Raw genomic sequence first — 72,089 nt, 5'->3', positions numbered from 1 at the left:
GCATGACCTTAAGTGTCTTTTGGCCATTTGAACTTCTTCTGTTGAGAATTCTCTGTTCAGTTCAGTGACCCATTTTTTAATTGGGTTAATTAGCCTTTTAAAGTCTAGTTTCTTGAGTTCTCTATATATTTTGGAGATCAGACATTTGTCTGTTGCGGGGTTGGTGAAGATTTTCTCCCAGTCAGTGGGTTGCGTTTTTGTCTTATTGACAGTATCCTTTGCTTTACAGAAGCTTCTCAGTTTTAGTAGGTCCCATTTATTCAATGTTGCCCTTAACGTCTGTGCTGCAGGGGTTATACATAGGAAGTGATCTCCTGTGCCCATCTGTTGTAGGGTATTTCCCACTTTCTCTTCTATCAGGTTCAATGTGTTCTGACTGATATTGAGGTCTTTAATCCATTTGGACTTGACTTTTGTGCATGGTGATAGATACGGGTCTATTTTCATTCTTCTACAGGTTGACATCCAGCTGTGCCAGTACCATTTGTTGAAGATGCTTTCTTTCTTCCATTGTATACTTTTAGCTCCTTTATCGAAAATGAGGTGTTCATAGGTTTGTGGGTTAAAATTCGGGTCTTCTATACGATTCCATTGGTCGTCTTCTCTGTTTTTATGCCAGTACCACACTGTTTTCATCACTGTAGCTCTGTAATAGAGTTTGAAGTCAGGGATGGTAATGCCTCCAGAAGATCCTTTATTGTATAAGATTGTTTTGGCTATCCTGGGTTTTTTGTTTTTCCATATAAAGTTGATTATTGTCCTCTCAAGATCTGTGAAGAATTTTGATGGGACCTTGATGTGGATTGCATTGAATCTATAAACTGCCTTTGGTAGAATTGCCATTTTTATTATGTTGATCCTCCCAATCCAAGAGCAAGGGAGGTACTTCCATTTTCTGGTATCCTCCTCAATTTCTTTCTCCAATGCCGTAAAGTTTTTGTCAAACAGATCTTTCACTTTCTTGGTTAGAGTTACCCCAAGATATTTTACGCTGTTTGTGGCTATCGTGAAAGGTGAAGCTTCTCTGATTTCCCTCTCTGCTTCCATATCCTTTGTGTATAAGAGGGCGACTGATTTTTTGGAGTTGATCATGTGTCCTGCCACATTACTAAAGGTGTTTATCAGCTGTAAAAGTTCTCTGGTGGAGTTTTGGGGGTCGCTTATGTACACTATTATATCATCTGCAAATAACAAAAGTTTAACTTCTTCCTTTCCAATTCGAATCCCCTTGATCCCCTTATGTTGTCTTATTGCTATTGCTAGAACTTCAAGCACTATATTGAAGAGGTATGGCGAGAGTGGACAGCCTTGTCGTGTTTCTGAGTTAATGGGATGGCTTTGGGTTTCTCTCCATTTAATTTGATGTTAGCTGTTGGCTTGCTGTAAATAGTTTTTATTATATTTAGGTATGACCCTTGTATCCCTAATCTTTCCAATACTTTTAACATAAAGGGATGTTGAATTTTGTCAAATGCTTTTTCAGCATCTAATGAAATGATCATATGGTTTTTTTCTTTCAGTTTATTTATATGATGGATTACATTGATAGATTTGTGTATGTTGAACCAGCCCTGCATCTCTGTGATGAAGCTTACTTGATCATAATGGATAATTTTTCTAATGTGTTCTTGGATTTGGTTTGCAAATATTTTGTTGAGGATTTTTGCGTTGATGTTCATGGGTGAGATTGGCTTTTAATTCTCTTTCTTGGTTGAGTCTTTGTGCGGTTTTGGTATCAGAGTAACTGTAGCTTCATAAAAGGAATTTGGCAGTGCCTCTTCTGTTTCTACATTAAGGAGTATAGGTATTAGGTCGTCTTGGAAGTTCTGGTAGAATTCCGCATTGAAACCATCTGGTCCTGACCTTTTTTTTTTTGTAGGGAGGTTTTTGATAACCGCTTCTAATTCTTCACGACTAACAGGTCTGTTTAGATTGTTCACCTGGTCCTGGTTTAACTTTGGTATATGATATTTATCTAAAAAAGTGTCCATTTCCTTTACATTTTCCAGTTTTGTGGCATACAGGCTTTTGTAGTAAGATCTAATGATTCTCTGATTTTTTTCTGTGTCTGTGGTTATGTCCCCCTTTTCATTTCTGATCTTATTAATTTGCATATTCTCTCTCTGCCGTTTGATTAGTTTGGATAGAGGTTTGTCAATCTTGTTGATTTTCTCCAGGAACCAGCTTTTTGTTTCATTGATTCTTTGGATTGTTTTCTGTGTTTCTATTTTTAATGATTTCAGCTCTCAGTTTGATTATTTCCAGTATTCTACTCCTCCTAGGTGAGTCTCCTTCTTTTTTTTTTTCTAGAGCTTTCAGGTGGGCTGTTAAGTCTCCAATGTGTGCTTTCTCTGTTTTCTCTAAGTGGGCACTTAGTGCTATGAACTTTCCTCTTAGCCCTGCTTTCATAATGTCCCATAAGTTTGAGTATGCTGTTTCTTTATTTTCATTGAATTCCTGGAAGACTTTAATTTCTTTCTTTATTTCTTCCTTAATCCAGGTATGGTTCAGTAGTTGACTGTTTAGTTTCCATGAGTTTGTAGGTTTTCTGGGGGTAGCATTGTTGTTGAATTCTAACTTTAATCCATGGTGATCTGATAAGACACAGGTGGTTACTAATATTTTTTTGTAACTGTGGATGTTTGCTTTGTTACCGACTATGTGGTCGATTTTCGAGAAGGTTCCATGAGCTGCAGAGAAGAAGGTATATTCTTTACTCTTTGGGTGGAATATTCTATAGATGTCTGTTAAGTCTATTTGCTTCATTACCTCCATTGTTTCTCTTATTTCTCTGTTAGGTTTCTGTCTGATTGACTTGTCCATTGGTGAGAGAGGAGTGTTGAAGTCTCCTACTATTAGTGTGTGCAGTTTGATGGCTGCCTTGGGTTTTAGCAATGTTTCTTTTACGTACTTGGGTGCTTTTATATTAGGGGCATAGATATTCAGGATTGACACTTCATCCTGATGAACTGTTCCTGTTATGAGTATAAAATATCCATTTCCATCTCTTCTGATTGATTTTAGTTTGAAGTCAACTTTGTTAGAAATTAGTATGGCCACACCTGCTTCTTTCTTAGGTCCATTGGCTTGATAAGCCTTTTCCCAGCCCTTTACTCTGAGTAGGTGCCTGTCTTTGTGGTTGAGGTGTGTTTCTTGTAAACAACAGAATGTTGGATCCTGTTTTCTTATCCAATCTCTTAGCCTGTGCCTTTTAATAGGTGAGTTGAGTCCATTGACCTTAAGTGATATTATTGACCAGTGGTTGTTAATTCTGGTCACTTTTTTAGTCATAGAGTTTGTGTGTTTCCCTTCTTTGAGTTGTGTTGGGGAATGGTCTCTAGATGTCTGAGTTATTGTGGCCATGTTGGACTCCTTGGTTAGTGATTTTCTTTCTATTACTTTCTGTAAGGCTGGATTTGTGTATATGTATTGTTTAAATTTGTTTTTATCCTGAAAAATTTTATTCTCTCCATTTACAGTGAACGAAAGCTTGGCTGGGTATAGTAGTTTGGGCTTGCCTCCATGGTCTCTCAGTTTCTGCAGTACATCTATCCAGGATCTTCTGGCTTTCATGGCTTCTATAGAGAAGTCAGGTGTATGTCTGATAGGTTTAACTTTATAAGTAACTTTCTGAATTGTGTACAGTTGCCATTTTTAATAATAGTTTTTGTTTACTATAAAGAGATGTTTCTTTGATTGGAGTGTGTATAGCTATACCAATTAAGATTTGAATGAGGTAAAATTGATACTGATCTAGAAAAATGGGTATATAGATTATCTTTTGTAATCCATGATGTGATTAGCTCTGGTAAGTTGACTAGGCTTCTAGTCCCAAGCATGCCTCAAGACCAATTAGACAGCTGTTTGGTTAGCATCAACTTTTAGTGCTACTTACTGTTCCTTTACTAATACCATGTTGTCTAGTCATTGCTGAGAGTCACTAAAATCAAGTAAATGAGAAGACAATTCACTGATGAAATGGTTTTACAGTTTATAGTTGCCAAAACTGACAAAAAGTGCAATGGAACAAAATATGTTTCATACTTGTATTTCCTCAAATGAAAACAAAGAAATAAAAACAAAGCTGGAAAGAAGGCTCAGTGGGAAAAGGACCTGATTGAAAAGCCTCAAAACCTCAGTTGGATCACTGGGACCCACACAGTGAAAGGAGAGAGTTGATGCCTGAAAACTTCCATACAAACACATGTACACATGCACAAGTAAATGAGTGTAAAAACATTAAGTAAAAGATGTATTTCTTTTAGTTCAGGGCCATCTATCAAAGGAAGATTGTAAATCCTTACTGACGCAATTAGAGAGTTCAATACACCTGGTCAACACACCAATTTTCTACCTTTTCTTTTATTAAGAATAGCTATATACATAGACATAACAAAAATTTTTCCACATCATTGAAACTAAATCATGTTTAGTCAATTTTTATATTATACAAATCCTTTACAGAAGAATAATGTTATATAAATATCAGTTACTAAGAGTTGAACTGTCATAGGGAACCTCAAAATTATCTTTCTACTCTTCATTTTGTTGATTTGTGATTTTTGTGTTTACACATGTGTATGAATGTTCACATGAGTGTGGGCACTCATGTAGATTTGCATGTTCAGGCAGCTGTGTGCAAGAACATAGGGGATCCATGATTTTCATATTGAATGTCTTTTTTCATCAGTTTCCATTTTATTTACTGAGGAAAGTTCTCTTGCTGAAGTCAGGGTTATCTGATTCTATTTAGTTTAGTTAGATACTTTGAAATTGGGAAGAAAGTTTAATATCCTGTCTCTGACTCTCAGATTCTGGGATCACAGCCAGCACAGTAAAGACATCTGCTCAGGATTTTCTGTGGATTTATGGGAAACTCTCATTCTCATGTTTGCAAGGGCAGTGCTACTTCCATGGAGCCATCCTCATAGTCCTCACACATTCTTTCTAATGTTTGCATTATGGGAATTACAGGAGGTTATCTCATAAGTATGAAGTTAAAACCCAAGCGTGAATCAATATAAAATTTTAGTTAGATTTTAAAAATATTCAAAAGGGGAAGAGTTGACTGAAGTATAAACTTCTTTAGCCTTTATCCAATCATTATTGAGTTTTTGCCTTGAGAAAGCTTATTTTGTATGTAATAATCCATTGTCATATACCCTATGAGAAATATATCTGGGATTTAGCAAGATGATTTATATTTTCTTTCACAGAATGATTACACTTTCCAAATGATACTGTTCAATCATGCTTCAGTATCATTGTTTGCTTTTTTATACATATATTTGCTCTATTTAGAAACTCATGCTTTAATTTTGATTGCTCGTATATCCAAAATTTCATCTATTTAGTACAGATTTTTCTATTTTGGAATACAGGAATTTAATATATGCCTTAATGAGCTTTTGAGTTTTATTTTTATATATTTGATTTGTTTTGTTTTGTTTTGTTTTTTTTTTTGGTTTTTCGAGACAGGGTTCCTCTGTGGTTTTGGAGCCTATCCTGGAACTAGCTCTTGTAGACCCGGCTGGTGTCGAACTCACAGAGATCCACCTGCCTCTGCCTCCCGAGTGCTGGGATTAAAGGCGTGCGCCACCACCGCCTGGCTTTTTGTTTTGTTTTGTTTTGTTTTATTTTTTTTATTTTTATATATTTGAATGTTTTCTATTTCAGCTAATGGATGATCTACTCAATAATTAAAATTAATTTGGATACATTTTACAGATCAAAAGAAAAAATTCTAAATAATTTCTGTCACTAAAGGAAAAAACAAAACTGAAAATATTATATCAAGGAAGTAAATTGTTCAACACCAAGACTTCTTGAGTATAAAACATGTGGTAAAATATTATCAATTGCACCATTGTTCATATCACCCTAGGAATAGTGTCACGGTGTCATTGTTATCCCTCATTGCCTTCTGCCTGTGTTCATCACAAACCCAGATCACACATGAGCCGATTTTATTTCTTTAGTTTGTCCTATTTAAAGTCACAATTAGCATCACAAAATATATGGAAAATATTTACACCATATTTTCATCCCTACCCTAGGAGAATGAGGAATGGACTCATAGCCAGCCTAGACTACACTGTGAGTTCCAAACAAAACTGGGATATGAAGTGAAATTTTGTACCCCAAAAAATGACCTTCAAAAAGCTTAGTTCATTATGGAGACAGAAGACTTGAGATATGAGTAAAATAATCTGAGCACGTGTGCACCTGGTGATGAAGGTCAATGATAAAGTGCTTGATTAGTATTTATTAAGGACTATACTTAATCTCTAGAACACAGATATAAAGGAAGAAATTATGGTCATATTCTAAGTCATTTCATTAAAATTTATTATCTGAGTTGGAAAGATGGCTTTAAAATCAAAGCATCTTCTGCTCTTTATTTGGACTGAAGTTCAGTTCTGAACACACACTTTGAATTGCTCAGACTTGCAAGTCTACCTCCAGGCTGTCTAGTGTACTCTTCTAGCCTCTGTAGACAGGCAGAGACACACACACACACTTACACACATACACACACACGTACACACATACACACACACACCACAATGTTGATATAAACCTTAACGCAAAACCAAAACTAATAAAAATAGAGTCTTAGTCATAAAGAATACTCCTTTTTGTCTGTAGTAATGGCTCAGTGATAAGAAGCACTTGTTGCTCTTTCAGAGAACAGGTGGCTGACAAGTGTCTGTAATACCAGTCCCAGAGTATCAATTATCTTTATCTGGCTCTATGGGCAATACATTTCTTTGTATACAGATACACAGATACAAACATATTTAGAACTGAAGTCCTAAAGTAAGAACAATGTTTCAGTATTTAGATGATTAACAGAATTAGCCCTCCAAATATATATAAAACATTTTAAATTATGGAAAGCATAATGAGTTCAATAATAATGTTATAACACATTTTACCAAAGAAAGAAAATAAATGTTTTATAATATGTAAAAGGACTGGCAGCCTCAAAATAAAGGGGATTTTAATTAATACTTGGAAACAATACATGTATAAGATTATAGGCCAGGCAGTGGTGGCACACTCCTTTAATCCCAGCACTCAGGAGGCAAAGGTAAGCCGATCACCATGAGCTAAAGGCCAGCCTCATTTACGAAAGCTAGTTCCAGGAGATACTCCAAAGCTACAGAAAAACCCTGTCACTAAACACACACACACACACACACACACACACACACACACACACACACACCAGATTACTAAGAAAAAGGTATACGTTCTTTATTTAAAATTTGTTAGATTTTTAAAAAGAAAAAAAAAAAGCAATCCAAGTTCCCACTCCTTACCCTCCTCCCATTCCCTCCACAAACCCTCCCACTCCACTCCCATCTTATCCTCAGAGAGGGTAGGACACATTGCTTTGTGGAAGGTCCAATGCCCTCCCTTCTATATCTAGGCTGAGCAAGGTATACATCCAAAAAAGATGGGATCCCAAAAATCCAGTACATGCAGTAGGGATAAATCCTGATGCTACTGCCAGTGGCCCTCAGTCAGCCCCAGCCATCAACTGTCAACTACATTCAGAGGGACTCGTTTGGCCCTATGCTTGTTCCTTCCCAGTCTGGCTAGATTTGGCGAGCTCCTCTTAGCTCAGGTAAACTGTTTCAGTGGGTGAAGCCATCATGGTCTTGACCGCTTTGCTCATATTCTCATTCCTTCCACTCTTCAACTAGATTTTGGGAGCTCAGTACAGGGCTCCAATGTGGGTCTCTGCCTCTGTTTCCATTAGTTGCCAGATAAAGGTTCTATGGTGATGTTTAAGATAATCAACAGTCTGATTACAGGGCAAATCAAGATCGGGCCCCCTCTCCTCTATTGCTTAGGGTCTTAGCTGGGGTCATCCCTGTGGATTCCTGGGAATTTCTCTAGAGCCGGTTATCTGCTAATCCTATAATGGCTCCCTCAATCAAGATATCTCTTTCCTTGCTCTCATCTCTGCCCTTTCTCCATCTCAACTGTACCATTCACTCAAGTTCTCTTCCACCATCCCTTTCTCCACTCCCCTTACACTTCTAACCTCCCTTCTCCCACCTCCATGCTCTCAGTTTTGTCAGGTAATTTTGTCTGGTTCCAATTTCCAGTCTACATATGTTTTTCTTTGGATTCACCTTATTACTTAAGTTTTTCTAGGATCATGAACTATAGGCTTAATGTCCTTTATTTATAGGTAGTATCCACTTATGAGTGAGTACATACCATATTCATCCTTTTGAGTCTGGGTTACTGCACTCAGGGTAGTGTTTTCTACTTCCATTCATTTGCATGAAAAATTCAAGATGGCATTGTTATTTTTACTGCTGAGTAGTACTCTAATGTGTAAATGTGCCACATTTTCTTTATCCATTCCTCAGTTGAGGGACATTTAGGTTGTTTCCAGGTTTTGGATATGACAAACAATGCTGCTATGAACATAGATGAACAAATACTTTTGGGTATATGCCCAAGAGTCGTATTGCTGGATCCTGAGGTATGTTGATTGCCAATTTTCTGAGAAACTGCCCTAGTGATTTCCATGATGGTTGTACAAGTTTGCATTCCCACCAACAATGGATGAGTGTTCCCCTTATTCCACATCCTCTCCAGCATCAGTTATCATTGGTGTTTTTGATTTTAGTTGTTCTGACAGGTTAAGATGGTATCCCAAAGTTGTTTTGATTTGCATTTCCCTGATAGCTAAGGAAGTTAAACATTTCCTTAAGTGTCTTTTGTGCATTTGAAATTCTTCCGTTGAAAATTCTCTGTTTAGTTCCATACCCCATTTTTTAATTGAGTTATTTAGAATTTTAATGTCTAGTTTCTTGAGTTCTTTCTATATTTTGGAGACCAGTCCTTTGTCTGATGTGGGGTTGGTGAAGATCTTTTCCCTTTTAATAGGCCGCCTAGTATCTTATTGAGTGTGTCTTTGCTTTACAGAAGCTTCTCAGTTTCAGGAGTTCCCATTTATTTATTGTTGCTTTCATGGTGTGTGCTACTGGGGTTATATTTAGGAAGTGGTATCCTGTGCCATGCATTGAAGACTACTTCCAACTTTCTTTTCTATCAGGTTTACTGTGGTCAGATTAAAGTTGAGGTCTTTAATCCATTTGGAGTTGAGTTTTGTGCATGGTGATAGATATGGCTATATTTTTATTTTCTATGTGTTGACATCCAGTTATGCCAGTACCATTTTTGAAGATGCTTTCCTTTTTCCATTGTATAATTTTAGCTTCTTTGTCAAAAATCAGGTGTTCATAGGTATGTGGATAAATATCCTATGCTTTGATTCAATTCCATTGATCAATCTTTCTGTTTCTATGCAAATACCAAACTGTTTCCATTACTGTAGCTCTGTAATAGAGCTTGCTTGATGTCAGAGATGGTGTAGCCTCATGAAAACATTTTTGCAATGCCCCTTCTGTTTCTATTATGTGGAACACTTTGAGCAGTATAGGTATTAGCTTTTCCTGGAAGTTCTGGTAGAATTCTGCACTAAAACCATCAGGCCATGGGCCTTTTTTTGGTTGGGAGGTTTTTGTTTTTGTTTTTTTTTTTTTTTACTGTTTTTTTCCAGCTTTTTTTATTTTTTTTAATTTATTTATTTATTAAGGATTTCTGCCTCCTCTCCGCCACCGCCTCCCATTTCCCTCCCCCTCCCCCGATCAAGTTCCCCTCCCTCATCTGCTCGAAAAGCAGTCAGGGTTCCCTGACCTGTGGAAAGCCCAAGGACCGCCCACCTCTATCCAGGTCTAGTAAGGTGAGCATCCAAACTGCCTAGGCTCCCCCAAAGCCAGTATGGTGCAGTAGGATCAAAAACCCACTGCGATTGTTCTTGAGTTCTCAGTATTCCTCATTGTCCGCAATACCACTCTTGGGAATATACCCAAGAGAGGCCCTATCATACAACAAAAGTATATGCTCAACTATGTACATAGCAGCATTGTTTGTAATACCCAGAACCTGGAAACAACCTAGATGCCCTTCAATGGAAGAATGGATGAAGAAAGTATGGAATATATACATATTAGAGTATTACTCAGCAGTAAAAAACAAAGACTTCTTGAATTTTGCATACAAATGGATGGAAATAGAAAACACTATCCTGAGTGAGGTAAGCCAGACCCAAAAAGAGGAACATGGGATGTACTCACTCATATTTGGTTTCTAGCCATAAATAAAGGACATTGAGCTTATAATTCATGTTCCTAGAGAAGCTAAATAAGAAGGTGATCCAAAGACAAACACATAGGCATCCTCCTGAATATTAACCTTCATCAGGCGATGGACAAAGACAGAGACCCACAATGGAGCACCGGACAGAAATCTCAAGGTCCAAATCAGGAGCAGAAGGAGAGGGAGCACGAGCAAGGAACTCAGGACCGCAAGGGGTGCACCCACACACAGAGACAATGGGGATGTTCTATTGGGAACTCACCAAGGCCAGCTGGCCTGGGTCTGAAAAAGCATGGGATAAATCCGGTTGGGAGGTTTTTGATGACAGCTTCTATTCCTTGCAGTTTATAGGTCTACTTAAATTGCACACCTGGTCTTGATTCAATTTTGGTATATGGTATCTATCTAAAAAAATTGTCCATTTCTTTTACATTTACCGATATTGTTTTGGAATACAAATCCAGATAATGATTCAGAGAATGATGATTCTCTGAATTTCCTCAGTGTCTGTTGTTATGTCTCCATTTACATTTCTAATTTTGTCAGTTTGAATGTTCTCTCTCTGCCTTTTGATTAATTTGGATAACTGTTTGTCTACCTTGTTGATTTTCTCAAAGAATCAGCTTTTTGTTTCATTGATTCTTGGTTCTTTGTTTCTATATTGTTGATTGCAGCCCTCAATTGGATTATTTCATGTCTGTCTTCTACTCCTTTTGGGTGAGTCTGCTTCTTTTTTTCTAGAGCTTTCAGGTGTGCTGTTAAGTCACTAATGTGAGCTTCTTCTGTTTTCTTTATGTGGGCACTTAGTGCTATAAACTTTCCTCTTAGCACTGCTTTCACAGTGTCCTTCCTATAAGTTTGGATATGTGTGCCTTCATTTTTGTTGAATTCAAGGAAGTCTTTAATTTATTTATTTATTTCTTCCTTGACCCAGGGATGATTCAGTAGTTGAACGTTCAATTTCCATGAGTTTGTAGGCTTTCTGAAAGTTGTATTGTTGTAAAAATCTAACTTTAATCCATGGTGATCCAATAAACCAGAGGGGGTTACTCCAATTTTTTTGTGTCTGTGGAGGTTTGCTTTATTACCAAGTATGTGATTAATTTTAGAGAATGTTCCATGAGGTGCAGAGAAGGTATTTTCTTTTGTGTTTAGGAGGAATGTTCTATAGATGACGGTTAAGTCCATTTAATTCATGACATCTGTTAGTTTTCTTATTTCTCTTTTAAGTCTCTCTCTGGTTGACCTGCCCATTGGTGACAGTGGAGTGTTAAAGACTCCTATTGTTATTATGTGGGGGGTTGAAGTGCAATATAAGTTTTAGTAATAATTATGTGATCTATTTGGTTGGACTCCTCATGATTCACTATTTTCTGAATTTGTCTCCATTTGCCATTTTTAATAATAGTTTCTGTTTACTATAAAGAGATATTTCTTTGTTTGAAGGTGGCATGGCTCAAATGGAAACAAAGAAATAAAAATAAATCTGGAAAAAAGGCTCAGTGGGTAAAGCATCAGAACCTCAGTTATAACACTGGGACCCAGAAAGTGAAAGGAGAGAGCTGATGCCTGAAAACTTCCACATAAACAAAGGCATAAGTAAATGAATGAAAAAAATATTAAGTATATGATCTATTTCGTATAGTTTCAGGGCCAGCAGTCAAATAAAGATTTTAAATCCTTACTTCATTGCTCATGTTCTCCCTCCTTCTGCTCCTCATCGGGACCTTGGGAGCTCAGTCCAGTGCTCCAGTGTGGGTCTCTGTCTCTGTCTCCATCCATCACCAGATGAAGGTTCTTCTTACTTAGCTTCATTGGGATCACCAATTGTAGACTCCGTGACCCTTGTTTATGGCTAGAAACCAATTATGAGTGAGTACATCCCATGTTCATCTTTTTGGGTCTGGGATACCTCACTCAGGATAGTGTTTTCTATTTCCATCCATTTGCATGCAAAATTTGAGAAGTCATTGTTTTTTAACGCAGCATAGTACTCTAATGTGTAGATATTCCACACTTTCTTCATCCATTCTTCCATTGAAGGGCATCTAGGTTGAGCACCCACCCACTGAGACAGTGGAGCTGATCTATTGGGAGCTCACCAAGGCCAGCTGGACTGTGACTGAAAAAGCATGGGATAAAACTGGACTCTCTGAGCATGGCGAACAATGAGGGCTGATGAGAACCCAAGGACAATGGCACGGGGTTTTGAACCTACGTAATGTGCTGGCTTTGTGGGAGCCTAGCCAGTTTGGATGTTCACCTTCCTAGAAATGCACGGAGGGGGGAGGACCTAGGACTTACCACAGGGCAGGGAAATCTGACTGCTCTTTGGGCTGGAGAGGGAGGGGGAGAGGAGTGGGGGGAGGAGGGGGAGGGAAATGGGAGGCTGGGAGGAGGAGGAAATTTGTTTTTTTTTTCTTTTCTCAATAAAAAAAAAGTTAAAAAAAAGATTTTAAATCCTTGCTGAAGGCAGTTAGAGATTTAGATTTCAATAGCCACAAACCAGGAATTTTAAATTTCTGTGCTTTCATTTTTTAAGGAAAAATCTATTTAAATATACATAACAAAAATATGTCCTCATAATTGAAGTTATACCATGTTTAACCAATTTTTATATTATACAAACCAGTTAAACCATTGAAATATTCTGATACTTTAATGAAAATAAACATAATGTTATATAAAATTCACTTACTAAGATAATAGATTAACTATAATATAGAACTTTAAAATTAATTTATCATTCTGTATTTCATTTGTTAATATGGTTTTCATGTGTACACATGTGTATGCATGTACAAATGTGTGTACACACTCATGTAGGTTTGAATGTTCCTGCTGCTGTGTGCATGAGCACAGGGGACCCATGAATTTCCTGTTGAGTGTCTTCTTCCATCACTTTCTATTTTATCTACTAAGAAAAGTTCTCGTGCTGAACTCAGAGTTATCTGGTTCTATCTAGTTTAGTTAGATACTTTGAAAGGGGGGTGAAAGTTTAATATCCTGTCTCTATCTCTGAGTACTGGGATTACAGCAGCACATCTGCTCAGGTTTTTCTTTGGATTTATGGGGTTTGCAAGAGCAGTGTTTCCTCCATGGAGACACCCTCACAGCCCTCATACATTCTTTCTAATGTTTACATTTTGAAAATTACAAGAGGTTGTCTCATAAGTGTTATCTTGAAACCTAGGTGTGAATCAATATAAAATTTTACTTCGACTTTAAAATTACTCAGAAGGGGAACCTTCTCTAGCCTCTACCTAATCACTATTAATTTTTTGCTTTATGTAGCTTACATTGTATGTAGTAAAGTTCATTGTCATATACCCATTGAGAAATGTGTCTGGGATTTACAAGGTGATTTATATTTTATTTCACAGAATTTTTACCCTTCTGAATGAGACTGTTCAATCTTACTTAAGAATCATTGGTTTTTTTCCAGAGATATGTTTGTTCTATTTAGAAACCTATGCTTTAATGTTAACTGCCTGTGTGTGTCCAAAACCTCATCTATTTAGTACATATTTTTCAATTTTGGAGTATATGTATTTAATATATACCCTAATGAGCTTTTGAATTTTATTTTTATGTATTTGAATGTATTCTATTTCAGTTAATGGATGATCTACTTAATAAGTAAAATTATTTTGAATATATTTTACAGATCCAGAGAAATAATTCTAAACAATTTCTGTCACTAAAGTAAAAAAACAAAACTACAAATATATAGAGGAAGTAAAATGTTCAATACTGAGGCTTCATGAGTCTTAAACATAAAATACTGTTAATTGCACTAGGTTCGTGTCTCCCTAGGAATAGTGTCATTTTTTTCCCTCACTGCCTTCTGCCTGTGTGCATCAAAATCACAGATCACACATGAGTCCATTTTATTCCTGTACTTGGTTCTGTTTTTCTTCCAGTAAATGTCTTTAAAGTTATAATTATCATCACAAAATATAGGGAAAATATATACACCATGTTTTCAGCCCATTCCTAGGAGAATGAGGCATTGGCACATAGCCAGCCTAGACTACCCAGTGAGTTTCATACTAAACTGGGATATGAAATAAAATTCTTCACCCCAAAAAATAATCTTCCAAAATCTTAGTTTATTATGAATATAAAAGACATGAGATATGAGAAAAACATTCTGAACACTTGTGGACCTGTGATGAAGGTCAATGATATAGTGCTTGATTACTATGTACTAAGTACTGTACATAATCCCTAAAACAGAAATAAAAGAAATTATGGTCATAGTATAAATCATTTAATCAAAAATATTATGTGAACTGGAAAGATAGCTCAAAGATCAAAGCACCCTCTGCTGTTTCTATAGACTGAAGTTCAGTTCTGAACATCCACACTTTAAATTATTCAAAATTGCAAGTCTACCTCCAGGTTGTTTAGTGCACACTTCTGGCCTCTGAAAACAAACAGACAGGCAGACACACAAACACACACACACACACACACACACACACACACAAACATGCACACACCACAATAATCAAATCAATCTTAAAGCAAAAACAAAGTCTTGCTAATAAAGAGTACATTCTTATTCTGTTGAAATGGCTCAGTGGTAAAACACACTTGTTGATCTTTCAGAGGACAGGAGTTTGGTTCTAGCACCTATAACAGGTGGCTTTCAAGTGTCTGTAACAGTTGCTCCAGAGGATCAGATATCTTCCTCTTACCTCTATGGGCACTAAACTTCCCTGAACAGAGATACACAAATATAAACATATTTAAAAATGAAGACCTAAATTAAGAACAAAGAACAAAGTTTCAGTGTTTAGATGAGTAACAGAATTAGCCTTCCAAATACATAAAAATCTCTTTTAAATTATTAAAAGTATAGTGCGTTCAAGAACAGTGTTATCTGGACTGACCTCCCAACGTCTAGATGAAGAGCAGAAGGAGGTAGAACATGAGCAAGGAAGTCAGGACCGCGAGGGGTGCGTTCACCCACGGAAACGGTGGGACTCATCAAATGCGAGCTCACCAAGGCCAGCTGGACTGGGACTGAAGGAGCATGTGATTAAACCGGACTCTCCGAATGTGGCTGACAATGAGGGCTTACTGACAAACCAATGATAATGGCACTGGGTTTTGATTCTACTGCATGTACTGGCTTTTTGGGAGCCTAGTCTGTTTGGATGCACACCTTCCTAGACCTGGATGGAGGGGGGAGGACCTTAGCCTTCTCACAGGGCAGGGCACCCTGACTTCTCTTAGGACTGGAGAGGGAGGGGGAGTAGGCAGAGTGGGAGGGAAATGGGAGGAGAGGAAGAGGTAGAAATTTTTAATAAATAAATAAATTTTTGAAAAAGAACAGAGTTATAACATTTTACCAAAAAAATGTCTTATAATATGTAAAATAAATTGCAACCAAATAACAGGGGGAAATTTGATTAATATTTGAATATAATGCATGCATAAGATTCCTAAAGAAAATGTGTATGTTCTTATGATGATTGTTAACAGCTGAATTGACTAATCAGGAGATAGTTGAGCCAACCATTTAGTCCATTTTGCACATGCTTAAAGGGAAAAAGCTCCACATATGACACTATCTTTAATTTCATCCCAATATGTATAAGAAAATATTAAAATGGATTTAAACACAACACCAGAAAAATTAGATGCAAAATTATACCAACATAAAAATGTTTTTTTACTTTAATGTCACTGTACATTACTTATAGTTAAAAGCAAATGAGCCACTGTTAAACTCAACACAATTACAGACACGGAAGCATAAGAGAAAACACAACATTGGATTAAATATGTTTATTAATTAACAAGGGTAATGTCTGAAAAAGCACTTCCGTTATCTCAATATCTATTATTTACTTGGCTCCCACAGAAACTGAGCCTAACTAGGATTTACAGTTTCATCAATTGTTTTCTATTACAACATTATGAGTCAAAACCAAAATAATCAAGTTTATATCATAAAATTGATTACAGATTTATAAGAGTTATGTGTTAGTTACTTTCCTTATTGCTGTGACTAAATATCTAATAAGAAGTAATTTTAAGGAGGAAGGATATTTGGGGTTTGTTGCTTTAAGGCATAGTCCAACATGGGTGGAGTATGTGTGGCAATAGAGGTTTCACACCCCTGTGCATAAGCAATCAGGGAAAGGAAGATCACAGTGATCAGAGAGCTTTCTTCTTTCAGTTTTTCATTTAGTTGGAGACACAAGCCCCCAGGAATATCCTTCAGGGTGTATCTTCCCTCCAAGGTTAAAACCTTCTCACTATGCCCTAAAAGGCAAATCCAGGGTTGTATCTTAATGATCCCAAATGCAGTCAAATTGACAATAAAGTGGATTCATGAAGGTGATAGAATGTGTTATACCATGGGCAAATAGCACTTTTCAATGAATCAATCTCCAGATACTCATAATCAATGCCAAATATAGCAATACAATGTCTTTCCTCTTGATTACAATGCCTCATACAGTTTTGTATATCTTATACTTTTACATTATAATAAAACATATAATTACATTTGAGACCAAATCGATAATTTCAACTTCTACAGGTAGACTTTTTCTCATGCATCCTATAAGAAGTAACCAGTTCTCATATTAAAAAAGCAAATGTTAGTTGGGACAAGTTTTTACATGCTTGCATGTACCACATTTAGTCTACTAGATAAATGATATCTGGATTAACATCTAAAAAAATTATCACTAATGAGGAGATGGTCTGTGCTTCTGTGTCTTTAGCTTTATCCTGAGATACAGCAGCTGCAATTTCTCACTTCTCAAGAAACAAACAAACAAAAAAAAAACAAACAAACAAAAAAAAACCCAGTCCAAATCTTTGTTGAATATACAGGGATGATGGAACTTTTTCTTTGTTCCAGAATATTCTTTAAGTCAGGCATACTTTTTAAAAAGGTACCAATATTCAACGTTTCAATGTGTTAGTTCTAAGGGATATACAGTTTTCTTCAGGGATGTAGGCTTTGTTGGAGTGCCTGTGTTCCAGTGTATGTCTCTCCACTCATGCCTATTCTGGAAATTTTTAATGGATTCAGTGGGTTTAAAACAAGAGTGCATGAAGTTTAGGGGAGTGGGAAACAAAGTTCAGGGAGGACTTGGAGCAGATTTAGTGGGGAGATATTGAACATGGATATCAATTTCTCAAATAATTTTTAAAAATCTTCATATTATTGTTGACTTTCAAATATCTCAAAATCAACTTAAACTTCTTTTTTATCAACTAATAAAAATCTTATCAATAAAATAATGAAGAGTAAAGCACTTTTAGACAATGGTTTGCAGCACTGTTATCTTCACGGATTGCCCATATCTACTTCTTTAATTTACAGACCTAGCTCCAAGATACTGATGGGAATGTCCCAAGAAATGCACACGCACACACACACACACACACACACACACACACACACACACACACACTGGCTAAAATTAGAAACTCTTCTTCACAGCCCTTTCTTGGTAACTTGAGCAAAAAGAGAAATGCTGATTAGAGGATTAAAACTATGTTTCAATGGCATCTGAAGCAGTGTCTAAGTGGTTAAGAGCTATTGTTTTTTTCTGAAAGTTGGTTTACTAGCACTATTGTTGAGCAATTGGTGACAATCATAGTTTTACTCAAGGAGATCTGAAACCCTCTTCTGGCCTCAGTAGTTACTTTCACACATAAGGCATTCATATAGATTAGATAGATAGATAGATAGATAGATAGATAGATAGATAGATAGATGATAGATGATAGATAGATATAGAGAGATAGAGAGAGATGATATAGAGATATAGAGATGATATAGAGATATAGATATCATATGTATGATAAGAAAAATCAGATTATAGTGGCCTAGAGAAATTGTTAAGTGGTTATACCAATGCCTGCTACACTAGAGGGCCTAGGTTTAATTTTTACTTGGCAGGACCCAAATAGTTGTAGCTTTGGTTCCTGGTATCTGATACTCTTCTGGCCTATATAAACAATAGGCATGTATGTGATACACTTACATACACATTTGCAAAGCACTCAAACACATAGACTAAGATAGAATTATATTAAGATTAAATTCAGTGTCCAATTTAAAATCAAAGAAATCAAGGTGAACAAAAGAAGTGCCACACTTTTTAACTCAACTGAAATCCTATCACTTTGACTCACTCTAGAAATGCATGTCCAAGATTCACCACAAATCACAGAAGAGAAGTTATCTTAACAATAACTTTCTTCAATGCCTCCTTCATATCCCTGTTCCTCAAACTATAGATAAAGGGATTCATCATTGGAGGAACTATGGAGTACATCACTGAAGCCACTGCAGTCTCCCTGGGTGAATCAATTACATCTGAGGTAATGTATACTCCAAAACCTGTCCCATAGAACAAGCAAACAACAAATAAATGAGACCCACAAGTGGAAAAGGCTTTGTATTTTCCTTCTGATGATGGCATTTTCAATACTGTAGATAGAATGCGAATATAAGAGAAAATTATTTCAAACAGAGGAATGCCAGCAAAAATAGAAGCTGTAACAAATATGAGAATATTGTTAATGAGGCTGTCAGAACAGGCCAGTTTGATGACTTGTGCAATTTCACAGAAGAAATGGAAGATTTCCAGGTCATTGCAGAAAGACAAGTTTAGTATCATCAAACTATGCAACAGACCATTCACAATGCTAATGAATAGAGAGATAAGAACCAGAATAATACAGAAGCAGGGGTTCATCAGAACTGTGTATCTTAGAGGATAACAAATGGCTACATAGCGGTCATAGGCCATTACTCCAAGCAGAAAACACTCAAAGAGGATACAAACTGCAACAAAGAAGCCCTGGCTAAGGCACCCTGCATAACTGATCCTCTGATCCTGTGATTGTATGTTCACCAGCATCTTTGGAACTGTGATGCTGACTAAATACATGTCATTAAAAGATAGATGACAGAGAAATAAGTACATGGAGGTGTGGAGATGGGAATCACAATAGATAGCCAATATTATAAGAATGTTTCCAAAGATTGTGATGAGGTACATGCCTAGGAAAAGGCCAAAGATGAGGGACTCCAGTTCTGTATCATCTGTCAGTCCACGCAGAAAAAATATAAAAGTCACAGATTTGTTTTCAATATCCATGTCATATGTGAATCTTAAGGAGAAAGAGTGGTAAGAAGTTACTGAAACACATGAACTACAAGCAGCATTATAAAATGAGATTTGTTAGAAAGCCACCTTATATGTACCTTGGCCTTTCCAATTCAGCCATCAGGAATGGTGTGTGAGGAAATCAGTTTGAATTCAACACCAGCCAGTTTATACCACCTAGTTATGGCTATCTAGTAATTAATCTATGTAAAAAAAATATCCTGCCCAATATGATCACAAGAAGGCATACACATGCCTGCATGCACATTAAGAGGTGCTGTATTTGAGAATGGGATTTTTTTTCCTCATTTAAATGAAATTGCAGCTAACATTACAATAGAATGTGAACAAAAGAATAACACAGATTGTGTTTCAGTAGAAAAATACAGAATAACAAATGATGAACTATATTGATAATAAGAGTCCAATTGTGTAGAATGTTTCTAATCATATTATTTATGTTATTCTGACTTACCAGGTTAATTATCTCCTAAAACCTTTTCCTTGGTTTCTAAAATTTGTTGTAGGGTCTATATTTCTTATCTAGTTTCAACAAGAATAATGTAAATATCTCACCTGTATATTGCAAAAAGGATCACTAGCTCTTAGAATTGCAAAAGACTATACAAAAGAATAGGTTCAGCTTCTTCATTAAAAATTAATGATGTCTGAACCAAGTCCTAGATATTTTGGGATTTTTCAAGAGTAGGTCACAAACTGAATGTATTATTCCTTAATCTCTGGAGACTCAAGGTCCAAAGCTCCTCATTAAAACAACTATGTGACAGTTATTCTACACCCAGGAGTTCATCTCTTTAAAAATCAAGACTAGCATTAATGAAAAGTTTTTGACACTTGATTCTCTGACCCTGAGACCAGTTGAATCCAAGTGAGTTTTCTTCCACAATTTAGCATTGCATACATAAACTATACCACTGCTCTCATAAAAATCAAACATTCTTTTTGAGGTTCTTTACAAGCTGAAGATTCTTTATGTTTTCCATGATCTTTTGTAACCAGGATACTATTCTATTCTTAAAAGTATGTTCTATTTCTGTATACAAAATTATAACTGTCCAAGTTTCCAATTGTCATAAAAATTCAAACAAGATTGTCTTCCCTGTAATTCATCTCTGTTGAATGAATCTTAATTTTTGGCTTTCTCTCCTCCAGATTTCTTGCCTTGTTTCTTGTGATCACCACTAATAGCAAAACATATTAAAGTACCATGACTCCACACACTGAATTTGAGAAACATAAATTATTTCAAAAATGTTCTCAATCATTCTTCTCGTGGAAGAAGATAATGTGTTTAATTTAGGTGTTTTCTTGTTTGGGATTGTTTGCTTATATTTTTAAACTTCGCTTGACAGGTTTCCTTTGGGCTGTTGTCTTATTCAAAACTGAGCCATGTTCAAAGGGCAGGAAGGCAGGGGACTAATACACTTAAAGTAAACAAATAAATAAGCTTTATAACTCATCACTGACCAATAAGAATCAGCATAAAACTGAATAGGTTCAGTAAGTGAAATTATTATAAACATATTTTAAAATGTGTATTAATGTGCATTTATTTGTAAATATATAGAGCTGGTTTTGGAATTGGACTCTGGCTCAGTCCCTCTCCAATTCCAAGCCTGTTGATAAGAGATATCCCAGAGTTTCTGTCTCATATCAAGGAGCCATGATGTGGGACATAATAATTAATAATAATAATAATAATAATAATTATAAACTCTCTTTGCCTTTCCTCATATCTGTTTCTGTCTTGATTATACCTATCATTGAATATATAGGTCTGTATATGCCTTTATAGATAATGCTTAAGTTTCCCATAAGAAACAATAAATTTTCCTGCAGTAAACTTTGAAGTTTCCAGAATGAAGATGGGGCCCCACAGCATCAACTCTACCTGGTTAATATGATGTCATGATGTTGATAGTGCTACTACAAGACCTGTGTTTGGCTACCCCAGCTTGCATCCAGAAATCCCCTACTTTCTGCCTCCCCTCTTTGGGCCCATACCATCCCCCAGCTCAGCTTGTTTGGGTGCTGGGACTGATCGTGAATACAACCGGGCAGGCAGGAGTCCCTTTGTTTCAATAGCCTGCCTGAAGCAAGCAAGGTAGGCCTTTTGTTTTCGAGCTACCTGGCTGCAAGGAGATCTGATCTCGCTACCAGAAGATACATCAGTGGGGTGGGTGAGATCCCAACCCACCGCAGCAGCCTGGAGATGGAGCACAGACATTCCTCATCCCCCTATACTTCCTAGTCTTCCTGCAGGGGCTACTATCTCCAGGTACTGCCTCTCTCTTCCTACCCCACCCAGCTTGCATCCAGAAATCTCCTATGTTCTGCCTCCCCTCTTCAGACTCATACCATACCCCAGCTCAGGACTGAGTCGTGAGTGCAGCCAGGCAGGTGGGAGTACCAGTGTTTCAATAGCCTGCCTTCAGCAAGGTAGGCCTTTTGTTTGCAAGCTCCCTGGCCAACAAGGAGACCTGATCCTATAAAAGAAGACCCACAGGGGAGCATTAGGAGGAAGAGATGGGCAAGCACCAATGCAAGAATTTTTCCAACAATTTGAAAAACAGCATGAAGTTACCAGAACCCAGTGAACTTACAACAGGAGGACTTGAACACTTTAATCAAGAAGAAGTAGAAAAAAATAGACTTTATAAAGTTATAGAGGCCCTTAAACAGGAGGTGAAAAACTCCCTTAAAGAAATGGATGAGAAGAATAACAAAAAGTTTGAAGAATTGAGTAAATCCGTAAATGATATTCTAGGAAACCAAGAAAAAACAATCAAACAGATAATGGAAACATTTCGGGACATGAAAACTGAAATGGAGGCAAGAAAGAAAACACAAACCGAGGGCTGGCTGGATATGGAAAATCTAGGTAAACAAATTGAGACTACAGAAACAAGCATAAATAACAGAATACAAGAGATAGAAGAAAGAATCTCAGATTCTGAAGATACCATAGAGAAAATAAATTCACTGATCAAAAAAAAAAACCAGCAAATCCAACAAATTCCCATCTCAAAACATTCAGGAAAACTGGGACATAATAAAAAGACCAAACCTAAGAATAATAAGGGTAGAAGAAGGAGAAGTACAGCTCAATGGTCCAAAAAATATGTTATTTTAATAAAATTATAGAAGAAAACTTTCCCAACCTAAAGAAAGATATTCCTATAAAGGTTCAAGAAAAATCCCCTCGCCATGTAATAATCAAAACACAAAACATTCAGAATAAAGAAAGAATATTAAGTGCTGCAAAGGAAAAAGGTAAAGTTAGTTATAAAGGTAAACCTATCAGACAAACACCTGACTTCTCAATAGAAACCATGAAAGCCAGAAGGTGCTGGACAGATGTACTGCAAAACTAAGAGACCATGTATGCAAGCCCAGACTACAATACCCAGCCAAGCTTTCGTACACTGTAAATGGAGGAAAAAAATTTTCCAGGATTAAAATAAATTTAAACAAGACGTAGCCACAAATCCAGCCTTACAGAAAGTAATAGAAGGAAAATCACAAAACAAGGAATCCAACAATGCCCACAATAACTCAGATATCTAGTGACCCATTATCAGCACAACTAAAAGAAGAGAAACACAAAAACTCTACTACCAAAAAAAAAAATGACCGGAGTTAACAACCATTGGTCATTAATATCATTTAATGTCAATGGACTCAACTCACCTATAAAAAGGCATAGGCTAAGAGATTGGATAAGAAAACAGGATCCAACATTCTTCTGTTTACAAGAAACACACCTCAACCACAAAGACAGGCACCTACTCAGAGTAAAGGGCTGGGGAAAGGTTTATCAAGCCAATGGACCTAAGAAAGAAGCAGGTGTGGCCATACTAATTTCTAACAAAGTTGACTTCAAACTAAAATCAATCAGAAGAGATGGAGATGGATATTTTATACTCATAACAGGAACAATTCATCAGGATAAAGTCTCGATCCTGAATATCTATGCCCCTAATATAAAAGCACCCACTTATGTAAAAGAAACACTACTAGAACTCAAGGCAGTCATCAAACCACACACACTAATATTAGGAGACATTAACACGCCTCTCTCACCAATGGACAGGTCAATCAGACAGAAACCTAGCAGAGAAATAAGAGAATTAATGGAGGTAATGAAGCAAATGGACTTAACAGACATCTATAGATTATTCTACCCAAATAGGAGAGAATATACCTTCTTCTCTGCAGCTCATGGAACCTTCTCTAAAACTGACCACATACTTAGTAAGAAAGCAAACTTCCACAGCTACAAAAATGCATTAGTAACCACTTGTATCTTATCGGATCACCAAGGAATAAAGTTAGAATTCAAAAACAATGCTATTCGCAGAAAATCTACAAACTCATGGAAACTGAACAGTCAACTACTGAACCACACCTGGATCAAGGAAGAAATAAAGAAAAAAATTAAAGTCTTCCTAAAATTGAATGAAAATAAAGAGACAACATACAAAACTATGGGACACAATGAAAGCAGTGCTAAGAGGAAAATTCATAGCACTAAGTCCCCACTTAAAGAAAACAGAGAAAGCACATATTGGAGACTTAACAGCCCACCTGAAAGCTCTAGAAAAAAAAAAAGAAGGAGCAGACTCACCTAGGAAGAGTAGAAGACTGGAAATAATCAAACTGAGTGCTGAAATCAACAAAATAGAAACACAGAAAACAATCCAAAGAATCAATGAAACAAAAAGCTAGTTCTTGGAGAAAATCAACAAGATTGATAAACCCCTATCCAAACTAATCAAACGGCAGAGAGAGAATATGCAAATTAATAAGATCAGAAATGAAAAGGGGGACATAACCACAGACACAGAGGAAATTCAGAGAATCATTAGATCTTACTACAAAAGCCTGCATGCCAGAAAATTGAAATATGTAAAAGAAATGGACATTTTTTTAGATAAGAACCATATACCAAAGTTAAACCAGGACCTGGTGAACAATCTAGACCTGTTAGTTGCGAAGAATTAGAAGCTGCTATCAAAGACCTCCCTACCAAAAAAAAGCCCAGGATGGGATGGTTTCAATACAGAATTCTACCAGAACTTCCAAGAAGACCTAATACCTATACACCTTAAGGTATTTCACAATATAGAAACAGAAGCGTCATTACTAAATACCTTTTATGAAGCTACAGTTACCCTGATACCAAAACCACGCAAAGACTCAACCAAGAAAGAGAATTACAGGCCAATCTCACTCATGAACATTAATGCAAAAATTCTCAATAAAATACTGGCAAACCAAATCCAAGAATACATTAGAAAAATTATCCATTATTATCAAGTAGGCTTCATCCTAGGGATGCAGGGCTGGTTCAACATATGCAAATCTATCAATGTAATCCAGCATATAAAAAAACTGAAAGAAAAAAACCATATGATCATTTCATTAGATGCTGAAAAAGCATTTGACAGAATTCAACACCACTTTATGATAAAGGTCTTGGAGAGTATAGGAATAGAGGGTCATGCCAAAATGTAATAAAAGCTATTTACAGCAAACTGACAGCTAACATCAAATAAAACAGAGAGAAACTCAAAGCCATCCCACTAAAATCAGGAACACAACAAGGCTGTCCACTCTCTCCACACATCTTCAATATAGTGCTTGAAGTTCTAGCAATAGCAATAAGACAAAATAAGGAGATCAAGCAGATTCGAATTGGAAAGGAAGAAATTAAACTTTCGTTATTTGCAGATGATAAGATAGTATACATAAGCGACCCCAAACACTCCATCCAAGAACTCCTACAGCTGATAAACACCTTTAGTAACATGGCAGGATACAAGATCAACTCCAAAAAATCAGTTGCCCTCCTATACACAAAGGATAAGGAAGCAGAGAGGGAAATCAGAGAAGCATCACCTTTCACAACACAAATAACATAAAATATCTTGGGGTAACTTTAACCAAGGATGTGAAGGGTCTATTTGACAAAAACTTTAAGTCTTTAAAGAAAGAAATTGAAGAGGACACCAGAAAATGAAAGGATCTCCCTTGCTCTTGAATTGAGAGGACCAACATAGTAAAAATGTCAATTCTACCAAAGCCAATATATAAATTCAATGCAATCCCCCTCAAGATCCCATCAAAATTCTTCACAGATCTTGAGAAGACAACAATCAACTTTATATAGAAAAACAAAACATCCAGGATAGCCAAAACACTCTTATACAATAAAGGAACTTCTGGAGGCATTACCATCCCTGACTTCAAACTCTATTACAGAGTTACAGTATTGAAAACAGCTTGGTATTGGCATAAAAACAGAGAGGTCGACCAATGGAATCGAATTGAAGACCCGGATATTAACCAACAATCCTATGAACACCTGATTGTCGATAAAGGAGCTAAAAGTATATACAATGGAAGAAAGAGAACATTTTCAACAAATGATGCTGGCATAACTGGTTGTCAACCTGTAGAAGAATGAAAATAGATCCATATCTATTACCACACACAAAACTTAAGTCCAAATGGATCAAAGACCTTAATATCAATCTGAACACACTGAACCTGATAGAAGAGAAAGTGGGAAGTATTCTACAACATATGGGCACAGGAGACCACTTCCTATGTACAACCCCAGCAGCACAGACATTAAGGGCAACATGGAATAAATGGGACCTCCTGAAACTGAGAAGCTTCTGTAAAGCAAACGACACTGTCACTAAGACAAAAAGGCAACCTACTGACTGGGAGAAGATCTTCACCAACCCCACAACAGACTAAGGTCTGATCTCCAAAATATATAAATAACTCAAGAAACGAGATTTTAAAATGCTAATTAACCCAATTAAAAAATGGGGCACTGAACTGAACAGAGAATTCTCAACAGAAGAAGTTCAAATGGCCAAAAGACACTTAAGGTCATGCTCAACCTCCTTAGTGATCATGGAAATGCAAATCAAAATAACTTGGAGATACCATCTTACACCTGTCAGAATGGCTAAAATTAGAAACACCAATGATAGCCTTTGCTGGGGAGGTTGTGGAGAAAGGGGTACACTCATCCATTGCTGGTGGGAATGCAAACTTGTGCAACCACTTTGGAAAGCAGTGTGGTGGTTTCTCAGAAAATTTGGGATCAACCTACCCCAGGACCCAGCAATACCACTCTTGGGAATATACCCAAGAGATGCCCTATCATATGACAGGAGCATTTGTTCAACTATGTTCATAGCAGCATTATTTGTAATAGCCAGAACCTGGAAACAACCTAGATGCCCTCAATGGAAGAATGGATGAAGAAAAAGTGTGGAATATATGCATATTAGAGTATTACTCAGCAGTAAAAATTAATGACATCTTGAATTTTGCATGCAAATGGATGGAAATAGAAAACACTATCCTGAGTGAGGTGTCCCAGACCCAAAAAGATGAACATGGGATGTACTCACTCATAATTGGTTTCTAGCCATAAATAAAGGACAATGAGCCTATAATTTGTCATACTAGAGAAGCTAAATAAGAAGGTGAACCCAAAGAAAAACATATAGTGATCCTCCTGGATATTGGAAGTAGACAAGGTTTCTGGGCAAAAATTGGGATCCTGGGTGTGGGGTGGGATGGGAGTAAGCAGAGATGTGGAGAGAAAAGTGAGAAGCGGAGGATAGGGGAAATTTCGGGGAATGGGATGGTTGATATAAATAAAGTGTGGATATGGGAGCAGGGAAGTATATATCTTAATTAAGGGAGCCATCTTTGGGTTGGCAAGAGGCTTGACCATAGAGGGGCTTCCAGGTGTCAGGGAGATGTCCCCAGTTGGTTCTTTGGGCAGCTGAGAAGACAGAACCTGAAATGGCCCTATCCTATAGCCATACTGATGAATATCTTGCATATCACCATAGAACCTTCATCTGGTGATGGATGGAGATAGAGACAGAGACCCACATTGGAGCACTGGACTGAGATCCCAAGGTCCAAATGAGGAGCAGAAGGAAGGAGAACATGAGCAAGGAAGTCAGGACCACGCGGGGTGCATCCACCCACTGAAGCATTTGGACTGATCAATTGGGAGCTCACCAAGGCCAGCTGGACTGGGACTGTAAATGCATGGGATAAAACCGGACTCTGAACATGGCAGACAATTAGGGCTGCTGAGAAGCCAAGGACAATGGCACTGGGTTTTGATCCTACTGCATGTACTGGCTTTGTGGGAGCCTAACCAGTTTGAATGCTCACCTTCCTAGACCTGAATGGAATGGGAGGACCTTGAACTTCCCACAGTTCAGGGTACCCTCACAGCTCTTTGGACTGGAGAGGGAGGTGTAGAGGAGTGGGGTGAGGGAGAGAGGAGTGGGGAGAAGGGAAGGGAAATGGAAGGTTTGAGGAGGCAGAAATTTTTTTTAATTAAAAAAAGAAAAAACAGAACAATGAATTAAATGTGTTTATTCATTAACAAGGGCTGTATCTAAAAAAGCATTTCTGTTATCTCAACATCTATTATTTCCTTGGCTCCCACAGAAACTGAGCCTAACTTGATTTACAGTTTCATTAAATGTTTTCTAATACAATCTTATGAGTCAAAATATAAACAACCAAGATTATGTCATAAAATGTGATACAGATTTATAGGATTTATTTGTTAGTTACTTTCCTCATTGGTGTGACTAAATATCTAACAAGATGTTATTTGGGGTTCCTTATTTTAAGGATAGTCCAACATGGAGGAGTGTGTGTGACGATAGAGTACCCACATCTGTTCATAAGTAAGCAGGGAAGGGGGATGACAGCAGTCAGAGTGCTTTCTCCTTTTAGTTTTTCATTTAGTTGGAGACACAAGCCCTTCAGGGTGAATCTTCCCTCCACAGTTAAAACTCTATCAATATGCTCTGAAAGACAAATTCAGGGTTGTATCTTAATGTTTCCAAATTCAGTCAAGTTAACCATAAAGTGGATTCATGAAGGTGATAGAATGTGCTACACAATGGGCAAATAACACTTTTCAAGGAATCAATATTCACATACTCATAATTAATGCTAAATATGGCAACACAATGTCTTTCCCCTTGACTACGTTGCCTCATATGTTTTTGTATCTTCTGTACTTTTGTATTATACTAAAACACATAATTACATTTGAGAACAGATCTATAATATCAACTTCTGCATGTAGACTTTTTCTCATTCATCATATAAGAAGTAACTAATTCTCATATTAGAAAAGCAAATGTTAGTTGTGACAAGTGTATACATGCTTGCAGGTATCACATATAGTGTACTAGAGAAATGATATCTGGTTTAACCTCTAAAAAAATTTATCACTAAGCAGGAGATGGTCTATGCTTCTGTGTCTCTAGCTTCATCCTGAGATACAGCAGTTGCATTTTCTCACTCTTCTGGAAACTGAAGGAAAACCCTGTCCAAATATGTGTTCACTGTATGAGGATGATGAACCCTTATTCATTATTTCAGAATATTCTTTAAGTCAGCCATGCTTTTTTTTAAAAAGGCATCAATATCATATTTCCAATGTGTAAGTTCTTAGAGAGTACAGTTTTCTGTTTGCTTTGTTGGATTGCCTGTGTTACAGCATATATCTCTACATTCATGCCTATTCTGGAATAGCCTGTGGAATTCAGTGTGTTTAAAACAAGAGTGCATGAAGTTTACAAGAGTAGGAAAAGAAGTTCAGGGAAGGCTAGGACCATATTTAACAGAGAGATATTTAACATGGTTATGAAATTCTTAAATAATATTTAAAAGTCTTAATACACATTGATGAACTTCAAATATCTCATAAGCATCCTGAACTACGTTGTTTACCAGCTAATAAAAATATTGTCAAGAAAAAAAATGGAGAGAAAGCTACTCTTAGACAATTCTTTGCAGCAGTGTTATCTTCACAGATTGCCCATGTCTACATCTTTGATTCACAGACATAGGTCCAAGATTGCGATTGAATTGTACCCAAAAGAGAGAACATGCACACACACACACACACACACACACACACACACACACACAGGCTAAAATTAGAAACTCTTATTTACAGCCCATTTCTTGACAACTTGAAAAAAAGTCTGCTTAGAGGATTAAAACCGTGTGTAAATGGGAGCTGAGCAAAGCACAGTGGTTAACAGTTTATGTTGTTTTCCAGAGGGTAACTTTCTAGAACTATAGTTGAGCATCTTACAACCATCATCGTTTCTGTTCAAGGAAATCTGAAGCCCTCTTCTGGCCTCAGTTGTTAGTTGCACACATGTGGCATGCATATATAACTGTGTATGTGCTTGTGCACATACAGACACATAAGCATGTTAATAAAGGCAGAATTATAATGTGTTAGAGAAATTGCTCAGTGGTTATATCAGTGCCTCATCCTCTAGAGAACCTGGATTCAATTCCTACTTGGCAGATAGCAAACATTTACAGCTTTGACTTCAAGGAATCTGACAGTCTTTTGGCTTATATGAACTCTATGCATGTCTGTGATACACTTACATACACATATACAAACACATAGAATAAGATAGAATTACATTAAAAACTAAAATCAGTGACCAATTTCAAAAACTAAAATCAAAGAAAGACAGGTGAAAAGAAGAGATAGCATACATTTTGACTCAGCTGCAATTCTGTCTTTTTGACTCACTCTAGAAATACAAGTACATGGTTCACCGCAAATCACAGAAGGGAAGTTATCCTAGCGATAACTTTCTTCAGTGCCTCCTTCATATCCCTGTTCCTTAAACTATAAATAAAGGGATTCATCATTGGAGGAACTATGGAGTACATCACTGAAGCCACTGCAGTTTCCCTTGGTGAATCAATTACCTCTGAGGTAATGTATACTCCAAAACCTGTCCCATAGAACAAGCAAACAACTGACAAATGAGACCCACAAGTGAAAAAGGCTTTGTATTTTCCTTCTGATGATGGCATATTCAATACTGTAGACACAATGTGACTATAAGAGAAAATTATTCCAAGCAGAGGGATGCCAGCAAAAATAGAAGCTGTAACAAATATGAGAATATTGTTAATGAGGCTGTCAGAACAGGCCAGTTTGATGACTTGTGCGATTTCACAGAAGAAGTGAAAGATTTCTAGGTCAGAGCAGAAGGACAAGTGCAGCATCATCAGACTATGCAACAGACCATTCACAATGCTAATGAATAGAGAGATAAGAACCAGAATAATACAGAAGCAGGAGTTCATCAGGACTGTGTATCTTAGAGGGTAACAAATGGCTACATAGCGGTCATAGGCCATTATTCCTAGCAGAAAACACTCAAAGACAGTACAAACTGCAACAAAGAAGCTCTGGCTAAGGCAGCCTGCATAACTGATCCTCTGATCCTGTGATTGTATGTTCACCAGCATCTTTGGAACTGTGATGCTGACTAAATACATGTCATTAAAAGATAGATGACAGAGAAATAAGTACATGGGGGTGTGGAGATGGGAATCACAATAGATAGCCAATATTATAAGAATGTTTCCAAAGACCGTGATCAGGTACATGCCTAGAAAAAGGTCAAAGATGAGGGACTCCAGCTCTTTATCATCTGTCAGTCCACGCAGAAGAAATTCAGAAGTCACAGATTTGTTTTCAATATCCATGCCATGTGTGAATCTTAAGGAGAAAGAGTGGTAAGAAGTTACTGAAACACATGAACTACAAGCAGCATTATAAAATGAGGTTTGTTAGAAAACCATTTTATATGTGCCTTCATCCTTCCAATTTAGCCACCAGGAATGGTGTGTGAGGAAACCAGTTTTAGTTCTACACCAGCCAGTTTGTCCCACCTAGTTGTGGCTATCTAGTTCCTTATATATGCAAAATATCCTGTCCAATATCATCACAGAATGTGATGCCTGAATGCATATGAAGAGTTGCTGTATTTGAAAGTGGCACTTTTTTCTGCTCTGAATGAAATTGCAGCTCCCACTAAAATAGAGTAAGAACAAAAGAATGACATAGACTGAATTTCAGGAGAAAGATTCAAGGTAATCAATGATGGATTATGATGATAATAGAAGTCTATCCGGGTGGATCCTTTCTAATCATTCTTTATATGCTGTTCTGACTTGCCAAGTTTATTATCTCCTAAAACACCTTCTTTATTTTCTAGAAATTAGTTGTAGAGTCTATATTTCTTTTCTAGCTTCAACAAGAATGATGTAAATAACTCACCTCTACATTGCAAATTAACAACTCTCCCTTAGAAATGCAGAAATGCAAATAGACTACATGACAGAACAGGTGCTTCATTAAAAATGAATTAAGTCTGAACCAAGTCTGGGATATTTCAAGAGTTTTCAGGTAGTTTGGAGTAGGTCACAAGCTGAATGAATGATTTCTTAATCTCTGGAGACTCAAGGTCCAAAGCTCCTCATTAGAACAAATATGTAATTGTTATTCTAAACCCAGAAGTTTCAATCCTTAAATATTAGTAATGGAAAGTTTTTTAACACTTGATTCTCTGACCCTGAGACCAGTTGAATGCAAATGAGTTTGCTTCCACACATTAGCATTGTGTACATAAACTATACCAATGCTCTCACAATATTCACACATTCTTTTTGAGGTTCTTTACAAAGTGAAGATTTTTTTAATTATCTCTTTTGTCTATTTTCTATTCTATTTTTTAAACTATGTTCTATTTATGTATGCAAAAATATAAGCTGCCCAAGCTTCTAATTATCATAAAAATTTAAACAAGGTTATCTTCCCTGTGCCTCATAGCTGTTATAGTTTTATTATAGTGGGAAACATTTTTAATAGCCTCAATAGTTTGAGCATTTTTATATGGACCCTGTAACAAACAACTTGATCACCTAAAACTCATATATTGCATTGAGATTTCATCTGTTGACAAGAACTGACTAGTTTTGGCTCTTTCTCCCCTGTTATATGTTAACTTGTTTTAGTTTTCTTTTATATATGTGTATATTTTAAGAAGTTTCACTCTGCTAGGTTTCCATGCAACTTCCCAAATATCTGTTAGTTTTACCTATCCCTCCCTGTATTCTCTCAATTGCCATCCCATCCATCCCCACACTTCATTTTATCCTTCTGTTCCAGTCCCAAACTTCCTCATGTGTCTATAACTGTCTACTCTATTTTCCCTTTCTTGGGAGGCCTTTTCATTTCCTTTTCCATTTCTTCATACTTAACCTCTATGGTTATACTGATTGAATCCAACTAATAGTTGTTTTATCTTTGGGATAGTGTATGTACCTTACTCTACTGCTCTTTCAGCCAGCAACCATGACTTCACATTCAACAGCCTGCTTCTCTGGCAACAGCTCAGCTGCTCAGGCAGCAGCCTTGGCAGGAAATGATTTTGCATAGGCACCAGCTCTGATACTGTTACTAAATGTAGCTTTAACTAAATCTCTATCATGTCATTTATAAATAAGACTTGAGATTCAAAGGCTGGAGTGAAAACCTGAATAACTCAGAGAGGTTCAGGAGCACCTTTTTTCCTAAGAGTCACATGACTCCAAATCCCTCCTTACTACTTCTGATTCAACTATGTCATCCAGATGCCCTCCAGTGCTCTATGATTACTGTCTTTCCACTGGTTGCTAACTCAGTCTCCTGACCCAAGCCTAATTTTATTCAATTAACACAAATACAAACTCAAAGTTCACAGTGTGATTGAGTATCTACCAACATTTCCCCCTTTTTGTCTAACTATAAAGAAAAGGTTTTAACTATAACCTTTAATTATATATATATATATATATATATATATATATATATATATATATATATATAGTATTGCTGTTTTAGAGTTAAAAGACAGTAATCATAGAGCACTGGAGGGCATCTGTGTTGCGCCCGCCACGACCAGCAAGGAAGACGCAACACCAGAGATCTTCTTGCAAGCAGTTTATTCAGGACCTTGTTCTCTCTCTCTCTCTCTCTCTCTCTCTCTCTCTCTCTCTCCCCAGGCAAACCTCTCCCAGCCCTTAAGTAGGCATGGGCTACCAACCCTAGATTGTCACGTGGGCACTGCCCATATGTCCTCGCATATGCAAGCAGCTGACAATCATTGCGTGATAATAGCATGAATCAGGTCTTAGCCAATATTAGGAGTTGATTATCACAGAAAGCACTCGCTTTCGGGATCAAGGAGGGTGAGAGCCAGCACCATCAGGTGCGGCTCCATGCAGCTCTCTACATCGCCATCAGGTGTGGCTCCACACAGCTCTCTACACATCTGGATGACATAAGTGAATTAGAAGTAGTAGGGAGGGATTTGGAGTCATGTGACTCTCAGAGAAAAGGTACTCCTGAACCTCTCTGAGTTATTCAGCTAAGATAATATCTTCCCCCAGCATTAAAATTGCTGTAGGGGAAATTCTGGAAAGCAATATTCTAAAATGCAGTTAAGATTTGGATTCAACCCATCCACATATTCCTCCTGTAATTTTTCTTCAATGACAATCAATTCCTTTTCCACGTCAACTGTCAATTCTCTAGGACTATTTAAGTCTTTATCATCATCTAAGGTTTTGTTTAAATGAACTATTAGATCAGGAGTTATCCCAACAGCTAGTCATAGACTGGAAATGTCCCCTAACAATCTTTGAAAGTCATTAAGAGATCTCAAGGTCTCTTCTAATTTGTGTCTTTTTGTCCCAATTTTCTGTAAACCTATTTTATAACCTAAGCAACTGACAGAATCTTCTCTCTGTATTTTTTCAGGAACAATTTGTAAAGCCCATTTTGGCAAAACTTTCTTTACTTCTTCAAACATTCTTTCTAAGTATCTTCATTTGAATCATATATCAAAATGTTATGCATGTAATAGTAAATTATAGAGTTAGGAAATTTTTTACATATTATTTTTCAATGGCTGACTTACAAAGTATTGGCACAGGATGAGGCTAGTGAGCATTCCTTGTGGGAGGATGGTCTATTGATATCTCCTAATAGACTGAGAATTGTTATAAGTAGGCACTATGAAGGCAAATTTTTCTCTGTCCTTTTTTTGTAAGGGTATAGTAAAGAAACAATCTTTTAAATCAATAAATAGAAGAGGCCATCCTTTTGGTAATAGAGAAGGCAGAGGAATTCTTGATTATAGAGGTCCCATAGGTTGAACTACCCTGTTGACAGCTCTTAGATCTGTCACCATTCTCCATTTACCAGATTTCCAACAACAAATACAGGAGAATTCCAAATGCTGGTTGATTCTTCAATATGGTGAGCATCTAGTTGTTCCTGTACCAGCTATTCTAAAGACTGCAATTTGTCTTCTTTCAAAGGCCATTGTTTAACCCATATTGGTTTCTCAGTTATCCATTAAAAGTAGGGCTGTTGGTACCTCTAAATGTTTTCTAGTTGCTTTGTGTTCTTTTACAGCCTGAATGGCTAGTGACCTTTGTGTATAGTACCTTATAATATAAATAAATATATATATATATATATATATATATATCCTTCCCAGAAATATGAGATACTGGGACTGTGGAAATGTTAATCTGGGTATTCCATTGCTGCAGCAGGTCATGGCCTTTATTGTACAGCAGGTGTTGCAATTGCAACCGGTTGCATCTGTGTGTTGAAGAATAGCAGCTGGTGTCAGTGCAACCAGTGGTAGCACAAAGAGTCCTGAGCCGCTTTGGTTTTCTATGTTGGTGTCTGGCTAAATACTGACAAATATGCTTTGCTTGACAAATTAAAAGCAATTAAATTAATTCTGTACACAGAGCGAGGAGTCCAGAACTCATGAGGAGGAAACACAAACCAGCTGTGGTGGTGTGTGCATGTAAGCTTGGGAAATTTCCAAATCACTGCACACTTAGCTCTGCTGTGGCAGAGTTTTACAAAAATAAATAAATAAATAAATAAATAAATAAATAAAACCACTTAGTAGGTGAAAGCAACCATGGCGGGAGGGTGTAGGAGACGTTCTTGGCCATGAACTCTTTGAGCCTTTTAGACCCATCCACCTGGTAGGTGTGGACTTGGGATTCACATGGGGCACCAGATGAAGGTGGAGACTAAAAAGAAATCCCACACTAGCTCAGAATTGAGTGTAATTGAGTTCATTTATTTAAGGGTAGATTCACAGATCCCAGTCCTCTACTAGTACGGGGAACAGCAACCGAATCCAGTAGCCAGAAGAGAGAGCAGACGGCTTTACATCAGCATTTATAGTTATGAGGCCATGCCCAAGTGGGTGGGTAACTTAAACACTACTGGCTGAGGGATTTTCTACAACATTTGAGGACTTGTTTGTGCCTGTGGCCAGTCCAAGTCATGTATGTCTAAGTCAAAGGCAGATGGAGTTGTGGATTTAAGAGTGTGATCAGCCTTGAAAGGAGCTTTGGGTTTGATGCTTGTTCAAAGAGATGTAGAGTGCCTTAAAAATAAGAGATTTGGAATCTCTGACAACCAGAGCCTTGGCCCTGACTCCTCCAGAGAGGTAAGGGTCTGTGTACCTAGCAGGAAGACACTGCTCTTTAGACAACAGGCCCCAGAGGCATATCCTGAGCCCCACTTCTACATGGCAAAACACCAGCGACCTGGAATCAGTCTCCCCACACCCACAATCATTCGTTACCATGTCTCTGGCTGCCAGAGATTTGTCCATGACTGCCCTGAGAGAGATGAGTATCTGTGTTTCCAGCTGAAGAACCCTTTTTGCAAGACCCCAACCCCCAGAGGCAAATCTAATACCCCACCCTCAGCTGGCATAGCTCCGAGACCTGAAAGCAGCCTCCTCAAACCCACAACCATCTCCTACCACATCTCTACCACCAGAGCCTTGCCCTGATTACCCCTGGAGAGGTGAGTAGCCAGGTCACCGGTTAGAGAGCCCTGCTCTCTAGACCCTAGATCTGAGAGGCACATCCTGCACACAATTCCCAACCACAAAGCCCCAGAAACCCTGGGGGATGCCATTCCACATCTGCAACCATCCCCCACAGTATCTGCAACCAATGAAGCTTTGGCCCTGACTGTACCTGGAGAGGAGCCCCAGAGCTGCATCAATGACTACCAGAGGCACAGATCCACCTAAAATAGGAGGAAGAATAACTACCTAAGACAAAGGCCCCACTGGCACCAATTGAAGAACGAGAGACCCTCTGAAGCCCAATTCCACCTACACTCCTTGGATGAAGAGATGTATAGGTACCATTGCAAGAATACACTCAACAACACATTCAACAACAACCAATATGGAAACACCACAACCTAGTGGTCTTACAACAAGTAGATTTCAACATCCTAACCCAGAAGAAGCAGAAGAAAATAATCTTAAATTTAACTTTATGAAGATCATAGAGAATCTTAAAGAGGAAATGAAAAATTCTCTTAAAGAAATGGAGGAAAAGAAAAACAAAAATTGGAAGACATCATTAAATCTCTTAAAGAAGTCCAAGAAAAAACAAACATGTGAAGCAAACAGTTCAAACAGTTCAAGACTTAAAAGTTGAAATAGAAGCAGTAAAGAAAACACAACCCAAGGCAATTCTAGAAATGGAAATCTGGGAAAATGAACAGGAACTACAGATGTAGGTATAACCAACAGATCAGAAGACATTGAAGAGAGAACCTCTGAAGTTGAAAATACAATAAAGAAATTAGATTAATTTGCCAAAGAAAATGTTTAATCCAACAAATTCTTAACATAAAACATCCAGAAAATCCAGAACATGAAAAGATCAAATCTAAGAATACTAGGTCTAGAAGAAGGAGGAGAACTCCAGATCAAAGGCACAGAAAATATATTCAACAAAATCATAGCAGAAAACTTTGCCAACCTAAAGAAGGCTATGCCTATGAATGTACAAGAACCCTACAGAACACCAAATAAACTGAACCAAAACAAGTCTTCTCACCATATAATAATAAAAACACTATAAACATACAGAATAGAGAAAGAATATTAAGAGGCACAAAGGGAAAAGGTCAAGTAACATATATAGGCAGACCTATCAGAATTGCATCTGACTTCTCAGTGCAAACTCTGAAAGAAAGAAAGTCATGAATAGATATGTTATAGACACTAAGAGACATGGATTCAAGCCCAGACTACTATAATCTCTAAACTTTCAATAACCATAGACAGAGAAAGAAAGATATTCCATGAAAAAAAAAAGATTTAAGCAATACCTATTCACAAACCTAATCTTACAGAAAGTACTAAAAGGAAAACATGAACCCAATGAACTTAGCTGCATTCACAAATCACAGCAATAGATAACCTCACACCCCACAACAGCAAATTCCAAAGAATGGAAATACACAAGTACTGCCACCGAAAAGTAACAGGAATTAACAATCACAGATATTAACATTTCTTAAAATTAATGAACCCCATTCACCTATAAAAAGATACAGACTAACTGAATGGAAACAAAAACAGGATCCATCATCCTGCTGCATAAAAGAAACATACCTCAACCTCAAAAACAGACATTATCTCAGAGTTAAGGAATGGGAAAAGATTTTCCAATGAAATGTACCTAAGAAACAAGCAGGTATATTTATTTTAACATCTAACAAGATAGACTTCAAACTAAAATCAATCAAAAGAGATGGAGAACACTTCATACTCATCACAGGAAAAAAAACAATCAAGATGAAGTTTTAAATCTTAACATATATGCCCAAATACAAGAGCATTTATATATCTAAAAGAAACATTACTGAAGCATAAATCACACATTAAACCACACACACTGATAGCAGGAGACTTAAATACCCCACTCTCACCAATGGACAGGTCTTCCAGACAGAAACTTAATGGAGAAATAAGAGAACTAACAGATTTTATAACTCAAATGTATTTAACAGATATCTGTAGAACATTTGACCCAACATGAAAGAATATAGTTTATTCTCAGCACCTCATAGAACCTTCTATAAGACTGACCACATACTTGGTAACAAAGCAAACCTCAACAGATAGAAAGAGTGGAATAACCCCCTGTATCTTATCAGATCACCATGGTTTAAAGTTAGATGTCAACAACACTGATTACAGAAAGTCTATAAACTCATAGAAATTGAACAATGCTCAGATGAATCACCCGTGGTTCAAGAAAGAAATAAAGAAATATCAAGATGTCCCAGAATTCAACAAAAAGGAATGTACAACTTACACAAAACTATGGAACATTATGAGAACAGTGCTAAGAGGAAAGTTCATAGCACTAAGTGTCTACTTAAAGAAAGTAGAGAAATCTCACACAAGCAATTTATCAGCACAAGTGAAACATCTAGAACAAAATAAGCAGACTTACCCAGGAGACGTAAATGATAGGAAATAATCAAAATGGGAGCTGAACTTAATAAAACAGATACAAACAAAGAAAAGAATCAATGAAACAAAAAGCTGTTTCTCCGAGAAAATAAACAAGATAGAAAAACCCTTATCCAAACAAATCAGAAGGGAGAGAGAGAATATCCCAATTAACAAACTTAGACTTAAGGTAGACACAACAACAGACACTCAGGAAATCCAAAGATTCATTAGGTCAACATACAAAATCAACCTACCCCTGGACCCAGCAATACCACTCTTGGGACTATACCCAAGAGAGGCCCTATCATACAACAAAAGTATATGCTCTATTATGTTCATAGCAGCATTGTTTGTAATAGCCAGAACCTGGAAACAACCTAGATGCCCTTCAATGGAAGAATGGATGAAAAAAGTATGGAATATATACATATTAGAGTACTACTCAGCAGTAAAAAACAATGACATCTTGAATTTTGCATACAAATGGATGGAAATAGAAAACACCATCCTGAGTGAGGTAAGCCAGACCCAAAAATAGGAACATGGGATGTATTCACTCATATTTGGTTTCTAGCCATAAATAAAGGACATTGAGCCTATAATTCGTGATCCTAGAGAAGCTAAATAAGAAGGTGAACCCAAAGAAAAACATAGGCATCCTCCTGAATATTAACCTTCATCAGGCGATGAAAGGAGACAGAGACCCACATTGGAGCACCGGACTGAAATCTCAAGGTCCAAATCAGGAGCAGAAGGAGACGGAGCACGAGCAAGGAACTCAGGACCGCGAGGGGTGCACCCACACACTGAGACAATGGGGATGTTCTATCGGGAACTCACCAAGGCCAGCTGGCCTGGGTCTGAAAAAGCATGGGATAAAACCGGGCTTGCTGAACATAGTGGACAATGAGGACTACTGAGAACTCAAGAACAATGGCAATGGGTTTTTGATCCTACTGCACGTACTGGCTTTGTGGGAGCCTAGGCAGTTTGGATGCTCACCTTACTAGACCTGGATAGAGGTGGGTGGTCCTTGGACTTCTCACAGGTCAGGGAACCCTGATTGCTCTTCGAGCTGATGAGGGAGGGGGACTTGATTGGGGGAGGGGGAGGGAAATGGGAGGCGGTGGCAGGGAGGAGGCAGAAATCTTTAATAAATAAATAAATTAAAAAAAATCTGTCAGTGTATTTCACTATATAAATAAACTGAAAGAAAATATGATCATGACATTTGATGCTGGAAAAGCCGTTGACAAAATCCAACACTCCTTCATGATAAAGGTCTTAGAGATATCAGGAATACAGGGAACATAATAAAAGGCAATATACAGCAGGTCAACAGCCAACATCAGATTAAATGAAGAGAAAATCAAAGTAATTCCACTATTATCAGGAACAAAACAAGGTTGTCCACTCTCTCCATTTCTATTTAATAGAGTACTCGATGTTCTAACTAGAGCAATAATATAACAACATAACATAAAGAGGATACAAACTGGAATGGAAGAAGTCAAACTTTCTCTATTTTCAGATGATATGATAGGATAGGATACATAAGTAACCACAAATATTCTATCAGCGAATTCCTAAAGCTGATAAACACCTTCAGTAAGGGGGCAGGATACAAGATCAACCAAAAAAAATCATTAGCCCTCCTAAATACAAATGATAAAATACAAAAGACAGAAAGAAGAGAAACATCAGCCTTTAGACTAACCAACAACAAGTAACCTAAAATATCTAGGGACAATGCTAACCAGAAAAGAGAAAGACCTGCACAAAAAGAATTTTATGTCTTTGAAGAAAGAATTGAAAAAGATATGAGAAAAAGGAAAGATCTCCCATGCTCTTGGGTAGGTAGGATCAAAATAATTAAAATGGTAATCTTAACAAAATCAATCTACAGACTCAAAGAAATCCCATCAAAATCCCAACACAATTCTTTACAGACCTCGAAAGAACAATACTCAACTTCAATTGAAAAAAAAATAATCAAAAAAATCCTATACAGTAAACAAACTTTTTTTTATCACCATCCTTGATATCAAACTCTACAATAGAATTATAGTAATAAAAACAGCTGGGTACTGGCATAAAAACTGACAGCTGGACCAGTGGCATTGAATCAAAGTAACTGATTTTAAGTCACACTCATATGAACACCTGATTTTTGACAAAGAAGCTAAGATTATTCAATGAAAAAAAATGGAAGCATAGTCAACAAATGGTGCTGGCATAACTGGATGTCAACATGTAGAAGAATGTAAATAGATTGATGTCTATCCCCATGCACAAAACTCAAGTCCAAATGGATAAAAGACATCTTGCCAAACTGAAGCTCATAAAAGAGAAAGTGAGAAGTAGCCTTGTATGCATGGGCAAAAAAGACCACTTTCTAAAAACGACACCAGTATCACAGACACTGAAAGCAGCAATCAATAAATAGAGCCTCCTGCAACAGAGAAGCTTCTGAATGGCAAAGGACATCAGTCACTAAGACAAAAGGGCAGCCTACAGAAAGGAAAAGATCTTCACCAACCCATGTCAGACAGAGGACTGATCTCCAAAACTTACAAAGAACTTAAGAAACTAGATATCAAAATGCTAAATAATCCAATTAAAAAGTGGGATACAGATCTAAACAGAGAATTCTCAACAGAAGAATCTCAAATTTCTGAAGGATACTTAAGGAATTGCTCATCATCCTTAGCCATCATGGAAATACAAATCAAAAATGATTCTTCTGAGATACCATCTTGCACCAGTAAGAATAGCTAAAATCAAAAACACTGCTGGAAAGGATTTGGAGTAATGGAAACACTCCTTGATTGCTGAGGGAAATGCAAATTTGTACATTCACTTTAAATAGCAGTATGGTGGTTTCTCAGATAATTGGGAATCAATTTACCTCAAGACCCAGCAATATCACTCTTGGGCATATATCGAAAATATGCACACCCATATCACAAGGACATTTGTTCAACCATGTTCATGGCAGCATTATTCATAATAACCAGAACTTGGAAACAACCTAGATGCCCATCAATCAAAGAATGTATAGAGTAAATGTGTGTTTACATAGAGGAGTACTACTCAATAGGGGGAAAATGTCATCTTGAAATCTGCTAGCAAATAGGTGGAACTAGGAAAAAAAAACATCCTTAGTGAGTTAACTCAAACCCACAAAGATAAACACAGTATGTACTCACTCATAAGTGGATACTTAATAGAAATTAAATGATAACCAGTCTATATTCCATGACCCCAGAGAAGTTAGATAACAAGGAGAATCCTAAGACAAACATATATGGATTCCCCCTGGGAAGGGGAAAAAGACAAAATCTCCTGAGAAATCAGGAGTATGTGGGAGAAAAAGGGATGGTTGAAGGGGAGGGAAAGAAAAGGAGGGAGGAGGAGTACATGAAGGAAAGGAATGGTCAAGATGGGGGAAGGGCAGAGAGGAAGAGCAGGGAAAGGGATATCTTGATTGAGGGAACCATTGTGGGTTAGCGTAAAACCTGGCACTAGGGAAATCACCAGTAGTCCACAAGAATGACCCCAGCTAAGACACTAAATAATAGTGGAGAGGGTGCTTTCCCCAGTAATCATATTGATGACTATTTTAGTTGTCATCATAGAACCATCATCCAGTAACTGATGGAAGTAGATGTAGAGATCCACAGCTATGCACGGAGTCGAGCCTTCAGTGACAAGTCAAAGAGAGGGAAAAGTGATAATACAACCAAAGGGGTCAAGACCATGATGGGGATACCCACAGAAGCAACTGTCATGAGCCAGTCAGAGCTCACTGACTCTGGACTGAGAGCAGGGGAATCTGCATAGGACCAAACTAGGGCTTCTGAATGTGTGCAACAGTTGTGTGGCTTGGGCATTCTGTGGGGTCACTGGCATTCATCCCTAGGGCTTGAACTGGCTTTTTGGAGACCATTCTTTTTGGAAGGATAACTTTCTCAGCCTAGATAGAGGGGGATGGGGCTCTGTCCTGCCTCAAATTAATGTGTCAGACTTTGTTAACTCTCCATGGGAAGCCTTACCCTCTCTGATGATTGGAGGTGGCAGAGGAAAGGTAGGGAGAGTAGGAAAAGGGGAGAGAGTGGGAAATGGAATAGGTAAGTAAAATGAGAAAAGATTGCTTTAAAAAATTAAAACAGGATATTTGGATTATTTGCCAGAGTGTTAACAAAAGTTGATAAGATTTGTGAGAATTTTTATGTTAAATATGCCAGTTTCTGACCACTAACACTGATAATCAGTGATAATTTATATACAAGCAATGTATATAAACACAAGTTGATAGGGGTTACAGAGCACAAGAAAGCAGAAGTGGGGAATGCTGAGATACAGTCAGACACAAGGTGCATAAGTACAGAAACCCGATCAAAACTCCATTTCAAGTGGATTGAGGTTTCTCAGTATAATGCCCATACCATGAGACATTGCTTGGCTTTTAAGAAAAACACATTATACCCATCCAACTCTATTGGAAACAAACCCAAGCAACTCTGTAGGACACTTACCTAAGTAGATGAGGGGAGGCAATGGGGTATAGTAGGTGGAGGAGAGTAACTGCTGAAGAGATGGACCCTAAAATTTGGAACTAAGTATGGTTAATGGCAGAGGCATACAGAGATAAATGATCCATATCACAGGATGGTTGAATAGAAAGTTCTTTAATAGAAGGATCAGATACCCAAGGAGAACTCAGGAATCTCTCCCAGGTCTTGGCATCAAATGTAAGTAGGAACAACAAAGAAACCACTGGACACAACCAAACTCCATGGAAAAGAAACAGCAAATTTAATTAAAAGATATCAGGCCACCTCAGATTGTAAAGGACAGTGCCAAGCTGGGACAGTTTGTTTGGTTGTATAGGGGCAAGTTGGGAAGGAGACAACTTAAATACTGGAATAGCCAGCCAGGTTATGACCAGCACTCTGGAGATGCATCAGTTGTGGTTGAAAGCATTCAGGTGACAATGGCCAATATAGGAAAGTTCAGGTATGAATGTTGAGAACAGGAGTGCTCAGCCAGCCATTAAGGACTTTTGAGAAGTGCTTTTTGAGGACCATCACCCTGAAATATTTTCATTAACACTGCCATTTTGTTCTCCCTGTTTTGGAGACCTAACAATCAGGAACCCAGAAAGTGCTTAGTCATTTCACTATAAAGATATTTAGAAGAATGTGGTTCAGAAGAATCTGGTGTTCTGGATCAGAAAGAATTATGTTTCCTTGGTTCATTGTAGATATTCCAATCAAGAGGAAATCATGCATCACAGAGGAGAAAGTATTCTACTAATGAGTCTCTTCAAGGCTTCCTTCATATCTCTATTCCTCAGACTATAGATAAAAGGATTCATCATTTGAGGGACCACAGAGTACAGGACTGAAGCCACAGCAGTCTTCCTGGATGATTCTGTAACTGTTGAGCTAATGTAGACACCAAAACCTGTTCCATAAAATAAGGAGACAACTGACAGGTGAGACCCACAGGTGGAAAATGCTTTGTGTCTTCCTTCTGATGACTTCATTCTCAAGATAGTGGATACAATTTGACTATAAGACAAAATGATGCCAGAGAGAGGAACACCGCCAAATATGCAAGACGAACTGTATATAAGTATGTTGTCAATAAGAGTGTTGGAACAGGCAAGTTTAGTAATCTGTGTAAGTTCACAGAAGAAATGTGGAATTACCAACTCTGTGCAGAAAGACAGATGTAACACCATCAGACCATTTACCAGGGCATTCGCCATGCTCCCCATCACAGACAATGTTACCATTAGGATACAGAGGCAGGGGTTCATGATGATCCTATACTTAAGAGGATGGCAAATAGCAACATAACGGTCATATGCCATTGCTGCAAGAAGACAATTTTCCATACCAACAGACATCAAAACAAAGAAGACCTGAGTCAGGCATTCTACACAGGTAATATTCTGGTCTTGTGTTTGTATATTTACCAGCATCTTTGGAATTGTGCATGTGACTAAAAAGATGTCATTAAAAGAAAGGCCAGAAAGAAAGAAGTACATGGGTGTATGGAGATGGGACTCAGAGCTGGTGGCCAGAATGATCAGCAGGTTTCCTAGGACTGTGACAAGATACATGAAAAGAAATACACCGAAGATGAGGAGTTGCAGTTCTATATCATCTGTGAGTCCCAGGAGAATGAATCCAGAAACAACTGTTTGGTTTACAGATTTCATGTTTGTGGTGAATCTGATGGGAAAGAAATGGGGCAAAAAGAAAACAAACTACATGAACAGCAGCATTATATGAAATAAAATCACTAGAAATCTGGCTCTGTGGTTTTGGCCTTTAACCTACACAGAACCATGAAAAAATAATTTCTAACATTAACCTTTCCATTTTGTAGTCTTCAGCATCTAATATAGTTCACAAATCCTTGCCCCAACATGAGTATAAGAATATACCTAATGGGGGCTGGATTGGTGGTTCAATGTGTTAAGTGCATGCCACATAGCATAGGAACCAGAGATCAAACCAACAGAATCTGTAGAAGCATCAACTGGGTACATAGGCCCTTCTGTAGTTCCAGCCTATGGAGACAGACAGGGGATCACCAATGCAGTATGGCCATTAAGACTTTGGCGAAATGGTTAATTTTGTCTAGTGTGGATACTCTGTCTGGGGAAAGTGTTAGTTGTGTCTCTCCAGGAAGTTTCATCATATTTCAGAAGAGACAAATCTCTAGTCAGAAAGAAATTGGACCTTTTCTTGGTGAGATTACTAGAGAAGCTCAGTTAGAGCCAGTAGGGTAACAGTACAAATACAAGATTATGGACCATTGATTGGAGCTGTATGGGAGTACAGGGAGTTCTGTTTCTCAATATCTTATTATAGTCTTTTATCATTGTTTCCCACAATGAATTCCAGTAAAATTTACCTGTTTTTGTTGCCACAGCATTTACTAAGATGCTGTTATCTGTTTGGCTTCAAGAGGAACAATGTTAATATCTCACCTGGATGTTGAGAATGGATGATTTGTCTCAGAAAATTCAGGCAGACTAGAGCAGTCAGGAGAAACTCCTGAGAGAGAGAGAGAGAGAGAGAGAGAGAGAGAGAGAGAGAGAGAGAGAGCTGGCATTGATTCCTAAAATGACAGGAATATTGAGTTAGGTCACAACCTGAATCATACAGTCTGTCTTCTCATGGGGTTTGATAATCAAACCTCCTCATTAAAGCAGTGGTTTCTCCTGTCTTTCTCCTCCCAAGAGTGCAACTCCTTAAAGACTTGTTCTATAAAGACAGGAGTCCCTCACAACAGATCCCCTGATACGCCAGGCTTAGAGTATGCATGTTAGTTATCTCCATCATTTCAACTCATCCCCAACAAGGCTCTTGAATTAAAACATATACCACAAACTCATTTAAAGGATCACCCCTGAAAACACAGTAAGGAGACACAGACTTGAATATTAAAAGATAACAAAAAAAAAGGTAACAAAAAAACCCCAAACACAGCTTCTTCAATAAATACAAGAATTCTTTGTGAAAAATGAAAAAAAGCTGTGCCAGAAAGTCTGATGTAAATTTCAAGTATGAAAATATGTCTTACATATGAAGATATGTTATTATTACAAATATTTAAAAAGTATTGTAAAATACAAATAATGTATCCAGCTGTTCTTGAATATCAATAATATTTTCTTCACCACCTTATATTTTAACCAGAAAGTTCTGATCCTTATTAGAAAATATAGAAAAAACAATAAGTATGACTTAAAATTTTACTTCTATTAGTTATTTTTGACTATATATATTAGATATATTTTATACATCTATAACATAATATATATCCATTATATATATGTAACATTCACTCATTGTTATACCCATTATGATCTCCATCTCATCACTATAAATCCTCCCTCCTTACTGATATTATCATTTCTATATTCATGCTTTTGTGGCTTTGTTTTGTTTTAGAGGTCAAGTGAATTCAATCAGGATCTTTCTAGGACCACGAGTTTAGAACTGCCTAGTAAGCTCCTTCATGTATACAAATGAAGACAATTATTGGCCCTTTCACAGAACCTGTTAGTAAACCATAGTTCATCAAAGTGGATTAGAGTCCATTAAGCTGATATGTGGTCAGTGATTGGCTATTGGTAGGTACAGTCTTATGCAGACAACCAAAGCTTCACTGGAATCAAGATTGCTTTGATTATGCCATGACCAGAAGACAGAATTTCACAGTATTTCTACATATCTTCCAGGTCTTACATTCTTTCCAGGCCTTTCTTTGAGATGTTTCCTACCTTTGGATGGTGTAGTATAAATGCCTTGCTTAGAGTTAAACATTCAACTACCACTTATTCTCAGCACCTTGAGCCTCTATTTGTATCTGTATTCACTGTTGTTGATTTCAAAGAAAGGGTTAACTGATTGGAGCTGATAATAGCATTTCCCTATAGATAAGAATATAAATATCAAAATGCACTTTTGTATGATGATAACTTAGCTAAACATCTGTTTTAAGTATGACTCTAACCATGATAATCCATAGTCCATGCCTACCAGAATGCTAGGTGGGCTGCCTGCAAATTTTCTTTTCTCCCTGTCTTCTTCCAAATCAAATTCCCCACTATCATCCCCAGCTCAGCAGCAAAACACCTCTGGCAACTTTCCCTAATCCCCTCTTTGAATCTCCTTTGGATCCCATAGATTTTCCACTTTTAGTCTCTCTCGCACAATTCATTAGCAGGCATCCTTTGGGAACACACCAGCTGAGCAGGCCATGGAAACAGATCCACATAAAATTTTATACTGGGCAGCCCGCAGTCATCACACTCTCCAAATGTAGAAACTCCAAGGAGTAAAACACTTACCCAATAGAGACAATCACCATCTAGACTTAAAAGCATCCCAATTACAGTTACCTGGACATCATCATAAAAGCATAACCAATAACAGCTAGGAAATATGTCTTAACTGGAGACCAGCAACTTTACAATAGCAAACACTGAATATTTCAACATAGGCGAAGCCCAAGAAAAAGACCTAAAAACAGTATGTGTGAAGATGATAGAATTATTAATGAAGATTAATAGATTAATGAAGAAATCCAGGAATTTAAGGAAATCCTTAAAGAAATTCAGGAAAATACAATCAGTACAAGGAAATGAATAAAACTGTCCAAGGCCTGAAGATTGAAGGATGATTGATTAAAAAAAAATATCAAGGGAATGCTAGAATTGAAAAATTTGGGAATTCAAACAGGAATTATAGCAGCAAGCTTCACCAGCAGAATACAAAAGATGGAAGAAAGAATCTTAGGTATTGAAGATATAATAGTAAAAATGGATATATTGGTCAAATTAAAATGTTAAATCTAAAAAATTTTCTTTAAAAAATCTGAGGCCTGGTCCACCACCACAATAGCCTTCTCTTCTGCTGTAACCAGGACCACCACCATAGTTGCCACCATCACCTCCAAATGACTTTGGTGTTGTAATAGGATCGGCGGGGTGCTTCCCGCCACCTGGCTAGCTTTACCCAAGATAATTACATGGAAACTGTATTCTTTTAAACACTGCTTGGCCCATTAGTTCCAGTTTCTTATTGGCTAGCTCTTACATATCGATCTAACCCATTTCTAATAATCTGTGTAGCTCCACGAGCTGGCTTACCAGGAAAGATCTTAACCTGCATCTGTCTGGAGTGGGAGAATCATGGCGACTCCTCAATCTGCTTCTTTCTCCCAGCATTCTGTTCAGTCTACTCCGCCTACCTAATTTTCTGTCCTCTTAAAGGGCCAAGGCAGTCTCTTTATTTAACCAATGAAATTAACACAAAACAGAAGACTCTCCCCCATCATTTCCCCTTTTTAAGTTTAAACAAAAAAGAAAGGCTTTCACTTTAACATAGTAAGATTACATATGACAAAACAGATATCAAGCAAGAATTACAGTTACAATATTTATATCTACTTTATCTTTTATCATAACCAAGGAAACTATAACTATTACTAACCATTCTTCAACTCTATTAAAGATTCCAGAAGGATATAATATTACCTAAGCAAACAAGAAATCCAAAGCTCTAGAAATGACAGAGACATCTCGCTGCCTGGACAGTCACCCAAAGTTCTTTTGTACTGTTGGGGTATCTATCTTCGGCCTACAGGCCCATAGTTTCCAGCAGACAGTTCTATGAAGCAGGAAATTCCAAAGATAGTTCAGTCACTTTCTGCTGTGTCCTGCAGAATGTCTCGTAGACTCTTTCATGAATCAGGAACCCCGAAAGATCATCTCACCTTTAGGCAAGTTCAGCAGTCCTCTCTCTGCAGGTTCTTTGTGTCCAGTTTATGCATCAGTCCAGGCAAGAACAGTTTCTTGCCCAAATGGCTATCAAACTCCTTAAGTAGGCTTTTCGATGCCCATCTTCCTCTTGAAGTAGATTGGTGCTGCCAGGAGCAGACATGTCTCATTGTCCTGAAAAGCCCTAAGTTATTAAAACATTAAATGCCATATTCTGCAGTCTTTGAAAGATATGAAGAATGTCTATCTAACTGAAATATATCTCTATATATCTAGAAAATCTAACTTGACTACAAGCTTGACTAATATTGATAATTACCCATTAACAACCTATATATATTACATTTTTACATGAACTACACAATCACAATACCTTAATAAAGATCAGAAATACATATACATATAACAAAATTGACCTTAAAATCCATACCAATGCAAATTATTCAAACCTATATCATTTCCCCCTTTAAATGTAAAAGAACAATTATAAACATTATTTTGGGAACATGAGCACAGGTTTTTTCTCTCCAAGCTGCTTCCTGCTGAATGAGGGCGCTGTTTATCAGATCATTTAGGGTGTAACCTGTGTGCCAGGTTTATCTCAGTTGGCAGTTGACTGAAGTAATTTTTTCAGGGTGTTCACAGCAACTTTTCGGGAGGTTGTGGTCTATCATACCAAATTGGGATAGAATCAATCCACAGGATCTGATCCTCTGTGAAAACAAAAGAAGACCCTCTCCAAAGCATCACATCCTTAGACCCAAATTTTGAAATTGTAATACCCTTATATCCATTCTGGTTTAGCTTGGCAGCCCATGTAATGAAATGTCTCTCTGTACTTAGCTCCTTCACAGTCAAAAATTTTAAAGAAAACATAATGTACATAATCCAGACTCTCTGTGAATTTTCCATTTTTACGTGCCTTATTTTTCTTTATTTCTTTTAATCTCTTAACTATCTGTTCTCTGTCTCTTTAAAGACTTTACCTTTTTTTAAGACATTAACCTTATTCTTTATATTCTTTTTCTTCTCTCTCCCAAGCCTACGTACATGCATCCAACAGTGTCTGAATCTGTTTTATTGTGAAGCTGTAATTTTTTTTTTTTACTATCCAGGAGCATTTCTTAAAATGTTAAGCAGTTCTTAAAAACTTAAGTTGCACCATGTAAAGGTAATACAGTATCGCCTGTGTCCTGCCCAGTGGAAACCTTAACTGTGCTGTTATTACAGTAATTATGGTAGTTCCTGCCAACCAGCACAGTTCAGCCTGGAGCAACCACTCCTGCCTCAGATCCATTTGGTGCCCCTGAGCTGTGCACAGTTCCAGGCACACGGCAGTCCACACTGCCATTAAGCAAGCCATAGAGCTTTACTCCAAATGCTCCATTCAAAAGCTCTGTCTGCCGCAGGAGCCAGACAGAGATCGCAATGGCGGCACAGCCCAGAAAGCTGGCATTTTAAAACAGCCAGTTTTTTTCCTGCTGCTGAGTCAGGACAATTTCTTTGCGACACGCAACCCACAAACAGCAAACAACTGTGTTAAACTCTCTCTTTCTCCTTTTTAAAGCCCTCTCAGGTTTTTAAGTGGATTTAGCCCATCACGTCTGGGCGCCACTCTGTTGTAATAAGAGCGGCGGGGTGCTTCCTGCCACCCGGCTAGCTTTACTCGAAATAATTACATAGAAACTGTATTCTTTTAAACACTGCTTGGCCCATTAGTTCCAGTTTCTTATTGGCTAGCTCTTACATATCGATCTAACCCATTTCTAATAATCTGTGTAGCTCCACGAGCTGGCTTACCAGGAAAGATCTTAACCTGCATCTGTCTGGAGTGGGAGAATCATGGCGACTCCTCAATCTGCTTCTTTCTCCCAGCATTCTGTTCAGTCTACTCTGCCTACCTGATTTTCTGTCCTCTTAAAGGGCCAAGGCAGTCTCTTTATTTAACCAATGAAATTAACACAAAACAGAAGACTCTCCCCCATCACTTTGGAAATTATAGTGGACAACAGCAATCAAATTATGGACCCATGAAAGGGAGCAGTTTTGGTGGAAGAAGCTAAAGAAGTTCCTATGGTGGTGGCTATGGATCAGGTGGTGGAAGTGGTGGATATGGTAGCAGAAGGTTTTTAAAAAACAGCAAAAAAGGGCTACAGTTCTTAGCAGGAGAGAGAGCGAGGAGTTGTCAGGAAAGCTGCATGTTACTTTGAGACAGTCGTCCTAAATGCATTAGAGGAACTGTAAAAATCTACCACAGAAGGAGCAAAGATGCATAGTCAGAAAAGTTACTGCAGCTTAAACAGGAGGCCCTTCTTGTTTAGCACTGTCAGAGCCACAGTTTGCAAAAGGTGCAGCTATTGATTAATGCAATGTAGTGTCACTTAGATGTACATTTCTGAGGTCTTTTATCTGTTGTAGCTTTGTCTTTCTTTTTCTTTTCATTACATCAGGGATATTGCCCTGTAAATTGTGGTAGTGGTACCAGGAATAAAAAATTAAGGAATTTTTAACTTATCAAAAAAAAAATCTGAGGCAATTTGGAGCACCATGGAACACAAAGAAAGGACTATTAAGAGGTAGTTTGTAGTACTACATGCTTACATAAAAAATAACTGAAGACATGTCATCTTAGTACACATAAAAGCTCTAGGACAAAAGAGAAAGAAAGGGAGGGAAAGAGAGAGGGAGGAAGGGAGAAATGGAGGGAGGGAGGGCTTGAGGGAGGAAGGAAGGAAAGAAGGAAGGAAATCACATCCAAAAGGGGTAGGTGTCAAGGAACAACCAAATTCAGGCTGAAATTAATAAAATAGAAACAATAAGAACAGTACAATGACTCTCTCTTCCTATCCCATCCAGCTTACATCCAGATCGCCCCACCCCCTGTCTCCCTCCCTCCCTCCCTTCTGTGGCAGCATAGCGCCTCCCTGCTCAGCCTGCTCGGGCGCTGGGACCGACCCAAACCGAGAGGACAAGGTTAGGACAAAGGGGTGGGTGGTAGCTCCTTTGTTCCCATAGCCTGCCCGCAGCAAGCAGGGTGGGCCCTTTGTTCGCGAGCTAACCAAGCAGCGCGGAGTTTCGATCTGGGCACCCAGTGAAACATCATTGTGGTGAGTGAGTGTTGCGGCAGCCAGGAACATACCTCAGCCCGCCCACACTTCCTGGCCATCCTACAGGGGCTATACTGCCCGGTAGCTCCTCTCTCTTCCTATCCCATCCAGCTTACATCCCGATCCCCCAACCCCCTGTCTCCCTCCCTCCCTCCCTTCTGTGGTGGCATAGCACCTCCCTGCTCAGCCTGCTCGGGCACTGGGACCAAACCTGAACCGGGAGGGCAAAGTGGTGGGCGGTAGCTCCTTTCTCCCCATAGTCTGCCTGCAGCAAGCGGGGTGAGCCCTTTGTTCGAGAGCTAACCAAGCAGCACAGAGTTTCGATCTGGGCACCAAGTGAAACATCATTGTGGAGAAACATCTCTGGGGAGTGACATCACTGGGAAGGTACATCAGGGGGCAAGAAGACCTAAGGCAAACCGAATACAAGAACACATAAGAAAAATTATCCATTATGATCAAGTAGGCTTCATCCCAGAGATGCAGGGCTGGTTCAACATACGCAAATCTATCAATGTAATCCACCATATAAATAAACTGAAAGAAAAAAACCATATGATCATTTCACTAGATGCGGAAAAAGCATTCGACAAAATTCAACACCCCTTTATGATAAAGGTCTTGGAGAGAATAGGGATACAAGGGTCCTACCTAAATATAATAAAAGCTATTTACAGCAAGCCAACAGCTAACATTAAATTAAACGGAGAAAAACTCAAAGCCATCCCACTAAAATCAGGAACACGACAAGGATGTCCACTCTCACCATACCTCTTCAATATAGTGCTTGAAATTCTAGCAATAGCAATAAGACAACATAAGGAGATCAAGGGGATTCGTATTGGAAAGGAAGAAGTTAAGCTTTCATTATTTGCAGATGATATGATAGTGTACATAAGCGACCCCAAAAATTCTACCAAAGAACTCCTACAGCTGATAAACAGCTTTAGTAACGTGGCAGGATACAAGATCAACTCCAAAAAATAAGTTGCCTTCCTATACACCAAGGATAAGGAAGCAGAGAGGGAAATCAGAGAAGCATCACCTTTCACGATAGCCACAAATAGCATAAAATAACTTGGGGTAACCCTGACCAAGGAAGTGAAAGATCTACTTGACAAGAACTATAAGTCTTTGAAGAAAGAAATTGAAGAAGACACCAGAAGATGGAAAGACCTCCCTTGCTCTTGGATTGGGAGGACCAACATAGTAAAAATGGCAATTCTACCAAAAGCAATCTATAGATTCAATGCAATCCCCATCAAAATCCCATCAAAATTCTTCACAGATCTGGAGAAGACAAGAATCAACTTTATATGGAAAAACAAAAAACCCAGGATAGCCAAAACAAACTTACACAACAAAGGAGCGGCTGGAGGCATTACCATCCCTGACTTCAAACTCTATTACAGAGCTACAGTATTGAAAACAGCTTGGTATTGGCATAAAAACAGAGAAGTCGACCAATGGAATCGAATAGAAGACCCTGACATTAATCCACAAACCTATGAAGACCTGATCTTCGATAAAGGAGCTAAAAGTATACAATGGAAAAAAGAGAGCATCTTCAACAAATGGTGCTGGCAAAACTGGATGTCAATCTGTAGAAGAATGAAAATAGATCCATATCTATCACCATGCACAAAACTCAAATCCAAATGGATTAAAGACCTCAATATCAGTCCGAACACACTGAACCTGATAGAAGAGAAAGTGGGAAGTACTCTATAGCACATGGGCACAGGAGACCACTTCCTATGTATAACCCCAGCAGCACAGACACTAAGGGCATCATTGAATAAATGGGACTTCCTGAGGCTGAGAAGCTTCTGTAAAGCAAAGGACACTGTCACTAAGACAAAAAGACAACCCACTGACTGGGAGAAGATCTTCACCAACCCTGCAACTGACAAAGGTTTGATCTCCAAAATATATAAAGAACTCAAGAAACTAGACCGTAAAAGGCTAATCAACCCAATTATAAAATGGGGCACTGATCTGAACAGAGAATTCTCAACAGAAGAACTTCAAATGGCCAAAAGACACTTAAGGTCATGCTCAACTTCCTTAGCGATCAGGGAAATGCAAATCAAGACAACTTTAAGATACCACCTTACACCTGTCAGAATGGCTAAAATAAAAAACACCAATGATAGCCTTTGCTGGAGAGGTTGTGGAGAAAGGGGTACACTCACCCATTGCTGGTGGGAATGCAATCTTGTGCAACCACTCTGGAAAGCAGTGTTTCGGTTTCTCAGGAAATTCGGGATCAACCTACGCCTGGATCCAGCAATACCACTCTTGGGAATATACCCAAGAGAGGCCCTATCATACAACAAAAGTATATGCTCAACTATGTTCATGGCAGCATTGTTTGTAATAGCCAGAACCTGGAAACAACCTAGATGCCCTTCAACGGAAGAATGGATGAAGAAAGTATGGAATATATACATATTAGACTATTACTCAGCAGTAAAAAACAAGGACTTCTTGAATTTTGCATACAAATGGATGGAAATAGAAAACACTATCCTGAGTGAGGTAAGCCAGACCCAAAAAGAGGAACATGGGATGTACTCACTCATATTTGGTTTCTAGCCATAAATAAAGGACATTGAGCCTATAATTCATGTTCCTAGAGAAGCTAAATAAGGTGAATCCAAAGACAAACACATAGGCATCCTCAGGAATATTAACCTTCATCGGGCGATGAAAGGAGACAGAGACAGAGACCCACACGGGAGCACCGGACAGAAATCTCAAGGTCCAAATCAGGAGCAGAAGGAGACGGAGCACGAGCAAGGAACTCAGGACCACGAGGGGTGCACCCACACACTAAGACAATGGGGATGTTCTATTGGGATCTCACCAAGGCCAGCTGGCCTAGGTCTGAAAAAGCATGGGATAAATCCGGACTAGCTGAACATAGCGGACAATGAGGAATACTGAGAATTCAAGAACAATTGCAGTGGGTTTTTGATCCTACTGCACGTACTGGCTTTGTGGGAGCCTAGGCAGTTTGAATGCTCACCTTACGAGACCTGGATAGAGGTGGGCAGTCCTTGGGCTTCCCACAGGTCAGGGAACCCTGATTGCTCTTCGAGCAGATGAGGGGGGGGACTTGATCGGGGGAGGGGGAGGGAAATGGGAAGCGGTTGTGGGGACGAGGCAGAAATCCTTAATAAATAAATAAATTTAAAAAAATAAAAAAAAGAAGATCCATAGGGGAGTATTGGGAGTAAGAGATGGGCAGATGCCAATGCAGGAATTCTCCCAACAATCTGAAAAACAACACGAAACCACCAGAAGCCAGTGACCCCACAACAGGAGGACATGAACACCTTAATCAAAAAGAAGTAGAAAAAACTAACTTCATGAAAGTGATTGACACCCTTAAACAGCATATAAAAAATGCCCTTATAGAAATGGATGAGAAGTATAAAAGAAAGTTCGAGGAATTGAGTAAATCAGTGAATGATACCCTAGGAAACCAAGGAAAAACAATCAAGCAGATAATGGAAACAGTTCATGACTTGAAAACTGAACTGGAGGCAAAGAAGAAAACACAAACAGAGGGCCGGATGGACATGGAAAATCTAGGTAAACGAATAGAGACTACAGAATCAAGCATAACCAGCAGAATACAAGAGATAGAAGAAAGAATCTCAGATTCTGAGGATAACATAGAGAAAATAAACGCTCTGATCAAAGAAAACAGCAAGTCCAACAAACTCTCATCACAAAACATTCAGGAAATATGGGACATAAAAAAAGACCAAACCTAAGAATAATTGGAGTAGAAGAAGGATAAGAAGTGCAGCTCAACGGTACAGAAAATATACTTAATAAAATTATAGAAGAAAACTTTCCCAACCTGAAGACAGATGTACCTATGAAGGTTCAAGAAGCATACACAACACCAAATAGGCTGGATCAATTAAAAACATCCCCTCGCCATAAAATAAACAAAACACAAAATATACAGAATAAAGAAAGAATATTAAGAGCCGCAAAGGAAAAAGGCCAAGTTACTTATAAAGGTAAACTGATCAGACTTACACCTGACTTCTCAATGGAAACCATGAAAGCTAGAAGGTCCTGGATAGATGTACTCCAAAAACTAAGAGACCATGGATGCAAGCCCAGACTACTATGTCCAGCCAAATTTTCGTTCACTATAAATGGAGAAAACAAAATTTTCCAGGATAAGAACAAATTTAAACAATACGTAGCCACAAATCCAGCCTTACAGAAAATAATAGAGGGAAAATCACTAACCAAGGAGTCCAACAATGACCACAATAACTCAGACATCTAGAGACCCTTCACCAACACAAATCAAAGAAGGAAAACACACAAACTCTACTACTAAAAAAGTGACTGGAGTTAACAACCACTGGTCATTAATATCACTTAATATCAATGGGTTCAACTCACCTATAAAAAGGCACAGGCTAAGAGATTGGATACGAAAACAGGATCCAACATTCTGCTGTCTACAAGATACACACCTCAACCACAAAGACAGGCACCTACTCAGAGTAAAGGGCTGGGAGAAGGCTTATCAAGCAAATGGACCTAAGAAACAAGCAGGTGTGGCCATACTAATTTCTAACAAAGTTGACTTCAAACTTAAATCAATCAGAAGAGATGGAGAGGGGCATTTTATACTCATAACAGGAACAATTCATCAGGAAGAAGTCTCAATCCTGAATATCTATGCCCCTAATATAAAAGCAACCACGTACGTAAAAGAAACATTACTAAAACTCAAGGCAGCCATCAAACCGCACACACTAATAGTAGGAGACTTCAACACTTCTCTCTCACCAATGGACAGGTCAATCAGACAGAAACCTAACAGAGAAATTAGAGAATTAATGGAGGTAATGCATCAAATGGACTTAACAGACATCTATAGATTATTTCACCCAAAGAGGAAATGTAGTAATAAGGGCGGCAGGGCTGTATTCCCAGCACCCCAGCCACCTGCTCGGATAGCTTATGCCCCGAAATAACAACACACAAACTGTATTCATTTAAACACTGCTTGACCCATTATCCTCTAGGCTAATTCTCACATATTAATTTAGCCCATTTCTAATCATCTGTGTGTAGCACCCCAAGGTGCGCTAACCGGGGAGATTCTAGCCTAGTCCATCCTGGGTCGGAGCTTCATCCCAGGAGCGGGGCATGGCGTCTCTCTCAGGCGTCTGCTCCCGAGAGCAGAGTGGCCGAGACTCTGCTCACTTCCTCTTCCTCCCAGCGTCCTATTCTGCCTACTCCTCCCTCCTATCTTCCAACCAATAAAATGGGCCAAGGCAGCTCCTTTATTAGCCAATGACCTTCCTCCATCATTTCCCCTTTTTTGGTTTAAACAACAACAAAAAAAAGGCTTTAACTTTAACATAGCAAAATTACATATAACAAAACAGTTATCAAGTAAAAGTTACAATAATCTTTATCATAACTAAGGAATACTATAACTAACAATTCTTAACTCCATCAAAGACTCCAGAAAGATACAATACTACCTAAGCAAACCGGAAAAAAGCAACTTTTAAAACTCTAGAAATGACAGAGACATCTTGCTGCCTGGACAGTCACCCAAAGTTAATCTGTACCATTGGGGCATCCATCTTCAGCCTTCAGGACCATGGTATCCAGCAGGCATTTCCATAAAGCAGGAAAATTCAGAGTCAGTTCAGTCACTATCTGTTGTGTCCTGCAGAATGTCTCGCAGACTCTTTCATGAATCAGGAACCCCGAAAGATCATCTCACCTTAGGCAAGTTCAGTAGTCCTCTCTCTGTGGGTTCTCTGTGTCCAGTTTATGCAATAGTCCAGGCAAGAGCAGTTTCTTGCCCAAATGGCTATCAAACTCCATAAGGATCCTCTTCGATGCCCATCTTCCTCTTGGAGTAGATTGGTGCTGCCAGGAGCAGAGTGTCTCATTGTCATGAAAAGTCCTCAGTTATTAAAACATTAAATGTCCTATTCCGTAATCTTTGAAAGACATGAAGAATGTCTATCTAAAATATATCTCTATATATCTAGAAAATCTAATTAACATGACTACAAGCTTTACTATTATCAATGATTATCCATTAACAACCTATATTTCTTAATTATACAGTACATATTTAAATGAACTATACAATCACAATACCTTAATCAAAATCAGAAACACTTATACATATAACAAAATTGACCTTAAATCTCTATCAATAAAGCAAAATCTATACTAATGCAAATTATTCATACTTATATCATATCCCCCTTTAAATGTAAAAGAACGTTTATAAACCACATTTGGGAACATGGGCGGAGTTTTTTCTCTCCAAACTGCTTCCTGCTGAATGGGGGCATCGTTAATTTGGTCTTTTACGGTATAACCTGTGTGCTAGTTTCATCTCAGTTGGCAGTTGAGCGAAGCAATTTTCTGAAGATGTTCAATGCAACCCTTCAGGAGGGCGTGGTCCATCATACCAAATTGGAATAGAAGAAATGAACAGGGTCTCATCCTCTGTGAAAACAAAATAAGAAACTCCTTTCCAAAGTATCATATCCGTAGATCCAAATTCAAAATATCTATGTTGGATTAGTTCAGCAGCATTAATAAATAAATATCTTTTAGCATCTGTTTCTCCTTCCTCAGCATTTAAACAATTCAAAGAGACCATAATAGCATACAGTATCAAAATTCTCTGTCTATTTTCCATCTTTGTTCGTTTTATTTTACCTCTATTTTGTTTATTTTTACTTTTAAGTCTTTGCTTTTTGAGACAGGTTCTCTGTATCTTTGACCTGAAGTAACTCTGTAGACCAGGCTGTCTTTGAACTCTCAGAGATCCGCCTGTCTCTGCCTCCCAGGCATTGGGATTAAAGGTGTAAGCTACTACACCTTGAACTCAAAGAGATCTGTTTGCCTCTGCCTTCTAGGCACTGGGATTAAAGGCTTGTGCTACCACACACAACAACTCTCTTCCTTTTTTTGTTTTTTACTTTAAGAACTTCAACTTTTAGTCTGCATATATTTTTAACACACTTTAAACCATTCAGAAATTTTCTCTGTCTTTGAATCTCTCTTTACTGTATATCTCTCTTTTTCTGACCACATGAATCTTTAATTTACCAAGCAATCTCAGTAGGATTAAAGGCGTGGCTTTGTCAGCTAGATCCAGTCCATTTCTTAGCTTTCCAGCCTCATGGCAGATATACAGGCTGTAGCCATGTTTACTGCAACAACTGTATGGCATTTCAAGGTCCCTGCCAGCAAGTGAGCTACAACAGACAACACTCAAGTCCTCTCTCGGTAGCCGGCCCTCCTGCCTCAAACAGTCAGAGTTTGCCCTGGCAGGATAGCCCAGAAAGCCGGCATTTTTAAACGGCGCAGCTTTTTTCCTGCTATGGCTGAAAACAGAAAAGCATGCGTTCAGCTTTTCGTCAACACCATTTAAGTGTTTCGTGGCAGGACCTCTTAATGAGCTGCAGGCTTTGCAGCTAAAGCTGAGTCAGGAAGCCTCTCTTAGATGAGGCGCTTGCTTGCCTCTAGCAAACAGAGCAGACCCGAGAACACAGCGAGTCTAGTTGCCATCAAACAAATCGTAACACTTTACTCCAAATGCTCTATTTAAAAACTCTGTCTCCCACAGAAGCCAGACAGAGATCGCAATGGTGGCACAGCCCCAGGAAGTCGCACTTTAAATTGACACAGCGTTTTTTCTGCTACTGTTGCCGAATCAGGAAATCTCTCTACAGCACGCCACCAACAAACAGCAAAAATCTGTGTTAAACTCTCTCTCCCTTATTTTTAAGACTTCTAAGGTTTTTTAAATGGGTTTAGTTGTCCACACGTCTGGGCGCCAACTGTAGTAATAAGGGCGGCGGGGCTGTGTTCCCAGCACCCCAGCCGCCTGCCCGGCGAGCTTATGCCCCGAAATAACAACACACAAACTGTATTCATTTGAACACTGCTTGACCCATTATCTTCTAGGGTAATTCTCACATATTAATTTAGCCCATTTCTAATCATCTGTGTGTAGCACCCCAAGGTGCGCTAACCGGGGAGATTCTAGCCTAGTCCATCCTGGGTCGGAGCTTCATCCCAGGAGTGGGGCATGGCGTCTCTCTCAGGCATCTGCTCCCGAGAGCAGAGCGGTCGAGACTCTGCTCATTTCCTCTTCCTCCCAGCGTCCTATTCTGCCTACTCCTCCCACCTATCTTCCAACCAATAAAATGGGCCAAGGCAGTTCCTTTATTAGCCAATAACCTTCCTCCATCAAGGAAAGAATATACCTTCTTCTCTGCAGCTCATGGAACCTTCTCGAAAATTGACCACATACTCGGTAACAAAGCTAAATTACACAGTTACAAAAAAATATTAGTAACCACCTGTGTCTTATCAGATTTCCATGGATTAAAGTTAGAATTCAACAACAATGCTGCCCACAGAAAGCCTACAAACTCATGGAAACTGAACAGTCAACTACTGAACCATACCTGGATTAAGGAAGAAATAAAGAAAGAAATTAAAGTCTTCCTTGAATTCAATGAAAATAAAGAAACAACATACTCGAACTTATGGGACACTATGAAAGCAGTCCTGAGAGGAAAGTTCATAGCACTAAGTGCCTACTTAGAGAAAACAGAGAAAGCACATATTGGAGACTTAACAGCCCACCTGAAAGCTCTAGAAAAAAAAGAAGCAGACTCACCTAGGAGGAGTAGAAGACTGGAAATAATCAAACTGAGGGCTGAAATCAACAAAATAGAAACACAGAAAACAATCCAAAGAATCAATGAAACAAAAATCTGGTTCCTGGAGAAAATCAACAAGATTGATAAACCCCTATCCAAACTAATCAAACGGCAGAGAGAGAATATGCAAATAAATAGGGTCAGAAATGAAAAGGGAGACATAACCACAGACACAGAGAATCATTAGATCTTACTACAAAAGCCTGTATGCCACAAAACTGGAAAATGTAAAAGAAATGAACACTTTTTTAGATAAATACCATTTACCAAAATTAAATCAGGACCAGGTGAACAATCTAAACAGACCTGTCAGTCGCGAAGAATTAGAAGCTGTTATCAAAAAACTCCCTACCAAAAAAAGCCCAGGACCAGATGGTTTCAATGCAGAATTCTACCAGATCTTCCAAGAAGACCTAGTACCTATACTCCTTAATGTATTCCACAATATAGAAACAGAAGGGTCATTACCAAATTCCTTTTATGAAGCTACAGTTACCCTGATACCAAAACCACACAAAGACCCAACCAAGAAAGAAAATTACAGGCCTATCTCACTCATGAATAGCGATGCAAAAATTCTCAATAAAATACTGGCAAACCGAATCCAAGAACACATTAGAAAAATTATCCATTATGATCAAGTAGGCTTCATCCCAGAGATGCAGGGCTGGTTCAACATACAAAAATCTATCAATGTAATCCAGCATATAAATAAACTGAAAGAAAAAAACCATATGATCATTTCATTAGATGCCGAAAAAGCATTTGACAAAATTCAACACCCCTTTATGATAAAAGCCTTGGAGAGATTAGGGATACAAGGGTCACACCTAAATATAAAAAAAGCTATTTACAGCAAGCAGTCAGCTAACATTAAATTAAACGGAGAAAAACTCAAAGCCATGCCACTAAAATCAGGAACACGACAAGGATGTCCACTATCTCCATACCTCTTCAATATAGTGCTTGAAGTTCTAGCAATAGCAATAAGACAACATAAAGGGATCAAGGGGATTCGTATCAGAAAAGAAGAAGTTAAGCTCTCGTTATTTGCAGATGATATGATAGTATACATAAGCGACCCCAAAAATTCTACCAAAGAATTCCTACTGCTGATAAACACCTTTAGTAATGTGGCAGGATACAAGATCAACTCCAAAAAATCAGTGCCCTTCCTATACACTAAGGATAAGAAAACAGAGAGGGAAATTAGAGAAGCATCACCTTTCACGATAGACACAAATAGCATAAAATATCTTGGGGTAACTCTGACCAAGGATGTGAAAGATCTATTTGACAAGAACTTTAAGTCTTTGATGAAAGAAATTGAAGAGGACACCAGAAAATGGAAAGATCTTCCTTGCTCCTGGATTGGGAGGATCAACATAGTAAAAATGGCAATTCTACCAAAAGCAATCTATAGATTCAATGCAATCCCCATCAAAATCCCATCAAAATTCTTCACAGATCTGGAGAAGACAATAATCAACTTTATATGGAAAAACAAAAAACCCAGGATAGCCAAAACAATCTTATACAACAAAGGAGCGGCTGGAGGCATTACCATCCCTGACTTCAAACTCTACTACAGAGCTACAGTAATGAAAACAGCTTGGTATTGGCATAAAAACAGAGAAGTCGACCAATGGAATCAAATAGAATACCCTGACATTAACCCACAAACCTATGAAGACCTGATTTTCGATAAAGGAGCTAAAAGTATACAATGGAAAAAAGAAAGCATCTTCAACAAATTGTGCTGGCAAAACTGGATGTCAACCTGTAGAAGAATGAAAATAGATCCATATCTATCACCATGCACAAAACTCAAGTCCAAATGGATTAAAGACCTCAATATCAGTCCGAACACACTGAACCTGATAGAAGAGAAAGTGGGAAGTACTCTACAACACATGGGCACAGGAGACCACTTCTTACGTATAACCACAGCAGCACAGACAATAAGGACCTCATTGAATAAATGGGACCTCCTGAGACTGAGAAACTTCTGTAAAGCAAAGGACACTGTCGCTAAGACACAAAGGCAACCCACTAACTGGCAGAAGATCTTCACCAACCCTGCAACTGACAAAGGTCTGATCTCCAAAATATATAAAGATCTCAAGAAACTAGACCGTAAAAGGCTAATCAACCCAATTATAAAATGGGGCACTGATCTGAACAGAGAATTCTCAACAGAAGAACTTCAAATGGCCAAAAGACACTTAAGGTCATGCTCAACTTCCTTAGCGATCAGGGAAATGCAAATCAAGACAACTTTAAGATACCATCTTACACCTGTCAGAATGGCTAAAATAAAAAAACACCAATGATAGCCTTTGTTGGAGAGTTTGTGGAGAAAGGGGTACACTCATCCATTGCTGGTGGGAATGCAAACTTGTGCAACCACTTTGGAAAGCAGTATGGCGGTTTCTCAGGAAATTCGGAACCAACTTACCCCTGGACCCAGCAATACCACTCTTGGGAATATACCCAAGAAAGGCCTTATCATACAACAAAAGTATATGCTCCACAATGTTCATAGCAGCATTGTTTGTGATAGCCAGAACCTGGAAACAACCTAGATGCCCTTCAATGGAAGAATGGATGAAGAAAGTATGGAATATATACATATTAGAGTACTACTCAGCAGTAAGAAACAAGGACATCTTGAATTTTGCATACAAATGGATGGAAATAGAAAACACTATCTGGAGTGAGGTAAGCCAGACCCAAAAAGAGGAACATGGGATGTACTCACTCATATTTGGTTTCTAGCCATAAACCAAGGACATTGAGCCTATAATTAGTGATCCTAGAGAAGCTAAATAAAGAGAACCCAAAGAAAAACATATAGGCATCCTCCTGAATATTAACCTTCAGCAAGCGATGAAAGAAGACAGAGACAGAGACCCACATTGGAGCACAGGACTGAAATCTCAAGGTCCAAATCAGGAGCAGAAGGAGACGGAGCATGAGCAAGGAATTCAGGACCGCAAGGGGTGCACCCACACACTGAGACAATGGGGATGTTCTACTGGGAACTCACCAAGACCAGCTGGCCTGGGTCTAGAAAAGCCTGGGATAAAACCGGACTCGCTGAACATAGCAGACAATGAGGACTACTGAGAACTCAAGAACAATGGCAATGGGTTTCTGATCCTACTGCACGCACTGGCTTTGTGGGAGCCTATGCAGTTTCAATGCTCAACTTACTAGACCTGGATGGAGGTGGGGGTTCCTTGGACTTCCCACAGGACAGGAAACCCTGATTGCTTTTTGGGCTTGGGGGGGACTTAATTGGGGGAGGGGAAGGGAAATGGGAGGTGGTGGCGGGGAAGAGACAGAAATCTTTAATAAATAAATAAATTAAAAAATTAAAAAATATATAAAATAATAAATAAATAAAATAAAATAAATAAATAAATAAACTGAAAGAAAAAACCATATGATCATTTCATTAGATGCTGAAAAAGCATTTGACAAAATTCAACATCCATTAATGTTAAAAGTCTTGGAGAGATTAGGGATACAAGGGTCATACCTAAATATCATAAAAGCTATATACAGCAAGCCGACAGCTAACATCAAATTAAACGGAGAGAAACTCAAAGCCATCTTACTTCACTCAGGAACACGACAAGGCTTTCCACTCTCACCATATCTCTTCAATATAGTGCTTGAAGTTCTAGCAATAGCAATAAGACAACATAAGGGGATCAAGCAGATTCGAATTGGAAAGGAAGAAGTTAAACTTTCGTTATTTGCAGATGATATGATAGTGTACATAAGCGACCCCCAAAACTCCACCAAAGAACTTTTACAGCTGATAAACAGCTTTAGTAATGTGGCAGGATACAAGATCAACTCCAAAAAATCAGTCGCCCTCTTATACACAAAGGATATGGAAGCAGAGAGGGAAATCAGAGAAGCTTCACCATTCTCGATAGCCACAAACAGCATAAAATATCATGGGGTAAATCTAACCAAGGAAGTGAAAGATCTATTTGACATGAACTTTAAGGCATTGAAGAAAGAAATTGAAGAGGATACCAAAAAATGGATGGACCTCCCTTGCTCTTGGATGGGGAGGATCAACATAGTAAAAATGGCAATTCAACCAAAGGCAATTAATAGATTCAATGCAATCCCCATCAAGATCCCATCAAAATTCTTCACAGATCTGGAGAGGACAATAATCAACTTTATATGGAAAAACAAAAAACCCAGGATAGCCAACACAATCCTATACAATAAAGGATCTTCTGGAGGTATTACCATCCCTGACTTCAAACTCTATTACAGAGCTACAGTAATGAAAACAGTGTGGTACTCGCATAAAAACAGAGAAGTCGACCAATGGAATCGTATAGAAGACCCGGATTTTATCCCACAAAGCTATGAACATCTCATTTTCGATAAAGGAACTAAAATTATACAATGGAGGAAAGAAAGCATCTTCAACAAATGGTGCTGGCACAACTGGATGTCAACCTGTAGAAGAATGAAAATAGACCCTTATCTATCACCATGCACAAAACTCAAGTCCAAATGGATTAAAGACCTCAATATCAGTCCGAACACACTGAACCTGATAGAAGAGAAAGTGGGAAATAACCTACAACTGATGGGCACAGGAGATTGCTTCCTATGTATAACCCCAGAAGCACAGACATTAAGGGCAACATTGAATAAATGGCACCTACTTAAACTGAGAAGCTTCTGTAAAGCAAAGGACACTGTCACTGGACACAAAGGCAACCTACTGACTGGGAGAAGATCTTCACCAACCCCGCAACAGACAAAGGTCTGATCTCCAAAATATATAGAGAACTCAAGAAACTAGACTTTAAAATGATAATTAATCCAATTAAAAAATGGGGCACTGAACTGAACAGAGAATTCTTAACAGGAGAAGTAAAAAATGGCCGAAAGATACTTAAGGTCATGCTCAACTTCCTTAGCAATCAGGGAAATGCAAATCAAAACAACTTTGAGATATCATCTTACACCTGTCAGAATGGCTAAATTCAAAAACACCAAGGATAACCTTTGCTGGAGAGGCTGTGGAGGAAGGGGTACCCTCATCCATTGCTGGTGGGAATGCAATCTTGTGCAACCACTGTGGAAGTCAGTGTTTCATTTTCTCAGGAAATTCGGGATCAACTTACCCCTAGTCCCAGCAATACCACTCCTGGGAATATACCCAAGAGATGCTCTATCATATGACAAAAGCATTTGTTCAACTACGTTCATAGCAGTATTATTTGTAATAGCCAGAACCTGGAAACAACCTAGATGCCCTTCAATGAAAGAATGGATGAAGAAAGTGTGGAATATCTACACATTAGAGTACTACTCAGCGGTAAAAAACAATGACTTCTCGAATTTTGCATGCAAATGGATGGAAATAGAAAACACTATCCTGAGTGAGGTGTCCAAGACCAAAAAAGATGAACATGGGATGTACTCACTCATAATTGGTTTCTAGCCATAAATAAGGGTCACGGAGTCTACAATAGGTGAACCTAAAGAAGCTAAATAAGAAGGTGAACCCAAGGAAAAACATATAGTTATTCTCTTGGCTAACAGAAGTAGACCAAATTGTCAGGGAGAAAATTGGGATCTTGGGGGTGGGGTGGGATGGGGGTAAGGGGAGATGGGGAGAGAAAAGTTAGAAGGGAAGGAGGGGGGACTTGGGGAAATAGGAGGATTGGGATAAAGGAAGGGTGGATAGTGGAGCACGGAACCACAATTCTTAGTTAAGGCAGCCACTTTAGGGTGGGCAAGAGACTTGACCATAGAGGGGCTCCCAAGTGTCCAAGATGAGGTTCCCAGTTAGTTTCTTGGTCAGCTGAGGATAGGGAACCTGAAATGACCCTATCCTAGAGCAATACTGATGAATATCTTGCATATCATCATAGAACCTTCATCTGGTGATGGATAGAGATAGAGACAGAGACCCACACTGGAGCACTGGACTGAGCTCCCAAGGTCCCAATGAGGAGCAGAAGGAGGGAGAACATGAGCAAAGAAGTCGGGACCCCGAGGGGTGCACCCACCCACTGAGACAGTGGAGCTGAACTACTGGGAGCTCACCAAGGCCAGCTGGACTGTGACCGAAAAAGCATGGGGTAAAACCGGACTCTCTGAACATGGCGAACAATGAGGGATGATGAGATGCCAAGGACAATGGCATGGGGTTTTGATCCTACTTAATGTGCTGGCTTTGTGGGAGCCTAGCCAGTTTGGATGTTCACCTTCCTAGATATGGACGGAGGGGGGAGGACCTAGGACTTACCACAGGGCAGGGAACCCGGACTGCTCTGTGGACTGGAGAGGGAGGGGGAGAGGAGTGGGGGGAGGGGGAGAAGGGTGGGAGGAGGGGGAGAAGGGTGGGAGGAGGGGGAGAAGGGTGGGAGGAGGGGGAGGGAATTGGGAGACTGGGAGTAGGTGGAAACTTGTTTTTTGTTTATGTTTTTTTCTCCTTTTCTCAATAAAAAAAAATTAAAAAGAAAACAGTACAATGAATCAATGAAGCAAAGAGTTGGCACTTTGAGAATATTAATAAGATAGTCAAACCATAGATAAATTAATTACTAGGTGAATATAGAATATCCAAATTAAGAAAATCTAAAATGATAGGGGGACATAAAAACACACACTGAGAAAATTTAAAGAATTATACGGATATACTTTTTTATCCTGTGTTCAAACAAATTGGAAAATTTAAAAGAAATGAATAATTTTCTCAATAGGAACCACTAACCTCAGTTTAATCAAGATCAGATATAAACAGAGATTATACATTGGTTTTCTGTCCACTCAATCCCAAATAATCACAAAAAACTTTATTAATTACAACACTGTTTGTCCAATAGCTCAAAATTCTTAACTAATCCTTACATCTTAAATTAACCCATTGCTATTAATCTGTGTATCACCACGAGGCTGTAGAAAACTGTTAGGAAAGGTTCTGGCAGTGTCTTTCCCCTTTGGCAGCTACATGGCATCTCCTTGACTATGCCTACCCTTTCCATATATCTCTGTTCAGATTTCCCACTTCTCTGTACTCTGCTAAACCATTGTCCAAAACAGCTATATTCATCAACCAACAAAAGCAACACATATACAGAAGGACATCACACATCAATCAGATACACAATCTAAATAAACCTATAACCCCTAGTGAAATAGAAGCCATCATTAAAAGTCTCCCAACCAAAACTCCCTAGGGTCAGATTGCTTTAGTGCAGAATTCTATGAGATTTTCAAAGAGTTAATACCAATACTTCTTGAATTATTCCATCAAATATAAAAAGGGGGAGCATTGTCTAATTCATTTCAACAGGCTAACATTAATCATGGCACTCAAACTTACACATAAACCGAACAAAGGATGGAAACTATAGACTGCTTTTTCATATGAACATAAAAATAAAATAATCAATAAAATACTTGCAAACAGAATCCAAGAACACATAAAGATATCATCTACCAAGATTATCCCAGAGATCAATTAATGTAATCCACCATTTTAACAAACTGAAAGAAAGTTATTGTCTTACAGGTCTATTTTGTCCTCTTCCAGAACCATCTGGGAAAGGGCATTAAATCAGAACCAGCAAGCCATTTGCCAACCTAATAACAAAATACATACATAATTTCTTTTATAATATGGATTATAAAAGTGTCCTCCTAATAAACAGTATGTGAGTATTCCTAATAAAATGTTTTATTAGTGGAGCACCATCTATAATATTAAAGTCAGAACAATACTGAGAAAATAATTTTATCTCTTTATGTTGTCACTATTGTATACACTCAAGAAGTCTATAAACTAAGTTGATATATTTTTTGTCTATTTTGGTACTAAAGACTTAAATTAGGAACACACAAAAGTCTACCTCATAAATTTTACCACTGAGTTACATACACATACTACAATTAGCATAAAAAAGGAAATCTATATGGTAAATTGACCCAACTGAAAGCATTAACAAGAAAAAACCTTGCTGTCATTTTAATTTACTTCATACAACCATTATAAAATATAGTGTAATTACCAACCCTAGAGAACCTAGACAACAAAGAGGACCCTAAGAAAGATATACATTGATCTAATCTACATGGGAAGTAGAAAAAGACAAATCCTACTGAGTAAATTGGGAGTGTGAGGATCATGAGAAAAGGTAAAAGGAAAGTGGAGGAGAGAGGGGAGCAGAAAAAAATATATAGCTCAATAAAAACAATAAATAACATAGTGTAATTATTTCTTTTGCAATGTTGTATCTGTTTTAAGAGAGTATTTTTCATTCATCCCTGTATTTTAAAAACAATATCTTGTTCTGCTGACAATTTTCTACATTATATTTAAATCATCACAACAACCAAACATCTTTCTGTCCAATTTAAACTGAAACTTTATTTAGAGTTCTGGGAGAATATCATATGAAATCAAAATTTTATATTTTTTTCATAATTTGTCAAATAGTTACCTACACTAATATGTAATCTGGTACACTATTAACAATATCACCTTCAAAATATAATTCATGAAACATGTGTGCTCCAATAAGAACTGTCCAAGCAACAAATGACCATTTGAAAATAATGACAAAAGCCTTACCCTCTCTGAGGAGTGTATATGGGGTAGGAGGTGGGATGGGGATAGGGAGGAGAAAGTGGAAGGAGGAGGAGGAGGGGAGGGAGTGAGAAATGGATTTGGCATGTAAAATGAGAAAATATATTTTTTTAAATGCATGTTTTAAAAAGATAATAATGGCAGGAATTCCAAGGGATTAACCATCCACTGTCTTATTGGTTTAAAACACAGTCCACAAGTCATACACATGCCTGGTACCACTAACTGAGCCAAAGCATATGACTATATAAGTCTTGAGCCCTTAAAATAGAATGTACAAGTATTATCTATTTAAAAGAACACAGTATTAAAGTTCTTATCCTTATGTAGACGCTCACAACATTCATTAGTGGATCTTTTTATGCAGCAGAAACCAAATAATACAAATAAATAAGTAAGTAAATAAATGATTAAGATTCAGAGAATGACTGACTTTGGGATGTTCTCACCAGTAAATGGAACATTTATATCACACCTCTTCTGTTCAAGTCCTAGGGATACAAAAAAAAATGAAATAATCCCATTTTTCTTATCAGATCACCATGGCTTAAAGGTAGAATTCAACAACAACACTAATTTCTGAAAGCCTACATACAAATGAACAATACTTATCTGAACCAACACTGGGTCAAAAAAGATATAAGAAAGAAATTAAAGACTTCCTAAAATTCAACAAAAATAACCACAAAACACACCAATTTTATGGGACACAATAAAAGCAGTGTTATGTTGAAAGTTCATATCTCTAAATTCCTAGATAAAGAAGCTAGAAAGATCCCACACTAGTGAGTTAACAGAAAACCTGCAAACACTAGAAAACCACACAAAGACTCAACCAAGAAAGAGAATTACAGGCCAATCTCACTCATGAACACCAACGCAAAAATTCTCAATAAAATACTGGCAAGCCAAATCCAAGAACACACTAGAAAAATTATCCATTATGATCAAGTAGGCTTCATCCTAGAGATGCAGGGCTGGTTCAACATACAAAAATCTATCATGTAATCCATCAAATAAATAAACTGAAAGAAAAAACCATATGATCATTTCATTAGATGCTGAAAAAGCATTTGACAAAATTCAACACCCTTTTATGATAAAAGTATTGGAGATATTAGGGATACAAGGGCCATACCTAAATATAATAAAAGCTATTTACAGCAAGCCGACAGCTAACATCAAATTAAATGAAGAGAAACTCAAAGCCATCCCACTAAAATCAAGAACACAAAAAGGCTGTCCACTCTCTCCATACCTCTTCAATATAGTGCTTGAAGTTCTAGCAATAGCAATAAGACAACATAAGGGGATCAAGCAGATTCGAATTGGAAAGGAAGAAGTTAAACTTTCATTATTTGCAGATGATATGATAGTATACATAAGCGACCCCAAAAACTCTACCAAAGAACTCCTACAGCTGATAAACACCTTTAGTAATCTGGCATGATACAAGATCAACTACAAAAAATCAGTTGCCCTCCTATACACAAAGGATAAGGAAGCAGAGACGGAAATCGGAGAAGCATTACCTTTCACGATAGCCACAAGTAACATAAAATAAAATATCTTGGGGTAACTCTAACCAAGGATGTGAAAGATCTATTTGACAAGAACTTTAAGTCTTTGAAAAAAGAAATTGAAGAGGATACCAGAAAATGGAAGGATCTCCCTTGCTCATGGATTGGGAGGATCAACATAGTAAAAATGGCAATTTTACCAAAAGCATAATTCTATAGATTCAATGCAATCCCCATCAAAATCCCATGAAAATTCTTCACAGACTTTGAGAGGACAAAAATCAACTTTCAATAGAAAAACAAAAAGCCCAGGATAGCCAAAACAATCTTATACAATAAAGGAACATCTGGAGGCATTACCATCCCTGACTTCAAACTCTATTACAGAGTTACAGTATTGAAAACAGATTGGTATTGGCATAAAAACAGAGAAGTTGACCAATGGAATTGAATAGAAGACCAGTATTTTAACCCACAAACCTATGAAGACCTGATTTTCGATAAAGGAGCTAAAAGTATACAATGGAAAAAAGAAAGCATCCTCAACAAATTGTGCTGGCAAAACTGGATGTCAACCTGTAGAAGAATGAAAATAGATCCATATCTATCACCATGCACAAAACTCAAGTCCAAATGGATTAAACACCTCAATATCAATCTGAACACACTGAACCTGATAGAAGAAAAAGTGGGAAGTAGTCTACAACACATGGGCACAGGAGACCACTTCCTATGTATAACCCCAGTAGCACACACAATAAGGGCAACATTGAATAAATGGGACCTCCTGAAACTGAGAAGCTTCTGTAAAGCAAAGGACACTGTCACTAAGACAAAAAGGCAACCCACTGACTATGAGAAGATCTTCACCAACCCCACAACAGACAAAGGTCTGATCTCCAAAATATATAGAGAACTCAAGAAATTAGACTTTAAAATGCTAATTAACCCTATTAAAAAATGGGTCACAGAACTGAACAGAGAATTCTCAACAGAAGAAGTTCAAATGGCCAAAAGACACTTAAGGTCATGCTCAACCTCTTTAGCGATCAGGGAAATGCAAATCAAAACAACTTGGAGATACCATCTTACAACTGTCAGATTGGCTAAAATCAAAAACACCAATGATAGCC

The 72,089-nt window shown here is 38.1% G+C and overlaps 3 protein-coding genes across 3 annotated transcripts; all 3 read right to left on the bottom strand.

Annotated features, from left to right (window-relative positions):
- Positions 1-18,392: 18,392 nt before the first annotated feature.
- LOC121451736 (olfactory receptor 7G2-like) lies at positions 18,393-19,349 on the bottom strand. The gene has a single exon (XM_041657475.1). The coding sequence runs from the start codon at positions 19,329-19,331 to the stop codon at positions 18,393-18,395; it is 939 nt and encodes a 312-aa protein (XP_041513409.1). The 5' UTR covers positions 19,332-19,349.
- A 10,677-nt stretch (positions 19,350-30,026) lies between these two features.
- LOC121451722 (olfactory receptor 7G2-like) lies at positions 30,027-30,983 on the bottom strand. Its single transcript, XM_041657451.1, has one exon. The coding sequence runs from the start codon at positions 30,963-30,965 to the stop codon at positions 30,027-30,029; it is 939 nt and encodes a 312-aa protein (XP_041513385.1). The 5' UTR covers positions 30,966-30,983.
- A 12,927-nt stretch (positions 30,984-43,910) lies between these two features.
- Positions 43,911-44,861, bottom strand: LOC121451740 (olfactory receptor 7G2-like). Its single transcript, XM_041657478.1, has one exon. It carries the CDS (start codon positions 44,847-44,849, stop codon positions 43,911-43,913), a length of 939 nt encoding a protein of 312 aa, XP_041513412.1. The 5' UTR covers positions 44,850-44,861.
- Positions 44,862-72,089: the final 27,228 nt, after the last annotated feature.

The sequence above is a fragment of the Microtus oregoni genome, unplaced genomic scaffold, assembly GCF_018167655.1.
Source record: "Microtus oregoni isolate MIOR12 unplaced genomic scaffold, Mior012 000008F_ref0000371, whole genome shotgun sequence".
In the NCBI taxonomy this organism is placed as follows: domain Eukaryota; kingdom Metazoa; phylum Chordata; class Mammalia; order Rodentia; family Cricetidae; genus Microtus; species Microtus oregoni.
Note: the sequence above shows the minus strand (reverse complement) of the source record. Positions and strands in the feature narration are given on the sequence as shown.

Excerpts from the sequence above, each read along its gene's own strand:
- LOC121451736 (XM_041657475.1), bottom strand. The coding sequence starts at position 19,331 with ATGGATATTGAAAACAAATCTGTGACTTTTATATTTTTTCTGCGTGGA.
- LOC121451740 (XM_041657478.1), bottom strand. The coding sequence starts at position 44,849 with ATGAAATCTGTAAACCAAACAGTTGTTTCTGGATTCATTCTCCTGGGA.
- LOC121451722 (XM_041657451.1), bottom strand. The coding sequence starts at position 30,965 with ATGGATATTGAAAACAAATCTGTGACTTCTGAATTTCTTCTGCGTGGA.